Source organism: Archocentrus centrarchus, chromosome 10 (genome assembly GCF_007364275.1).
Source record: "Archocentrus centrarchus isolate MPI-CPG fArcCen1 chromosome 10, fArcCen1, whole genome shotgun sequence".
Taxonomy (NCBI): Eukaryota; Metazoa; Chordata; class Actinopteri; order Cichliformes; family Cichlidae; genus Archocentrus; species Archocentrus centrarchus.
Genome location: NC_044355.1, coordinates 18000240 through 18061187, shown reverse-complemented (window position 1 = coordinate 18061187; position 60948 = coordinate 18000240). Strand labels below are relative to the sequence as shown.

Sequence of the window (60948 nt, the reverse complement as noted above, 5' to 3'; positions counted from 1 at the left end):
GAAAAAGGGTTGGTAGAGAAAGCATACCTGATTACTAGAGCGCTTAATGAATAGGAAGGATTTACACATCATAACATTGTCACAGCTCATAAAAAAGGAAAATAATCATTAACAAAACCCAAAAAAAGGACATAAAATCTTCACAAATGTCTCAACAGTATTTAAAAATAAAAGGAGAAAAGGTTGTTCAGGCGTTCGTCGCATGTAAATAGTGCAAGACAACGTCAACTGCTACAGTGAGGCACGATGTACATACATGTGGGATTAATATAGGTTGTTGTCAGTTACATCACTATTGAGTGAGATATATAAATGAACAGATGTAACTCATCCTTGTGTGTCCTTTTGACAGAACTGATGGCAGCGGTGTGGATCAATGGCTTTGTTAATGGGCAAGAAGCAACAGTTTACTCAGTGTCTATTTACATCGCCGCAAAATGCCAGCAAATCAAAGGAAAAAAAAAAAAAAAAAAGAAAAAGGGGAAGAAAATAAAATACTGATACATTAATTACAGTTAATCTCAAGGGAGTGCAAAGTTGTGACAGCGAACGCCTTGAACAACCTCTTCTTACGTCTTTTGTACAAGCTGGTAATATCAATTCATCTTAACATTAACTGGATAAAAATTTAGCCATAGATTACAATACAATCTTTTTTCAAATCTGATCATAATTTACTCTTCGTACAAAAAACGCCAGAAAACAGGTCTTTTGTGGTTCATATACAATCATGTAAAGACTGAGTCTAGATTTCTATTCTGTACAAACACTTGTGAAAAAACCACGGCTTTGTGTATGGAATTTATGGCTGGGGAAAGTCACTACTGGCCTCAGAGACAGTGCTACAGATCTGCCTGCAAATTACCTTTGTATGTGTGTTTGTATATAGCAAGTGTGTGTGTGTGTGTTTGTATATAGCGTGTGTGTGTGTGTGTGTGTGTGTGTGTGTGTGTGTGTGTAAGCCTGCATGTGTGGAGCTGGATGGCAACTCCTGACAGTGAGAGGAATGCTGGTTTTATTCCTGTGTATCAGACATTACTCTCTCTCCCTGCCTAAAAGCAATCAAGACAAATATTTGTAATAGCCCCACCCCCATTGCTTCGCCCATCAGCCTAAATCCCCTCACCGCTTGGTCAAAGAAAAAAAAAAAAAAAAAAAAAAAAAAAAGGTGATGCATGAGCCACATGAGCTCCTAAGCACAAGACTAGCCTAACAACTATACAGGCTGGGATGAAACTGTCAGCAAACAGGATGGTAGCTTCTATCAATTTCTCACATCTTGACTTTTCAGCACTACACACTGCCTGTGTGAAATCAGGCAAACGTAAGCTCACGACTGCTTTTTCTAGGCATCTGTGGGTTTGGTAGCTCAAGTACCAGGTCCAGGGTCAGAGGTGTAGACTATCTTGTAGCACCATGGGAGGCCATAACTACACACAAGGCCTCAGCACCACAGAATGACAGCAGGAAATCTCACCTCACATACGAGCTGCGCTACATCCACGTCCAGGGATACTCAAACTTCCAGCAAAAAGCTGCTCTGATCCTACCACATCTGCCTCGACAAATGCGTTTACCATACAAAACTGAGAACATATGCTGGCTGCCCAAAGTGCAGGGGAAAACTAGCACAAGCCAATGATGGAGTACTGAGACTGACAAGTCTGCTGTCTTTGCTGGTTTCAGATTTATACAGGACAGACAGACAGGCAGACCATCAGCTATGGAGCTTTTCAGTGGAAAGTCATCCCCTCGGCCACTTTAAGTATACCCTTACTTTAAACCAAACAGTGCCCTAAGTGACAAATATGAATGAGCTACCATCCCTTCTAGTTTTAAAGACAGAAGCAAAGTGGATAGGTTTGGTGGATTTTGAGAATAGAAGGGAGACCAAAACACAAAATATGATACATGAACAGGACTGAATTGAGCAGTTAAAAAAACAGAACATAAAAGAAAAAAGAAAAATATAGAATATCTATAACATTATACGAAATCCCTGTCAGCCAGACCTCACTGTATGAATATTTTACAGGTTGTGTTTTCATGTCTTCCTCCTTCAGTTTGGTGGAGGGAAGAGCTGGTAGTGGGAGGAAGGAGGAGGGTTGAGAGGGAGAGGCTGTGGGTGCAGCTCCCCCTGGTGGTGCGGCGGGGTCTCACTACCTGCGTGTAGGCAGATGGAGCCCATTAACCTGGGGGGGCACGTTGGGCAGGAGCAACTCCAGCTGAGCAAAGAGGGAGAAGTGGTCAGAGGGGATGTGTGGATGTGGGCAGCCGCTGACATTGTTCTCTACAAGCCAGTGGTGGTCCAAAGGGCCCAAGATACCCAGCACGTTCAGGTGAGGCTTCGAGTAGAAAATATAGTCGATGACACCCTGAGAAGAGAAGAAGAGAAGTGACCTCTGCAGAATTTTGTGCAAGAACAAACTGGTCAATATTATTCAAAATATCAATAGATTTTAAAGAAGAAACATCATCAAATACAATCACAAATCGGCATGCCATCTGTACAATTACCTTAAAATCAAAGGTGTAGTTGGTGTAAGGCATCAGGCCGTTCTCATAGGCGCTCTTCAACTTGAAGCCGTGGGTGATCCTGCCATTGGACGTGCTGTTCTTGCCATTGCAATTGAATTTGGTCAGACAGTCGCTATAACGGAGCTCCTTGAAGTCCTTGTGGGTGCAGTCCACTCCGCCAGTACTCAGGTACTCCACTACGCCTGAACAGAGGGAGGACCGGCTTTAATCAGAATCAAAAGCAGCATGAAATTATTCCTACAGTCACTAAAGGCAACAACTAATTGGACTGCTAAGGTATTGGCTAAACCAAAATGCCAGTAATTCAATCACCCATACTTTTCAAGATTTTAAATCATTTAGCTTTTTAACTAGATCTGTTTAACCTAAGACAGAGCAAAATACACACAGAGGATGGTGATAAGGTGTAAAGGAGAGACAGCATCTTGGCATTTTTAAACATGAATTTAGTTCCACTCCCACCTATAATTAGTTTGCATCTCTAGTTTTTCATGCTACTAAACTCCTCAATGTGCTGCTCAGTAAGTCTACAATCTGTGAAATGAGACCACCAAAAGCCAGAACAGTAAAAGAATTACAGGTGATTAAAAATACCTATAATTAATAAAGTTTAATCTAACCTAATAAACTAAAGTTCTATTTGTTTAAAAAAAAAAAAAAAAAAAAAAGTTCATAGTCCACACAGATTACTAACTATATTTGGGAGATCCCATTTTCATTATTCACCTTAAATCTAATTGTACTAAAAAGGAGGAAAAAAATAAACTATTTCACTGTTTTCAGTGTGAGGTCTATGGAGTATATCACACTGCTGTATGCAGCGTGTAGGCTAGCAACTCTGTTAGCCACCAAGAAATGTCAACGCTGATGTAAATTAAGTTTATTTGAATGCCAAACACAATTCAGTTACGCATTTTCTAATTAGTCTTTCTCCATATGCCAATTAGTACATTTATAACAATTTATGGTTAAAATATTTAGATCATATGCAGCAATGTGATTTCAGCATGATTTGATAGATCTCTGCAACCAGGTTTCAGACTGACAGAATTTTGCCTGCAATAGTACAGCCTTATAGCTTTAATAAAACATTGCAGAAATTCTTCATTAAGACATTTTATCTTTTAAACTGTCACCCACCATTATCCATTTTTAATGGCTCAAAACAATTATTAGAACTGTAACACCTGAATGTTAATTTTTTGCAAAACTCCCTTGATTGGTTGGTACAAGGCCTTCTGAACACGTTTACTTGAAACTAAAATAACTATTCACCTATTCATCCAATTCTATCAAAACCATTCTCAGTTATGAAGGTAAGAAAAATGAGAAAAGGCAGCCGTCAGCCTGCTTATCACGCCAGATTGAACCTTCCTTCATAAACAGTGAAGTGTAGTATGCTCAGTCGAGGCAACATTAAGCAGAGGTGTAAATATTAACTCAGTATTCCACCAGAGCCACATTATCAAACACCCTCAAACTCGCTTGGTCTGAATGTTAACATATCTGTAAAGTATCTATAGCCAGTGAAATGTCAGAGTAGTGCCATTAAGAACACTAATTATGACAACTGCTCTTTATAATAGTGGACAATTTTTTTATTTTACTGGGAACCTTAAAAAAAAAAAAAAAAAAAAAAAAACACTTAAATATACTTCATAATTGTATGAAATCATCGCTGCACCTTATAAAACATTTTTCTAAGTGCAAACACAGCACAGCTCTTCCTTACTTACCTGAGTCAGGCAAGGAGTTGAGGTCAGCGCACAGCACCAGTGGAATGGCATTAGTCTCACCAGAGACAGAGGACAACTTGAGGCTGCGTGTGGCCTTATCCACAATGTTTTTCACCTCTGACAGGAACATCATGGTCTGGACAAGCTTGACGTCAGAATACTCTGGGTCCCAGTGCATGTGAGCGTTGGCTACGAGGAGCAGCTGCTTCTCCATGCCATGGAGGGACTTACCAGCTGAAATGAGGAGGGGGAGAACATTTTAACAGGGCAAAGTGGTACTAAGAGTATTAGGACAAACTGAACACATTGCCCTGGAATAATTATCACCAGTTAAAATCCTGTGTAATGCCACCTTTGAATAAAATTCAGTGAGGAGCTGAATTTGTAGTACAAAGGGCTTTTTAGGGTCAGCAGAACTGACTGATTGTAACTGTATACTCACAGGAGAGCTCCATCATCTCTTTGCGGACCTCAAGCAGTACAGCTACCCCAATGTTATCCTTTGTCATCACCCTGTTCAGCATAGCCTCTGAGCCCTCGGAGTTAGCCATGGCCAGCTGGTTAAACTCCACTGTGTGCTTCTGCACTGCGCTGAACCTGAAGGTAAGCAGAGGTAAGCATGAATAAATATGCAGCTTATGCAAGTTACTAACAGGTAGATAAAATCAAATGCCGTTCCCTATTTAAATTTAGCATTTCTCACATTAAAGGTCATCAAATTGTGCTATTCTGGACTGTCTTTTGTGCAGCTGCTATTTTGGAAGACCTGTTATTTCCCCTTGCACTTGTGGTTCTGTTATGGACATGGGATCTCCTTCAGAGTGTCAGAATGGTAAGTCTTCAACTTAATTCTCATTTTTGGGAAGTACACCAAGTTGAATTTGGCAGTCTCACCTTGGGGGTCCAATTCAAGACACCACCCGATGAATAAAGCCCACCGATATATAAGCCAATATATTATATTGACATTTGTAAAAGATGAGATGGTAGAAACAGCCTTCAACCATGTTATGAGTGTTGAGGTTGCATAGTTTGTCCACCAGAAGGCACTACATAAATTCTCTGTTGGCAACAAGTGTTTGGAAAGCCACAAACACAGAGGGGGGCAGAAGGCAAACAAGTAATCCACAACTTCTTTGATTATTATAACTGCACTGTCATTATCTTAGTAAGGACTCCTAAATAGCTGCACACATAGAAATCTATATGTTTCAAGTGTAAAATTGGACAATATGTTGAATTAAAAAAAAAAAAAAAAAAAAAAAAAAAATCACCAAATATTGCCATCAGTCTACCGATGAATGACCAAAAGCAATGAACTTGCTCCTGCTCTCGTGTCCCTTTACGCTTGGAAACTTTGGACTCTTCAAGTGAAAACTGCTCAGCCTTGGTTGGAGACCCCGTTTTCATAACCAGTGGTTTCAGCCAAAGTTCAGGTCACTGATGTAAAACTAGCAGCTGTCTAGAAGCCTTTTGAACATTCTCAAGAAGATGACCCTTAATGTGAGATCAGCCAAATATTAATCAGGTAAAGCTGATTTAACGGACATGTTTTCAGAAATTTTACATCACACCTCACTGAGGAAATCCAGGACCTCTTTGGGAATGTAAACACACTGATGGTGTAGTGTGTGTGTGTGTGTTTAAGCCTCACTCACTTCTAGGTTTACACAACAATATTCTTTCAGACTGGGATATGCATGGTTACTCTGGTAAAAACCCAACATCTCTAAAACAGAAAACTGGACAGTGAGTAACATAATGATTTAAAGGCTAATTAAGAGTACAGGTAAAGCTTTTCCTGATCTTAGAACCGAGGTTTTCTTTACAGTTATTTTGCTGCACAGTAAAAACAACAAGATGTTAACAGGTTTATAATTTAAGTCGAACATTTTGTTGCATAAACTGTCTTTATGATTGCCAAAGTTTATAGTTGACAGTGCCCAAACATTAGTGCCATTTGCTGCTGTATGAATATAGCTTTCAGCCTTCAACAAATAGCTGATTGGCATTATTAAAATATGTGTCAAGACAAAAAAGGATTTTGAATGCCATTAGTAAATACTGCTGTAACATTAGTAGCACTTAAACCTTAAAAAGACTAAATAGACCAAAGAGTGAACCAAAACTGTATCCATACCAAAAGAATAGTTTCACTTTAAGCTAAAGCAAGCTGAGCCTTTTCAACGACAGCCTGACGAGTACGGCTGAGATCACTGTCTGGAGGCTACAATAAAAACCTACTAATAGACTTTCTCCTTTGCAGGGTAATTAAACTGATAAGGTATGCAAAGCAATATGAAAGCATAGGTTACAGTTCCCCAGTGTAACAGCCTGGACTTGAGTGAAAGGCTTACAACATGATATTTAATTTATTTCTCAATTACTGCATCCAGTTTGTGGAGACAACCTAATAGGAAGCAATAACATTGTCTTGGTCACTGAGACAATATTAAATGACAGAGTTTTGAGAGATTGTCTTATATGATAAATGTTCTAGACATTGATATTAACTGACTACCAAGAGAATGAAACTGCTACACTGTATGCCTTAATAAACCTAATTCACTCTAGGACTTCAAGTCATTGCCAGCTCGTCCTAAGCCAAGAAATATTTGCCACTGGAGAAAAGCTATAGACACATACTTTTCCGTCTTGTAAAAAATTGCACAGCCGTCCACGTGCTTTCGATCCGACTCTGACATGGTTCTGGCTCGTGACTTTGGACTGAAGAACCCGTCATATCCTTGCTCCTTCAGCTCAGGCAAGAAGAAATTGTAGTACTGCTCTGTCTCAACTTCCTGGGGAGGGGAAGAAAAAAGTGCCAGAGTGAACAACTAGAAAGGATGATCATCATGGAAGCACAACAGATAACCCCCTAAAATAGTAGGGCATCTGCTCTATATAAGACGGATAAGAGACAGCGTATTAAAATGGCATGTACAATGTAAAGGGGGAGGATAAAAACGCTCATAAAAATCAACACGATATAATACTAACAAATCTCTGGGAATGGCAGTGATGAATATGAAAAACATCTGTCCAAGCCATGATTTAAAGAGCTAGAAATAAACACTTCTCCTTGACGGATGTACACATTTAAAACAATACTATTCACAGCATTTATTTTATATTTTACTTTCCTGAAACTCATTATTATATATGTTTTTGTCTGAAAGTTTTTAAAATTATGTTTTTCTTTGCCAATGTGCTTAAACATGCGTTAGTATTTTTCTATAAAAAGCTGCAGTTCTTGCATCTGAACATCTGAAAAATTCTACATTTCTTGATGACATTGTGGGCAATTTAGGACTAATGGGCATGGGTTAAGTTAAATGAGCCAGGCTTGAAATACACTCCCAGAAACCAATACAAGTGTGTCTCAATTGTATTGTTTTGCCTTCTGGTGGATGATAGCCGCTACATCCACTTCAAAACACAGCTCTACTAGATCACTGCATTTGTTCCACTCTGCAAATGTGTCTGTACCCCTCAGCAGCCTTCAGGGTTGATAGGCTATTATTTGCTTTGTGTAACCAATTTCGTGGCGTCTTAGAGAGAACAGGCTGCGTCAGAGGTAAAGTGGTGCATTTTTTTTAAAAAAACATATCATATGGAAAAATAGCACAAATAACAAGCCAGACCCCTAATACACACATAAAAATGAGAAATCTGTTAAGTATCTGTAATTATACTTCAAACAGGCTAGTTCCATACAAGCATACACGTGTTGCTGCAAACAAAGGTGGATGCCAAACACCGCTAACAGCAAATGGCTTTAAAAACAGATTTGCAGGCAATTTTTAACAGTCCATTAAACTGAACACCTCACAATTTCACGACTGTCAACACTGAACATATTGCCTCAAAGAGGACTTATTATAGTCTTAGACAGTATAACAGATTACAGGTGATACTATTTGAATGATGAGTGTTTGTGTATTGTCATGGCACATATTTGACCAACTTGTTTGACAGGAACAAAATGAAGCAACTTCAAGACCTACAAAAAGACACCGACATCACTCACCTGCAAACTGATGATGTCTGCATTGCAGCTCAGGATCTCCTGCATGATGGATTTTTTCCTGTACTCCCAGTTTAGAGCCCAAGAAGGGCAGTAGCCATATAGCTGTCGTGTGGCGTACTTATCACATAGCACATTGTAGCACATCACAGAGAACAATGCTAGGGAGAGGCACAGAAAAAGAAATGGGGAAATTAATTTTAGTTTCTTCAGACATGTTTTGAAAAGGTGTGATCGGGAATTCCATACTCAACTCTTTGCTGAATTTTTTCAGTTTCAATAGCTGGAAAACTTTATCAAACTGTGCACAGAGGTACATTCTGACATACAGATTTATTTATTTTATCACCTGTCAACTTTCAGAAATACAACTGAAGAGAAACAGTATTATACTGTACATGTGCATCAGATCTACTGTTCTCTCTTTAAGGTTTGACAACTTAGTTTTGCTCTGGTTCAACTACAGAAATTGTGCTTATAGGCTAAATACAAGTGGTCGACATTTTGCTTTAGAAATAAGCCCGACAGTAAATTTCACAGAAAAACAGATTATAAATATTTTTCAGTAGGTCTGCAACTAAAGATTATTTTGGTAGTCGATTAATCCGTCAATTATTTTTTTGATTAGTCAACTATTATTTCAATCTTGCCTCACCTGTTCAAGCCTGTGAATATCACCTTATTGTCTCTTCTCACGATTAAAACAATGGCCCAGAAAAATACAAGTTTGAAAATAATCAAATGTATTTTTAACATTACTGTGACCATCACAATAAATATCAAACAAAGTGACTGCAATTTTTATTTTTAAATGATATATTATGTGCAAATAATAAAAATGGCCTCTGTCCAAAGGTTTATGGCTTCAAATTAAATCAAAAAGATTTTTTTCCCCCCATCTAAAACAACTGAAAAGTTTACATACAATTGAGTTCGTTTAGAGGTTTACTATTCAGAATGAATGCTAATATTAATGCGAGAGGGAAAAAAAAAAAAAAAATGTAGCTGCTCCTATTGTCCTTCACTCATTAGCTAACATAACTGAAATGGTGCCGCTTAGGAAACATCATCCATGAGACCTTGTTTCCGACAGTGTGTCGTATTGATACCCTTTTAATGTTTGTAAGTTTACCTAACTCTTTAAAATGTACCCATCCAGAGCTGACGTCACAGCTCCAGGCCGCCGGCATTTTAAACGCTCACACGATGCAATGATGCTGCCGTGGTATTAGCGTATGACCTGTTGGCATTAAAATTTCACATTGACTAATTTTTGTAGTCAACATCATTGATTATGTCGACAAATTGTTGCAGCCCTACTTTTCAGATTGTAATAATTATCAATTTCAGCAGCATTTTTGTGGTTTCAACTGAGTACTTTTTCCATCAGATAAATGTGAATAGCACATTTATCACAGCATTTATTTTATATTTTAATAAATGTGAATAGCAGTCAGTTTATATTATCATACATTTATATTAAACTACACTAAACTTTAGCTTGCAAACTGTGTACTTTGCAGTAGCTGTAGCTTCTGGACTTGATGTCACTTTTTACAAATGTGCTACCAAATAGTTGCCAACTTCCCGCCAGAGCTGATGAGGCAGTCTTCTTTAGTGGGAAGTAACACCAAGTAAAGTATACTACTGTCAGGACACTTGTGCACAGTGTACATCTTTAACAGGCCTGAGATGTGAAACTGTGGTTATGCTACAGTCAATGCTTTATTGGCTGAACTCACCTATAAAAGCTCAGACTGTTTTTATAGGGTCTACTAGAATATTTGTGGTTTAAAGCCAGAGGGCTCAACTGATCACAGCGCTGCCCATGCCTGTGCAACCCCATAATATAAAAAACAATCCAAGTTCTTCTGTTCAAAGTCATGTTTAGTGTATTTTGTTTTTACCTGAGGGCCGTGTTCGATCGGGTTCCTGGAGTGTAATCCACGACCGGGCTGGGGGCTGCTCTGTTGGTACTGAGTATATGGAAAATGGTTCAATATAGGTACCAACATAAAAACATGGAAAACAATGACTTCAAAAAAAGGACATAAAATGCTGAATTCACATTTTTTTCCATTCTAGCTTACTGATTAACTTTTTAGGTAAAATATATCCAATATATTCTTGTTGCAACCCCACAAAAGCAAGGGAGGGAACACTCACTGCGCTTAATAGCCCCCGCTAGATTGTCTAACAAGTAGCTCAGCAGCCTCCGCGTGCCATCAGGTTCCTGGTAGAGGCTCAGAATTTCTTGTGCAAGTGGGTTTCCTGTTGAAGGAAAAGCAAATCAAATTAAATAAGAGTGTTTCCCCTATGTGAACCCTCCTGGGCCCCCAAGAAACAAGGGGGGGGGGGGGGGGGGGGACAATGTATATGGCGGTGGGGGGTTATGTGCCATCTATCAAATAATTGAGCACTTGTTTCATTTCCGTAATTCTCAACTGTCTGCGTATGCATTTAACCATACACTCCACTGCATGTGTAAAGCCCCTACCCACCCACATGTTAAGTCAGGATAATGTTACTTAAGTTGAAGAACACTTGGGAACATTTCATTGCATGTTCAGTAACCGAACAGGTGTTATTCTGTCTAAAACAGGGAGAATGACCCGCTTTCATGTTTGTCTTTAAAAACGGAACAATAAAAAAGAAGAAACCCTCAGCTGCCACCAATGCAAATCCAGCCCCTACTGCCGCCCCATCCCCTGAGAAATAAAAAAACAAAATAAAAAAGGGATTTCCAGGCTAGAATGGCTACAAAAATATTGAAGAGCCACTCACCTTTCAACCCCAGTGTTTGTAACTGAAACAGTTTCCCCAATTCAAATGGCAGAACCCGCAACTGGTTGTTATTTAAAAGCAGTTCCCTGTGGGGGACAGATGGGAAGCGGATCATTAGAAACTAGCCCTCCTGAGATTTAAAAATAAAAATTAAAAAGTCAACTTTGTCCTCTTTCAAAAACATTTCCCAAACTGTTATACAAAGAATACAAGCAATACTTGCTAATGTCAGAATGATTATGAATGTGACCTTTTACATTAAATTGAGACATTTCAATAGATGGGACAAGAAAACAGTGGTAATCAAAAACAAAACAAAACAAAAAAAAAAAACACATCTAAAGCATTTAAAATTGTGAGGTGGTCTATGACAGCTACCCCTTTCTGTTATACCCAAATTTAGGGTAAAGTGCTATCATTTACCTGAGAGACACCATGTTGCCGAGCTCTGCCGGCAGGCTCCTGATCTTATTGGATGAGAGATCCAGGTACACCAGGTTGTGTAGTTTGGCAATGTCTGGCGGGATGCGTGACAGTGAGTTGTCACTGAGGTGCAGGGCAGTGAGGTGGGTGAGAGACCACAGGGCTGTGCTGAGACTCTTTACTCGGCCTGCGGCGACAATGGGAAAAGGACACACAGGACACTAACTGCCAGAATCCAACTCCCTTTTCACAAAGGCAAATGTGAAAAAAAAACTTGTTTCCCATTGATACGAATAAGTCAACACAGGTGAACTGACTTCGCAGGGGGAAAAGACGATGCTTAAACATAATTGCTAGACCGCAATATTTTCCCAAAACAATAAGCAAAATTACTTTAAATTGACAGCCTAATAATTTTACTCACTATGTTCCAACTTCAGTTCACAAAACAATTTGGTTACACATCCTAAACCCAGCAAAACCCACTGTGACACTAGAGCTCAAATGATCCCTCTTTGATAGTAAGGATCTAGTAATAGTTTTTAATGTTGGGAAAAAAATAAATATAAAAAACAAACAAAAAACAATCCAGTAAGATTTCACTGTGGATCAAAAATGAGTACTAAAAGTACAAAATCCACGGCAGAAGCCCCCTGAAAATACTCACCACTGATTTCCAGCTCAGCCCAGTATGACTTCTTCCCATTTGCTGCCTCCTCGCTGGACATAATTGTGTACATCCGCCTGGGATCCGGCGGGTCATATTTTTCCTTGGGCATTCCTATAACACTACAGAAATAATTTCGATTTAAAATTTCACTCAAACAGATTAAAACTTCTCCCAATACTCAATAACAGCGTGTAAAGTTTATAAATATAGCCTGAAATAATATAAAGTAAGTCTGAAGCGATGCGTCTGGGTCGTCAGGCTAGCCTTTTGACAGTCCTGACGAATCAAAAAGTACGAGTTTTTGAACAAGACGTGATTAAAGTTATACGTTTCCACTGACTGGTTATAAAGCAATGAATTCCCTGCATAGGGAGCTGTTCAAATGTCAACAGCTCCTTATGAAGACTGATTTCACTAGTTACATAATTTAACAGCGTAAACATTTAGCATTGTAGAGCCATATTTTCCACGCTAACTTGGAAAACTAGGGTCTTCACAACTGTGTGAAGCTTTGAATTTGTGCAATAAAGAAACTACATTTTAAAGTTGAGAAATCAAAATAGCTAGGGTAGCCGATTTTTTCCTCTCTTATCTTTGCTAACTGATTAGTCTAGCTTAACCTAATTAGGTAGCTATCGAACTATACATAACAAACGCTGGTTAACAAACTAGCTCGTTTGCTAACTAGCAGGATGGAAAAAAGACAAAAATTTACCTATCAGCCGACGATAACGCCTTTTCCAGGCGGGTTAACAGATAATACACTAAATTATATTAAAAGATACCGTACAGTTCCTCTTTATATAATAGCAAAGCACTGAGTTGCGCATAAACACTAGGCCCCGAAACAACGCATTAGTTAGCTGCCATTAGCTAGCTTCCACTAGCAAGAACCACTATCACAGAGATAAACAGAGGGGAACCAAGCGCACACAAAGCCACAAAGCTGGACCTGAAAGCAATTGCGAGCTATTTAGCTTAGCTCGCGTTAGCTTATTGGCTAAAAGCTAACAGATCCTAATTATGTGAAGCAGCCCGACTTCCTATCAAATAAAGTCCTATTTCGGAAATGACGGCTGCGCTTCCAATATCCGAAAGAGATTTTGATGAATTGAGTAGAAATGTGTGAGCTAGAACAGAAAGGATCCCATTTTTACCTGCAAGAGCATACCAAATCGCGAGGACGACTGCGTGTTCTCTTTTGTTTTCTAGCTACTTCTCACCCGTTTCCGCTGCTGTATCATGGCGACTGTAAGGGCTTTTTTTTCCCCTCTGCCGATAACAGCGCCTGATCTTATTGGTCAGCGTGCGGAAGGTCCAACCAGCTGTTGAACCACAATAAATACCAAGTGTTGAATGATGGACCATGAGGTGGTTGGGCAGAACATAGTTCAGTTAATTGTAGCTTATTTAGAAATCATTCTCAATTAAGCACATTGATTATCAAGGGCTGTGCAGTCTATCAATGTAATGCTTGCATCTGTGTAGAAGTAAATTACACCCAATGACAAAACTTTGTTTTTTTTTTAGGAAAAGACAATATAATTTATTGACAACAGTGAGATCTTCATTTAGTTTGGCTTAATCAGGCTCCTCAAAGGCAGCCTTAAATATGCAAAAATTGTAAAGCAGAAATAGCAGAAATGAAAAAAAAAAAAAATATATATATATATATATATATATATATTTTTTTTTTTTTTTCATCACATTGTTTATTAACATGAAAAAAACAGACTTTTTTTAATTCAACACTGACAGACATCTAGAAGATGATCCTGTAGATAAGTTAAGGACTCTTCCACATGGAGAGGTAAGGCTTGGCCGAGGTCAGCCTGAGATCTGGACAGAAAGGCCTCGACAGCTTCACGAACGGCAGGCCGTGATACCATATCATCAGGTTTATACACCGACATGCCAACTCTGCCTCTTGGTTCTGCCAATGAGTTGCAGAGATAGCCTGTGGATAACAGATAATATAAGTTAAGAGGAAAATGAAAACAGCCTTTGCAGAGTCAAGTAGGCAATTTACTTATTGTTACAGTCTTCTAATACTGGAGGATGTGGTACACTGGGTACAAAAAAGTGTCATAGAGGCCATGATTATCAAAAAAAAAAAAAAAAAAAATCACAAATATACATTTAAAAGCCTTACTTTTTCTTTATTTCGCTATGTAAGCAAACACACATACATGCATCAAAATGACCCCCATTGTCACCATCAAAAACCATTTATAAATACTGTTGAGCAATGTTAAGGTGTTTCCCAAAATCTCACCTTTCATTGCCTTGTTATAGCTGAGCAGCAACATCCAGAGGAGATGAACCAACTCCTCCCACTTGAGCCATCTTTCAGTGCCATCCTAGAGAGTACAGTCATTGATCAGCTGCACTTAACTGTTGCATATGGTCTGTTACTTTTTAGATTTCTCTCAAAAAAATGAAAAGCATCACAAATTTGTGACTAGAAAACATCAGGAGAAAGCTGTCTGTTTCTGCTATAAATCAGGCTCACAGTTATATTTTTCTTTTGAGGCTTTAACATACAGATGTTAACAGTGTAAAGCAGCTGGTTACTTGATGTTTTTTCACTTCTAACAGAATTTGAAAAAAAAAATCTGCAAATCACAACAGCTCTGTTGTTAACTTGGTTGTATTAAAATACAGTATAACAGAGCACAGAGAGTAGGAGAAAAACAAACACTTGGTAATGTTAACCACATCAGCCATGCACCGTGCAAGAATAAATATAAATATATTTCTAATTGCTGTGGGACACTACCTACAAAAATAAAAGGAATCCACTGTATCTTCAGTTGTAAAGTTAGCAGGAGCAGCATTAGTGAGGGAATGATGGCAGATGACACCAAAGAACAGTAGAAACCCCCTCAAAAGCATAGCATGGACACTTCAGTACTTTATCCATGAAGAAGCTGGCCAGTGACATAAAGATGACAACAACAATCAGGAGTGTGATATTCACCATAGGGTCTGGTGCCAGAGTGCAGTTCTTCAGAAAGTGAAGCAGCAGACTGAGCGACATGGGCAGTGAGACTTTCACTGGGCATGCATAGTCCAACAGATGTTCCAACAGCTTACATCTCAGCAGCTTGCTCTGTAGGCTCTCCAACAATAACATCCTGGGAGTCAAAAACAGATTAGTCAACGACAGCTTGGAAAACTGGTGGAAAAAAGGGCCAACAGTGCTATTGGAATAAATATATATTTATATATGTTACTTCACTTTGGCCCAGCAATGTAATGATGAAATACATTTTCACAAATATACAAACAGCCCTTGCTTGAGTGTAAGAGACGAGTTCATATCATGCTGGCAGGAAAACTGGCAGATATTTAGTCCTGTACCAAAGTGTTAAATCTGTTGTTTGTGATGACATCACTCCGGCAAGCAGGAAGCAATGTGCTTTACATTAACAAGCAATGTCTGGTTTGCGAGAGCTGCACAGAGAATTAAACACAGCAACAGAGGACAGAGCAACAGGAAGCACTATGGAGCCTACAGTGGAAAAAACCCAAAACAAGTAAAAAAAAAAAAAATATGAAAAAACCCCTAGCTTTCAAATAAAGGATTATAATAAAAAAGTGATCAAACAGAGAGGATAACCATGGATTACCACTGGTTTGGGTTTTTCCTCTGAGGCATAAGTAATCAGCACACATTGTCAGTGTCTGAGTAATTATTCTCACTGCCTGAAAACATACTGCAGGCTGAATAAAAAAAAAAGAAAAAAGAAAGGATTAAACAAATTAAAACTCAGAAAAACTGGGATTGCCACCTTATCATATTTATATGTAATATAATAACATTTGATGTAATCTACTAGACCCCCCCCCCCCCCCCCCCTGCAGCATTGAACATCGTGAACACATCTCTCCTCCTCACCTGTGTGCTCGGATGGACACATTGCTGATAAGCATATGGAAGAGCTCTTGGGAAAGCTTGGCAGAGGTTAGAGCAGGAGAACAGTCCACCTCCAGAGCCAGAGAAAGCATCCTTTGCAAGCTGGACACCATTCTGCAGCAGACAAAGAGATATAAACTTGAAAAGACAGGCACAGAACCTGCCAGAGTGGTCCACACTTGTTACACAGCGCCTTTAAGAATTTTAGCTCTGTATGCCATTAAAGTAGATTTTAAAGCAAACAATCAAGATGCAACTTAATTCCTGATTTTCAGCTTTCATTTAAGGGTTTGAACAAAAGTAAACAGTAGACCTGGAAAAGCATAATAAAGGAGGAAATTATTTGTTTATGTCCACAGATTCCAGACTTCAGACTAGACCAGGGGTGTCAAACAAAGAAAAATTTTCAGGTAAAATCTGTGACGCTGCATAAACTGAGCATTGTGTCCAGCTTATCAGCAAAAAGCACAGCTGCAAACACAGCGGTGGAGACCTGGTCTGATTTTTAAAAAATGTTTATTTATGTATTTTTTTGACAATCACACGCGTAATCACGCAGTCCCGTCCATGAAGCTGCAGGGCCCTATTAAGATGCTTCATTATGTTGCAGAGAAAAGCCGACTCACACAGCTGCCTTTCATCCCAGAGCCCTGCTGAGTGTTTTCCTTTAGTTTCCATGAACCTGACAGATTTCCTCAGGTGCCTTATCACACAGGTCATGGCACCTGTGTGATAAGGCACGTCACCAAATTCAGACGCTATTTCCTCTGAAACTGCCGGTGATTTCAACCTTTGCCTCTTATAAAGTTCACTGTCTGCATTGCGGTGCTTATGGCGCGTCCTGTCTTCAGGACTTTGTGTGTGACGCAGTGATGCACTGTCAGCTCACTTGTGCAAGTCTCCCTCTGCATCTTCTCCCGCATCTGTCCCACCAATCCGCTCTCTTCCCCGCACATCGCAGGCGAGGAAAAGAGACACACGGTTTACCTCTGATGTCAACGATCATGTCCTCTGCCTCCCACCTGTTTTCCACTTTTCATTTGGCCATTTTGGGGGGGGTCAGACAGCTTAAATGTCACTGTAAAAAGTGCTGACCAATGTTTTTATCAGCTGATCACGGATCAATGTGTCATTGGCAACACAGAAAATGGGTTAGTGTACAGGTCGTGGCCTGTGCAGCAGCTGTTGCAGTGCATTGTGGGATTTGTAGTGCACGTGGTGGGAGTGTCATTTATCTGCGGGCTATTAATAATACCTAAAGGAAATCATCTCGTGGGCCGTATAAAATTGTATCGCAGGCCGGATGTAGCCCGCGAGCCTCAAGTCTGACACATGTGGACTAGACTATATTTGAACCCCTGAATAGACAGTTTATAAAAATGGCTGTAATTGATGAAAGGTCAGATCAATGTTTTAAAGCTGAGTCTGTACTTCAGCTGCATGTTGACTGCTTCATTTCAAATCTTCTGTGGCGGTGTAAAGAGCCAAAATGACACAACTGAATTAGTGTCTAAATATTTCTGCAGCTAACTGTAACATACATGCAAGCCTGTTGTTCATTCCGCTGAAGCTACCAGTTCTTTATTTAACAAAAATCAAATTTCTTTGTAATTCACCTCATCTGCTCTCTCTCTCTGGTCGTTTCTCTATTCTCTCCATGCTCTGTTGATTTCATAATGGCAGAAAACAGCCACTTGATGACTTCTCTATTAAAAAAAAGAAAAAAACAACAACAAAGACATCAAAATATTACTTTAAGTATGATAATTATTTAGAAAAGGCCAAATAATTAAAGTAATGAGGCTTGTTATTGGGTGTGTTGTGATAATTTGTTGCAAAACAGATGAAGGCTACACTTCATGAAAGATGCTATTGTTAATATTGCTGAAAATGATCATTTGTGCCAATTAAACCTACTCTTAAGTATGTTTTGTTTGTGCAGCACACTGGGAGGTATTGCTACTGTTAGACTGACGATAGATTAAAATAAAGCACTTCAAAAGCTCCACAAAATGGCAGGAAGGCAGGATAATCTATAGCCTGCATCAGTTAAGGAGTTTTACCCAGACAAATATAATAAACTAAACGAGTGAGCGTATCCAGCCTTAGTGATATAAAATCTAGGTTAAGTGCTTAAGCGTAAGTTACCTCACATTATAATACAGGTTGGCTATCAAGCTCACCTAACCCGGGGAAACTGCTGATCACACGACAACACTGCCTTTGCAATTGAGTGGTGCAGGGAAGAAGTAGAACGTTTGGCCCGGAAGTCGTCCTCCAAAGTCTGCACAACGTACTCCAGGAGCATGCGCACAACGTCACACTGATGTGCGTGCTCCTAAGGAGGTAACAAGTAGGGAAATGTCACTTTACTGAAACTAGATGTGTGGCTGTAAGTGACTGCATTTTAAAGCACAGTGAAAAAAAAGAGTGCAACAAACAGGGTGAAACAAACAAGCAATATCAAAATGTTTGACTAATGATGGGACCATAAATTTTAACAACATTTAAGCTTTTTCACCATTACAACTAAAATCTTTTCAATATGACCTTGTTCATAGAGTTTTAGTGTATATTCACACACTTTTGTGAGTCAGTACCTGATTGGTCATGATTGAGGTCAGTAACTCCCAATCCCATGGAACTGTGTTTTTATCAGCCATGTGGTGCCTGCAATCACAAAGCACTTTTAATCTAAGAATTCAAAGATGAAAATGCGAGTGAGAATTTGTAAAGATATGATGCAGAGACTATGACATTTAAATAGAAAATGCTATTTGCTCATATTCCTGCAGTCTCTCTACCTTTGTGACCTCATCAGCAGTTTAAAGGCTTGCACACAGAGGTGATGAGGAGACTGCTGGTCAAGCAGAATGCCACGCAGTAGGTGGGAAGTGATATCTCTGGGGGGATAGTAACCAGGCTGTAGTAAGTCAGACAATAGCTGCAAAGTGCCCTCTGGGTAGTTCTCATCAATCGTACTGTAAACCAGACTCAGGCTCTGACGGCATAGCACCTCTGGACTTCCAAAATCTTCATCATCCTCTTCAATCTACGAGAAAAAAAAAAAAAAAGCCCTCCATTCAGTAATCAGGTAATAAGGAAATATAAATATAGATATCAGGAGAAAAGTCTCTCACCATTGCTTTTCGAGTTGTTCCAGCTAGTAACTTCTTGAGCGTAACTGGGCACACAAAATGTCTGTCCTCTCTACTGACTGCCCTGAAGTCCATGCCCTCTTCAGTCATGTCTTCCCCATCACTTCCATCTTGCCAAGGGAAAGATCCTGGACTGTCAAGTCCCAGATCCCCCTTGTATGTCTCAGTCTCCAACTGCCATTCAGGCATATCTTCAGCTAATTCAGAGGTGGGCGATGGCTCGACAGGGCTCCTAAGACTATGAGATTCAGGACTTGTATTGGCAAGACGTTCGGGCTCAGAAGGCTCTGAAGAGTTTAGTATATCAGTAGGAGAGGGGGGAGATGAGTTATCAGAGATACTGCATTGTCTTGATTCTGGTTTGTCTAATTCCAGCTGATTCAAGTCAGAGTAGGGGGGTTCCATTTGTGCTTTGTCCTGAGATGAAGAAGCCAAAGCTGTGGATGGAATGAGTGTAATTGAACAAACCCCATCCCTCTCATTGTCATGAATGTTGTCCTCTATTAAGTTTGCAGAAGAATTTTCCCCCACTGAGCAAGGAGAGTCAGCGGGGCTGTGTAGGTGCTGCGGTTCTTCATGTTGTACCTGCGTTCTTGTAAATTCCTCACCGCTGTTTTCTTGTTCATCCATAGGAGGAGGCTCATCAAACAAAGGCTCTATGTCAGAAACATTTGAAGCAGTAGCTCCACTTAAATTACTATTAAAATTAGGTGCTTCACTATGACTGTTCAGAGACATTTCTGTGCAATCTTTGGTCACAAAGACAGAAAGCTTTGAGGTTTTCAATTCTGCAACATGCGTTTCAAGAAAAGGCAATCGTTTCAACTTTACAGCTGGTGCGTTATGGCAGGGGGGTGCTTTAGAGTCCTCTTTTGGGTGTTGTGTTTGAAGTGTTTGAGGACTTAAACGTCTCTGCTTTGGCTTTGGGTCACTACAGTCCTGCTGTGGAGCACAAACGCTGGAGTCTGTCAAAGGGGTTTTTTGCAAGTTCACATCTTGACTTTGTGAGATGTGATTTAAATTTGTATTTATGTTTTTCGATTGACAGTTATCTGGTGGCAAATTCTCAGTCTCCAGCTGTGCTTCATTTGCATCAGTCAAGTCTACTACTGTTGTGCCACTGCCAGTTTGCCTTCTGCGTAGCTCTGGAAGAGTCCATCTTGGATCTGTGAGGTCAATATAATTCTACAACAGAGGAAAAATAAATATAAACATTTCAATAAATGCTTCGGTTATAGAGAAGACAAATATAACATTTGATTTTCTTCATTTCTGGAAGAACTAGTGGGAAATGGAAAAGTCATCTTTACCTTACTTCTAAAAATCATTTGACTTTTCTAACTGTGTCTTCCTTTATCTGATATCTTAGATTTGTAAATAGATCATTTAAGTATAAAAAAGGCACCTAACTCAAGGGATGAACAAGTGTTGTCTCTACACATAACAGGTAATGAACCAATTTTAAATTGTATCTTCAGACACTTTGTTACTCACAGCCTGTCAGAAAAAACACACAATTTCTCATTTCTTTAGTTGACCTCTGAAAAATGCCAAAGATAACACAGTTTGACAGGCATAAAACAGCATTTTTGTTCCAACAAAGTGATCCCCAAAGAACTATTAGCTGAAAACTTGGCATATCACAGCATGGTGTGCGGTGTGCCCTTAAAAATGTGAGGAAACTGGACAAGTGGAGGACAAAACAAGAAGTGTCAGGCCTAAAAAAAAACTCTACTGCAGAAGAACAATATCTGAAAGTCATGTCCTTATGAAAAAAAAAGAAAAGAAAAAAAAAATCCAGCAAAGACCTGACACAGGACCTGAAAGATACATCTGGCTCTTCAGTTCATCCATCTACTGTTCACTGAAGCCAATTCAGAAATGATCTCAGTGGAAGGGGGTCTGTCAAGAAGTCATTCTTAAGGAAAGAAGTAAAGGCTGGGGTATGTCAAATTACAAAAGAACTGGACTGAAAATCAGTGGCAACATGTCATATGGAGTGATGAATCCAAATTTGATGTTTTTGGTTCAAATCATTGTCAATATGCATGGAAGCGATCTGGAGAGAGATCCAACAACAAGTGTATACAGCCATCTGTAAAACACGGTGGAGGCTCTGTCATGGTTTCTGGCTGCATTTCAGCCAGTAGTACTGGAGATCTTGTCAAAAAAATATTGGAATTATGAACACAGACAAGTATGTAATTTTTCTCAGCATGACAGTGATTTCAAACACACCGCTAATACAGTAAAAGCATACCTGGATAGAAAAAAACACAATGGAACACTGTCAGTCATGGATTGGTCTCCCCAGAGCCCGGACATCAGCATTATTAAATGAGTGAGGGATCATCTTGGCAGAGCAGAGCAGAACAGAATAAAAGGAGGCGAACATCCAAAGAAGAGCTTTGACTGTCCTTCAAGAAGCCTGGAGAACTATTCCTGAAGACTACTTCAAGAAATTACAAGAAAGCTTGTCTAAGAGAGTTCAGGCTAAGAATAAAGATGGTCATACCAAATACTGACTTTCAAGCTTGTTTTGAGCTTGAAAGTTGTACAGAGTAAATTTTTTTGCCTTACATACTGTATTTGCACAATTCAATAAACTGGTGTACCTATTTCCCATGTTCCTAGCAAAATATAGAGAAATTGGGGTGGCTCAAAACACAACATCGTAATTACCTATCTAGCTTGCTACCTAAGTAGCTAGCGAGCTGCTAAGAGTTTATTTCTAAAAAAAAAAAAAAAAAAACTAACTTACCTTTCTCATCAGTTTTTCAACATGAGTTTAAAAATTACTTTTTCATCTAATCAGATACTTATAACATGGCCCTTTTTAATGTGAGCCCCAGTTACTGTTGTAAGACTAATAATTGTAATATATAACATCTAACCACCTCCTCATATGTCAATCAGTGGCATTGGTAGTTGCTTCAATCAGCAGCACCAAAGGTGAAAAAGGTTTAATCCGCCCACTTCATGTTGCCAGCAGGTATTTCACTATTGTGAAGTCACTGAATGTCACTGACATTCTATGGTTTCTGCTTGTCACTTTGTGTGTGGTCTCACCTTTCCTAATCAGCTACCCTATGCCATTAGGAGTCTGCACTTGGTCATATCCTTTAAGTTAAAAGGATTTGACCAAGTACTGACCCCTGGGGAACACCTTTTGTGACTTTAAGAAACCAGACTGATGACTATCTGCAACTATAGCTTCAGTTCTACCAGTCAGAAAAATTCCAGGACTATGTGTGCTGTATTAGCTGTGAGTGGGGGAAGGTTGTGTCACTGTATGATAGATCATTCAGCAATTAGTAGAGGAACAAACCAACCTGAAAGCACAATGAACCAATGTGTAATTTCTGGTCCAGTTAGGGACAATGCCATCAGAAGCACTAGGAATGCTGCAGCAAGTGTATGGAGATACACTTGCTGCAGCACGTGTTTTTGAGTGGTACAAGAGGTTCAAGAAGGGACGTGAAGACGTGAGTACGTGAAAGACAACCGCAGGAGTGGAAGGCCTTTAATAAGCAGGACTGAATTCGACACTGAGTGTGTCAGGCAGATGGGGCGTGGGGATCGTGGGGACCCAAATCTTCAGTCTTCCAGACACTGTCCTGGTTCATGCACAGTTCATTTGCAATCAGTCGAACAGTCAACCAACGATCCCCACGCACCAACTGCGTGACACACTCAACAATGGACTCAGTCCTGTTTTGTTGCTGGCCTTCCACTCCTGCCTTTCATGTCCTCCCACTCCTTCTTGAACATCTTGTACCACTCAAAAACATAAGCGTGATATAGTCTCATCTCCATACACTTGCTGCAGCATTCCTAGTGCTTCTGATGGCGTTTTCCCCAACCAAACCAGAAATTTCACGTTGGCTGGTTCCTCTGCTTACTGCTGAACAATCTGAAACAGAGGGCACCTATTCAAAAGCATATAAAAAAAAAAAGTTCAATGTTTAGAGTGCGTGGGTGGCTTAGTGATTAAGGCCGGCGACCACACACATACGCCGCAGTGTATGCGGCGCAGGTTCGAGTCCTGGCCTGTTGCCAATTTGCCTGTGTGTCCTCTCCCGTATCTTTCCCTAATTTCCTGTCTCTCCTCTACTGCAAATAAAGCCGATGTGGCCAAAAAATTGAAGAAAAAAAAATTCAATGTTTGAGCTGACATGACAGGTACATACTCCCTGAATGTGGTGATACAACCTGACAATCCCTCCCTATTCATAGCTAACACAGGACACTCAGTCCTGGGACTTTTCTGACACACCTCGTATTGTCTACTGTGCCAGATGCTTTAGAAAAGTCAATTGACACTCCTGGGGTGGTGTGACTAGAGAAGGAATCATATTTGTCATATCCTATCATATCATATTTGCTACCTTATACAATACTGTTAAGGTACTATGTCCAGGTCAAAACCAAACTGAAATAGGGTTACAAAACAGTGTTTGGGGAAAAAATGTAATACAACTGAGAAGCTATAAGCTTTTAGCAATTTTATAGGTAACAGAAATAATGCATTATTTACCTTTACTGTAATCGTCAACATACCTAATGTCTATATTGCTGGTTGATGAGTTCAATTGAAAACCTAAATAGTTCTACTTTTTTCATACTTTATTGTAATACTATGGAAGGGCAATATAACAACATGTACAGTTCCAGGAGAAGATACAGAGCTGTTACCTGTCAGAGAGATGGAACTGGTCTCACACTTCATTTAGAGCTACCTCTCCTTTTCATATACAGGTGCTGGTCATAAAATTAGAATATCATGAAAAAGTTGATTTATTTCAGTATTACATCTTCCTCTTCACAATAGCCCATAGAGTTCCTATGGGGTTAAGGTCAGGTTAGTTTGCTGGCCACTTAAGAACAGGGATACCATGGTCCTTAAACCAGGGACGGGTAGCTTTGGCACTGTGTGCAGGTGCCAAGTCCTGTTGGAAGATGAAATCTGCATCTCCATAAAGTTGGTCAGTAGCAGGAAGTATGAAGTGCTCTAAAACTTCCTGGTAGACGGCTGCGTTGACCTTGGACCCTGGAAAACACAGTGAACCAACACCAGCAGATGACATGGCATCCCAAACCGTCACTGACTGTGGAAACTTTACACTGGACCTCAAGCAACTTGGATTCTGTGCCTCTCCTCTCTTCCTCCAGACTCTGGGACTTTGATTTCCAAAGGAAATTCAAAATTTACTTTGATCAGAGAACATAACTTTGGAGCACTCAGCAGCAGTCCAGTCCTTTTTGTCTTTAGCCCAGGCGAGACGCTATCTCTTGTTCAAGAGTGGCTTGACACAAGGAATACGACAGCTGAAACCCATGTTTTGCATACGTCTGTGCGTGGTGGTTCTTGAAGCACTGACTCCAGCTGCAATCTACTCTTTGTGAATCTCCCCCACATTTTTGAATGGATTTTGTTTCACAATCCTCTCCACGGTGCAGTTATCCCTATTGCTTGTACATTTTTTTCTACCACTTCTTTTCCTTCCCTCCTCCTCTCTATTAATGTGCTTGGACACAGAGCTCTGTGAACAGCCAGCCTCTTTAGCAATGACCTTTTGTGTCGCCTTGTGCAAGGCGTCAATGGTCGTCTTTTGGACAACTGTCAAGTCAGCAGTCTTCCCCATGATTGTGTAGCCTACAGAACTAGACTGAGAGACCATTTAAAGGCCTTTGCAGGTGTTTGGAGTTAATTAGCTGATTAGAGTGTGGCACCAGGTGTCTTCAATATGGAACCTTTTCACAATATTCTAATTTTATGAGATACTGAATTTGGGCTTTTCATTAGTTGTCAGTTATAATCATCAAAATTAAAGAAACAAACATATGAAATATATCACTCTGTGTGTAATGAATGGATATAATATACAAGTTTCACTTTTTGAATGGAATTACTGAAATAAATCAACTTTTTTATGATATTCTAATTTTATGACCAGCACCTGTATATTTATGTATATTAACAACATTGCTTTTTTACATTTCTTTACGATATCAAATGTTATACCTTGCCTTTTGTTTAACATTCATAAGGAATTTGAGTCAAAAAGACACTCCTTTCTGGTTATTTTAGCCTTCCCCATAGGCAGTTTCTCATTTGACTCTCATTTGACTGGTAAATTTTAGCCTAGTACATCCCAACATAGAGCTCTTTTACAGGTCCTATACAGCATGAAGACTTTGGCTGACAAATTATAATACACAAAATCATGCACATTAACGTTAGCCATCATTCTAATGACTAAAACTATTTAACAGCACGTTTATAAACCCTAAAGCTATACTGTACATACTTATTACACTATCTAGACATAAATGCTTGCTTGAACAGAGACAGTGCTTAAAGTTATTTCACAATAACACGAGTATTAACAAAGCGACAAATAACTTATTTACCTTTAAGCTAGGTTGTCTTATATTTGACCAGTGATGAAGCTAAATTTGACTTTTGACCGCAGAGAGCATTAATATGAGGGCCATACCTTTTTAATTTCGCCTTTTCTCGGTCCAGGTGGATTCACAGAAACAGTCTGAGGATACTTACTGACAGTCGGTGCTATTGTTTCTACAGCAACCGAGCTTCTGTTCGCTTACCGGTGGGAGGTCGAACTTCATGGCATCAACTTCCACCCGCACTGCGGAGAGCGGCATCGGGTCAGGATTGGCGATGAATGTGCAGTAGGATCCGACGATCTCCACATCGGAGTCGTCTGAGCTCAGACTGATCACATCATCCATTTCTCTTCAGTCGTTCAATTTCAACAGCTAATGCTCGGCAGTCCGCTTTCTAAAGCATCATTTAAAGCAGACCCATGACGGTCACTGCGGTCCTAAGCAGCCATGAGCTTCCGCCGTGAATGTCTAATTCCTATCATGTTTAGCAGAAAACATGCAACTTCTACAGTGTGGCGTGTAACCTTCGGCATTTCCTTGTTGAAATCGTAGATTACATGCGCGTAGTGCGGCAGGTGGTTTAAAATCTGGTTATAGCTTCACAATCCATGGACTGCCGGAAATTAACTAGATAGAAGTTACACGGGAAAATTTAGATCCACTAGCGTAAAAGTTGTTGATAACTGTAAAATGTAGCATATGAAGTTTAACGCTTCCTGTTTTTGCCTTGTAGCTTTTCTTCTACGGTTTTTACGGGTCCCAACCAGCTCCACAGATGCAATTGTCCCCACCTGCTGTACTGGAGTGCAACCTGCCATGCTTTTCACCCCACAGCTTCAGCTTGTCCCCCAGGACAACTGTGAACAGGCAGAAATGAAATCAATATACATTTAAAAACTAAATAAGAAAGGATACAAATGAATAAATCCAGAGTATATTAGGCTTTAAACCTTCCTTTTTGATCAAACTCATAGTTAGGGCTGGATCAGGTGATCCTGAAGCCACCCAGTTACGCTGCAATAAGCTGAGTCTGCTTGGGTCTTCCCATGATGCCATGAGTGCTTGTTCTTCACAAACCTCTTTTCACTCTCTCTGTGTTTATACATTACTCTGCATTTATTCATTAGTTATTATTCTTGCTCTCTTCCATACTGTATTTTGTCTTGTTTCCGTCCCCTTGACCTCAACCAATCGCAGCAGATGGCTGCCCCTCCCTGAGCCTGGTTCTGCTGGAGGGTTCTTCCTGTTAAAAAGGAGTGTCTCTTTCCCACTGTTGCCAAGTGCTTGCTCACTGGGATGGTGGGGGGCTGGGTATTCTCTGAATTATCGTAGACTGTTGTTGTCCTGACGGCAGATCTCATCTCTGCTTTTTACAGATGATGTGGTCCTGTTGGCTTCATCAGGTGGTGGCTTCCAGCTAGCACTGGAGCAGTTCACAGCTGATTGTGAAGTGGTGGGCATGAGAATTAGCACCTCCAAGTCTGAGGCCATGGTTGTCAGCTGGAAAAGAGTGGCGTGCCCACCGTGGGTCAGGGATGAGTTTCTGCCCCAAGTGGAGGAGTTTAAGTATACTATATTGCCTAAAAGTATTCATTCACCCACCCAAATCAGTGAATTCAAGTGTCCCAATCACTTCTGTGGCCACAGCACCTAAGCATGCAGACTGCTTCTACAAACATTTGTGAAAGAATGGGTCGCTCTCAGGAGCTCTGTGAATTCCAGCATGGTATCCTGATAGGATACCACCTGTGCAACAACTTAAGTTGTGAAATTTCCTCACTACTAAATAGTCCACAGTCAACTGTTGGTGGTATTATAACAAAGTGAAGGTGATTGGGAATGACAGCACCTCAAGTGGTGGGCAGTGAAAAATCACAGAGTGGAGTCTGCGGCTGCTGAGGCACATAGCGTGCAGAGGCTGCCAACTTTCTGCAGTCAGTCACTACAGACCTCCAATCTTTGTGTGGCCTTCAGATTAGTTCAAGATCAGTGCATAGAGAGCTTCATGGAATGGGTTTAAATTGCCGAGCAGCTGCATCCAAGCCTTACATCACTGTTGGTAACATTTTTAAGGGTCTCCATGTTCCTTTTGGCCGAAAATTCGAACCCAATTAAATCCAAAGCTTCCAATAAATCACTGGAATGAACAGTTTCCGGTGCAGGCTGTTTATTAGACATCTTAGTTACACAAAACACAGACAAGGACCACAACACAGACAATAACATAGTTAAGACTGAGATATGCACACACACACACACATAGACAGAGAAAGGTGCAGGAACAGAAAGAGTAGAAGGAGAGGACAGGACTGTGAGTGAAGTTAAAAAGTAAGACGTGAGAAGTAAAGTACAAAAGAGTGGAAGAAAGTAGTGAGTGAAAAAGTGAGTAAAATGGGATGAAAGAAGAAATAGAAGTCCAGAGTTAAACAGAGTACAAGAAAGCAAATAGCCCTCCCGGGAGTAAGTGTCTTGGAGCAGCTGCAAAGGGGATAGAGGAAGAGCAAAAAGAGCGCTCCCTCCCAACTTTACCACTGCCTTTTATCCCCCAAACTCACACCTCCCCCTGCAGTTATCAGGGCCAGTGGGCATAGAATGGTGCTTCCAATCCACTATGAACATACTAGTTCAATTCTGGGTTTTTTTTGGCCACAGTGGCTTTTATCAGCAGTGGAGGGAGACAGGAAATGGGGGAAAGATACAGGAGAAAGACACCCGGACAAATTGGCGACAGGCAGGGACTTGAACCCACGCCGCCCGCACCACAGCATATGTATGCCACCTAGGCACCCATAGTTTGATCCTTTTGCAGAGGCTTCATGACACTGTTCTCTGGGGCTGTCAAAACAAACAATTTTCCCACGTGAAAATACCTCCCACAGAAGCACTCCCCCGCCCAGCTGTCCATAATTTCTCATTACTAGAAAGACTTTTAGGGCGGTCTTATCTTAGTATACAAATTTACTCCCTTACATTATTAAATTAGTTAAGGTGGGATGTCAAACCCCACTTCGGGACACACAGCTCCCAGTAACTTGACCACTTTTGTACTGGCAATACAGTGTCAAAAGTGCACAGTGTACAAAAGTGAGACTCTATATGAATGAGTGTGGTTTTACTAAGGGAAAAACACTGAGGCCCTGAGCCGAGCAGGCCTCAGTCCTTTCCACTCACCTAAAGCATGCAGTGTTCCAGTGTGTGTGTGTGTGTGTGTGTGTGTGTGTCAATATAGGTGACAAACAATATAAAATGTGACCATTAATCCAGTGTGTGTGATTAATGTAGGCACTAATAAATGATATAGTAAAATACCAATATCAGAGTGATAAAAATATCCAACATCACCAAGCACAATGCAAAGCATCGGATGCAGTGGTGTGAAGCACGCTGCCACTGGATTCTAGAGCAGTGGAGACGTGTTCTCTGCAGTGACCAATTATGCTTTGCCATCTGGCAATCTGATGGACGAGTCTGGGTTTGGTGGTTGCCAGGTGAATGGTACCTGTTTGAATGCACTGTGCCAAGTGTACACACAAAAAAATAAAGGTAAATTTTTGGTACTTTTATCAGAAAAGTTCCCTCTAAGTACAGAGATGGACCCTTGGGGTGATTTACTGTGGACCATCAGAGGTACAAAATCACTGGTCAGAGCAAATGGTACAAAAGTGTACCAGTAGAAGTCAGTGTTGGGTGGGGTGTTTCCTCCCAGACGACAAAAAAGGCGGCAGAAATGTAAAATGGCGGACTCTCCGGTTTTATGCAGCCTGTCCACCGAAGAACTTATTCAAAAAATATCTAAAGCTGGAATAAAAATGAATGAAGAAGAGGCAAGAAGATTCAGTGGTAAGTAATCTGACCTATTCATGTTCATGGTCTAACTCAGTCTCCATTCATTTAAAATTTCAGACTAACATGCTAACAGTACCTAGCATGTTGTGTGCACAGGGCGTTACCCAACTTCTCTGCAATTTCAGAATATTAGTATTTTAGTGAAGTACTATCACAAGAGCTAAGTAATTCCATCTTTTTTTGTTTAACTACTTTGTTTGGGGCTTGTATTAGCTGTGGGGTCTCCTTTAAAGCTCCCTTCAGCTCAGCTACACCATCTATCCTAAAAAAAAAAACTCAGCGAAATTTACTTGAACTAGAAGCTGCATTTCTAGCTTTTGTTATTTTGGTTAGATTTGAATTACTAGCTGCCTTTAACAATAATAATTGACAATGTGTTTGTGTATTCTACAGTGTATTGATGAGGTTGACAGAATTCACCCTTCAACATCTGCCGTCTGTCATTGTTTCAAAGACGGCTTTGCTGGTGTCTTGCCAAATGTACTTAAGCTTGCACAGGGAAAGTCTGTGCTGGCAGAACAGCACTATGATGCAAGAAAAGATGCCCTGGCTGAAGATCTACCAGGTAGTCACAATCATCTTGCTAATAAATGTGAAAGTAGATCTGCTGTAGTTACGCTCTGTATGATTTTTTTTTCTTTTTTTGCATTTGAGGAATCGACTTAAGGGCTGGACTCATCCTCCTGCCATCCATCTTCAGAGAAAAGATTGAACACTACATCACTTTGGGAAAGGTAGGCATCTGAACTGTAGTAAGATCTTGTTCAAATAAGTGAAGAGGAAAGAAAAATGACTCGAGTAAGGAATTATTTTTACTATATTGATATTTTGATCACCATTTAACATATTTAAAGTTGTATTACTTAATATTTTAAACTTGTAACTTAACACTAAGGTTTTTAAATTATTTTACATAAATTAATTGGAAAAATGTCTTTTGCTGCTTGGTTATTTATTTATTTTTTATTTTTTTCTTAATTTATATAGGAAGATGGTGCTACACCCTATCCAACCATTCAACTGGTGGATAATAAGTGGAAGACGGTGATGACCAGTGCCGGGCCCAGTCTGGTGAATGTAGAGTAGATGTTATGTCACTGCACGAGCCTAAGTGAAGCCTTTATAACAGCCTTCAGTATATATTTTGTTTTCAACATTACATTCTTCTGTCTTCTGTTCAGTTCTTGTTTTAAACTGAATGAACTGATGTTAAATTATACATTTTGATAAATAAAGAATATTTTTGTGAATCTAAGGGTTTGTTTTTGTCTCTCAAAGGTACCATTAGCCATGTCGCTCCAGCTGTACCTCATTGGGTACATAATTTTGTAATGGGTACAGTATTGTACCTGTACATAAAGGCACTTATTTGTCACCAGAGGTACAGAAATGTTCTTCTAAAGGTACAGACAATAAGGTGCAAAATTGTTCCTAGATTTAGAGGTACAATGTTGTACTCCACTAGGGTACAGCTGGAGCGACAAAGCCTTCGTACCTTTTTAGGTCCATTCTCGTCCCTCTATTTCTTAGTGTGTAGATGGAGGGGGGGTTTATGGTGTGGGGTTGTTTTTCAGGAGTTGTGCTTGGCCCCTTAGTTCCAGTGAAAGAAAAGCTTAATGCTTAATACTTTGTGGGAACAGTTTGGGGATGGCCCCTTCCTGTTCCAAAATGACTGTGCACCAATGCACAAAGCAAGGACCATAAAGACATAGATGAGTGAGTTTGGTGTGTAAGAACTTGACTGGCCTGCACAAAGTACTGACCTCAACCTGTGATCACCTTTGTGATCAGTTAGAGCGGAGACTGCGAACCAGGCCTTCTCATCCAACATCAGAGTCTGACCTTACAATTGCACTCCTGGAAGAACAGGCTAAATTCCCATAAGCACCCTACTAAACCCAGAAGATTTGAAGCTGTTATTAGCTGCAAAGGGTGGGCCAACATCATATTTCACCCTGTGGATTAAGAATGGGATGTCAGTCAAGTTCACATGTGTGTGAAAGCAGACGAGCAAGTACTTTTGGCAATGTAGTGTGTCTTGGGGTCTTGTTCATGAGCGAGGGGAGAAGGGAGTGGGAGATTGACAGAGAGATTGGAGCCGCGGCTGCACTGATGCTGTATCGGTTTGTTGTGGTGAAGAGAGAGCTGAGCATAAAAGTAAAGCTGTTGATTTACTGGTTGACCTATGTCCCTGCCCTCACCTTTGGTCACAAGCTTTGGGTAGTGACCGAAATAAAGAGATTGCAGATACAAGCAGCAGAAATGAACTTTCTCTGAAGGATGGCTGGCCTTTCCCTTAGAGATAGGATGAAGAGTGCAGTCATTCAAGCAAGGCTCAGAGTAGAGCCCCTACTCCTTGACATTGAAAGGAGCCAGTTCAGGCGGTTCGGGCATCTGACTACGGTGCCTCCTGGGTGCTTCCTGGGTGAGGTGTTTTGAGCATGTCCTACTGAGAGGAGGCCCTACCCACGACACACTGGACAGATTAGTTCTCTTGGCTGGCCCGGCCCATTATCCTGCTGAAAGAGGCCACAGCCATCGGAAAATTTTGTTTCGCCTCATGTGTTGAAATGACAATAAAAAGTCTTGAAAATTTGAAGAACGGGGATCTGGATTTACAAACAGCCGGTCAGCAGACAAAATAGAACAACTATGATATGTTTTAATAGGTGAAGATTACCATCATTTAAAAAAAGAGAGAGGAAAAAATGGACTTTATTGTTTACTTTGATCTTTGCTTCCATGATAAATAGACTGCTGCAGGGTTTTGGTTTTAATTCCAGTGTCCAGCTTGACACCACAGACTGCCATGGCCTATTTGAAATAAGATATTTAAACACAGTAAAAGCATCCTCTTAATACTGACATTCATATTTTTATCTGCTTTGATTTCTTGGAATTATGTATGCTGTCATGCTGTCAGTTAAAAAAAAACAGTCAGATCAGTGGCCTCGACTGTTTACACAAAGTTCAGGCCATGAATGGTTTTTATGTCTGCAAATTGTTTAAAGACTGAAACATCAAACCTCCCTACCATAATGCACCAAGTTTCTTTGTCAGTGTGTAATCTCACACATCACCACTGGAGTGCACTCACACAGTGGGAAAGAGCCTACATGGGATGCTTGCGGGGATCGAAGGTGTTTTCTTTATAAAGATTTCACCAGACATGAACTATCAACCTAACTGCTCAGCATAAGACCTGACCAAGCTCAGATGGGATTTTATTTTTCAATTTTTTTTAGTTTTGGTAAATAACCATAACTGGGTACTGTGATGACCCACCCTGCCCTGCCTTCGTTTTGGCCTGCTTGTGTGGCAGGTCTCCTACAAGCATTAGAGGGCTGGAGTAGCTCATTTGCCAATCAGTGACACTGGCAACACCTGGGCCCAATGTGTGCCAGTGCTCTACAGAAGTTCTCACAGATCAGTTGATGTGGGGCTCTCCTTCTTGAGACACTAATTTGGTTTCTGGTTTGGCTTCTTGCACTTGACAACATTGCAGATGTTATTTCTTTACTCATGCACTCACTGACACTACTGACTGTACTGACTACACACATGGTTAGTTAAAGTTCTGCTTCTGTTCCTTCAATTTAAAATAAAGAATAGAATAGAATGCCTTTATTGTCATTATACAGGATGTACAATGAGATTGGAGGGCCACTCCTGTTCAGTGCCATGCAATAGAAAGTCAAACTTTCTAAAATAAAAATATAATATAATCTAAAAATATACAGAAAATAAAACAGTATGTATCAAATATACAGAAAATAAAATGTATTAAAACTACAGAAAATAAGAGAAAGTATAAAAATATATACATTGTAAAAAAATAAAATAAGTGTATAATAATGAAGATGGTGGAAGCAACATTTTAATTGGCATTTATGTGTATCTCCCTTTTCTGTTATGGCCATACGGCCTGGTTTGTGACAACTGGGGGCTCGTCCGGGGTCCACTGAATTTGTTTGTGGCCGTCTTGTTGTGAGGTGTTGCCAGGACGCTGAGTTTTTGTGGGAAACAAGTTGAGTGTTAGTTGAGTGACATACCTCTTTGATGCATTAATTGACCTGGAGCAATGTTGTTTCTTCTTTCTATCCCTGACCCGTAGATGGAATCATGGTACGGATAGAGGAATTTTTTGCTGCATCATATAAAGCAGGGGTAGGGAACTCCAGGCCTCGAGAGCCGGTGTCCTGCAGGTTTTTGATGTGTCCCTGATCCAGCACACCTGATTCAAATGACTGAATTACCTCCTCAGTCTGCAGTCAAGTTCTCCAGAGTCCTGCTAATGACTTCTACAGTATATGTGATTCAGGTGTGCTGGATCAGGGACACATCTAAGACCTGCAGGACACTGGCTCTCGAGGCCTGGAGTTCCCTACCCCTGATATAAAGGCTTTCTGGATTGTATTAAAGACCAGTTATTGAGAGTTGCCAACAAGTGTTAAGTGGTCTTGGTGATAGAAAGCATATGATTTGAGATTGAGCTGCAGGAGTATGGGTGGCTGAGCAGAAGGAAGCTGATCAGTCATGATCAGTGCCACCTGTTCTATTAGATGATTTTTGAGGAGCAGAGCTAATCATGTTGCCAATTTCATATGAAATGGCAAAGCAAAAGCTGCAGGCTGTTAAACAAAAGGTAGTTTAGCAGCCCCAACATGAACTTGACCAAGCAAAGACAGTTTAGCATTTGGACTGGGTTTGGCCTGATAGTAAGTTCTGTTTTGCTGAGGGAAGAAGTCTTTGTGAAGTTGCATCAGTGAAGTTGATACAGATTGCTTAACATATTGAGTAACTTGCGGTTTGTGATTGTGACAGGTTACTTTTGGTGAGGATTATTTGTTACTATATTTGGTTTGTTTTTGGATAGTAACTTTTGTTTAGATAGTCCTCTTTGGTTTGTGACTGTTGCACTTTTGAGTAGGTTACTGAGTTATTTAAAGTGACTGTACAACATTTGTGTGGGGGTTGTTGTTCTGGCTGGGGTTAAAAACCAGCCTAGATCTTGAATCGCCTTATGTAGTTTGTGTGTGGCTAGTCTGTCCAGCTTTCTCTTAAAAATGCTTTTTTTGGCTAAACAAAATTGCAGAGAGGCATAGAACAGTGCTGGTATCTTGAGATGACTTCTTGTTGGATTAGTGTGTGGTTGTCTGAATGCTAAGCTTTTACCATCTGCTGTTTGACACCTGTGCTTGGTGCACTTAGTGGCCATTGTTTCTCCGGTCGTCTGATCTGAACAGCCAGCACATTAAAGGCCATGATGATGTGGCTGAGGATGTATTGGCTCGAGCTCCAATTTTTTTAATACCTTGTTACTTGAGGTGAAATGAAGTGTATTGTGTTTGAATTGGTCCCTTTAATTTTTGCTTTTTAGGGACCAGAGATCCTATGGAGGACTTATGGAAGGGGGGTGTGGCGACCTACTCTGCCCTGCCTTCATTTTGGCCTGCTGGCGTGTCAGGTGTCCTGCAAGCATTTTAGGGAGCAGGGGTGGTGCCTTTGCCAATCAGTGACACTGGCAACACCTGGGCCCAATGTGTGCCAGTGCTCTACAGAAGTTCTCACAGATCAGTGGATGTGGGGCTCTCCTTCTTGAGACACTAATTTGGTTTCTGGTTTGGCTTCTTGCACTTGACAACATTGCAGATGTTATTTCTTTACTCATGCACTCATTGACACTACTGACTGTACTGACTACACACACCATGGTTAGTTAAAGTTCTGCTTCTGTTCCTTCAATTTAAAATAAACAACCTTTTAAGTGGCATTTGTGTGCATCTCCCTTTTTGTCTTGGCTGTGCAGCCCAGTTCGTGACAGTACATACGGGAAAATGTTCTCTCATCTTATTTGCAAAAGCAAACTTCCAGGTAACTCTGTCAGGTGTCCTGATTTCACTTATAGTTTGTGAGCTATAAGTAAGATCAAGCTAGCGTGTGAGCTAACTGGACATGAAAACCTGTTTTGTTAAATGGATATAAACATACTCCCATGCCTGAGTATCATGCTACAAATGTATTATATTTCTATATTTATGAGCCACTCATCAATGATGCATTGAGCCCCATGCTACATGATATTTTACATTTTACTTAGTGATAAAGTTTAAAGGTGCTTCCTTTTGATGACCAACAATGCCACTAATCTAAATACTACTGTTTACTGTTTATTGTGAGCACATTGCTTAGAAAATGAGCACACTAAATTGACACCTTATTCTTGTTTGTGATATTATTTTATGGTGCAAAATCAATATGTTTTAACACATAACATTAATATATTCATTTTGTTTTCCTCAGAGGCATGTGTTGTGAATACACATGCATTTTCCAGGAAAAGAGGAAAATACCACCTTCTAAGTTGTGCTTATTTTTCTAAGAAATCTATTTTTTTTTATCCTGTAGTCTCATGTAATTCAATGAAAAGGGATATTAACCTCAAAGGGCTACAACCATCTCTTTATACGGTCTATGCATCCCACCCTGAGAGAACTATCAGGCAGGATGAGTCATAGCAGTCAGACACACACAACCTCCTGACATCAATTCAGCAAATTGAAGATTAGGGTGATTAATGCATGCATAGCAAAGGTTGTAAGGATACGTGTGCACACCAGTTTCTTCTGTGCCTAAGAAATCACCCTTACCTTTAGTTCTTAGCAGTATTTTGCAGTTAGAAAAGAGACTATACGAAACATTTCTTGTAAACACAAGACATTATATAATAATGTCCAACACACGGGACTGATTGCCAAATTCCAGACTGTTTTGTTCACTTTATTACTTCTGAGAAGACAAATATTTCCCCAGCGTTAAACCTCATTGAGCTAGAAAAGGTGGTCCAAGTTCAGTTAGACAATGAGCAAGAGCTATAAAGACATCTAAATTCCCAAATGAACCTCCAAACATTCTGATGCCCGTACATGGACACAAATTAAGGAGGGAATACTTTATCAGCATCAGAGCACACAGTTTCTGTTTTAGAAGGTGAACAAAGCATGTCTTTGCTCATTAGTAGTTACTTACACTGGGAATTGTGATATGAGTCTACTGTTGTTTACATGTTTGTAGAGATCTGAGTGTAGAACTTAAATACAGGCGACATCAGCGCAGGTGTTGTCAAAGTCTTGGAATCAAAATGCGTCGCATACTTGTACAGATTGGCGCAACATGGTGGTGCAGCGGTTCACACCATCACCTCAGAGCAAGAAGATTCTGGATTTGAACCTGCTGACCAGCTAGGGCAGCTTTTTGTGTGAAGTTTGCATGTTATCTCTGTTCTTATGTGAGTTTTCTGTGGCTGCTCTGGCTCACTCCCACTGACCAAAAACACACCTTCTAGATTAATTAATGATTCTAAACTGGCCAAAGGTGCGAACTGTTGCCTTCCTCTCTGTGTTAGTCTCCCTGTGGTTGATTGAACTGTCCTCCTTCTTACCCACAGTCACCTGGGATCGATTGCAGCCTCACCTGCAACCCTGAATTTTGTAAGCAGCTGAGGAAATGGATAGTACAGATTCCTTTTTTGAACAAACCTAATGGAAATATATCACTGCTTAGGGTTTTGCAGGTGATTGTATGTCAGACTACTTTTTGGCTTGGTGCAGTGAATTTGTGGTCTTCTCTGGATCCCTGAAAACCTCATTGTGTGGCGAAAGCTTTATGCTCAACAAGTGAAACACATTGTGAAAACTAATGAGTTTTCGAGGTGCTTGTTTTACTATCTTCTGACAGAGCTGTACCAGCTGTTTCCCTCTGCTCGTGCTACATTAAGTGTCTCCTGACTGTATCCTTTTGCTTATATGAATCCTTTTTAATAAACCAAATTGCAAAATCCTGAACAATTCCTATCAATCTATTGTACTTCATAGTCCAGTATTCTCAAGAGAGAAATTCTCAGGATGTTGCCTGAAGATTTCGTGCATTGGCTACTGATTTACTTTGCTTTCTTTCGGTGAGTCAACACAAAAGGACAGACTCAGTCTGAGTGTGGTTAAGTCCATTTATTGCTGGTTTGCTGTCTGAACTGCATATTGAGTATAATGACACTTTGCAAGATCTTCAGGCAGTCAAGGCTTCTGTCTTTATCTGAGACATGAAACAAAATTCATTTTTTACTTAAAATTCATCTAATCTGACAGTAATAGTCCTCACATCATATTAATAACAACAAAGGAAACCTGTAACATTGTTATTGTTTTCTGTTGCCCTGGGCTATATTAGTAGATATTTTCAAATGATAGCGAAGCTAACAAGAATGCTCACCTGAGACACTGACCAAAACATGCTGGGAGCATTTAGTATCATCAACACCAGAAATTTTCTAAAGGAAATTCTAGTTTAAAATTTCAAGTGATATGAAGAATATAATAAAAGAGTGACCTGAACTCACAAGCATGTGAATTCAGTTCAGTCAGAAATAAGTGTTAAATAATCGGGGTGAGAAGGCTTTTTGTGACAAAGTGCAGAAATACCACTGTTCAGTTCCACGCCAGAGGAGACTGAGCATCAGTTAGTGGAAAATACTGAGAAATGCTTTCACACTTCAATATAGGCTGAGGCAAACAGAGAGGGTAATCAGGCAGGACAACTGAGAAGCTGACACTGAAATAGTGACAACTGTTTTATCCCTGTCTGTCCCAGCCAGTGAGTCGAGTTGGCTGCTCTAAGTATGAGGTCAGATCTGCTGTCTTGATACATTTAGCAGAGAATTAATAACATTTAAATAAATATTTAGTAAGCAAATATCATCTGGGGGAAAATCACAAAAAACACTGTTGCTTTGAGAGTGCAATCAGTGTCATTAATACTTTGAGACAGGCTGCCTGGCAAGGATTTGCATAACTCCTCAAAGAGCTATAAATAAAAAATCAGATATTATAGAAACTGCCCAGTCGTGCCAAAGAGCCACAGTATTTTAAACAAAAGAATGATGCTCCAAAAATATATATTTCATAATTTACATGAGGTGCACTGGGCTTTCCAAAAATAAAAGGTGAGGTGAAAGAAATAAATATAAAAAATAAAATAAAATAAGGCAACAATCGTATTTATGTTTAATTGTAATGGTTAGCTTTATTCCTCATAGTAGGCTTGTTTGTGAGGGTCACAGTGATCTTTGGACACCAACATGCGCTCCTGTGGTGCTGTGTTACTATAAAGTGAGGATTGTAAACACTGTGCTGGCTACATGTTCATTCTCACAGAGCAGCATGGTGAAAGACTGAACTGAGCACCCAAAAAGCCCCAACAGATGGTCGGGACAGAGAGTACTGTCTCAGGGAAATGTGCAGCTACCACAAGACCGAGACAGAACTGCAGGTAGAGGAGAATAGAGGATTGAAGTGAAACAACAGGTTACAAAACCAACAGGTGTCAGCTTCCACCACAAGGACATGAAAGAGACAGCAAGAGATGGAGCTCTGACAAAGTTGGACAATGATGGGCAACACAAGGATGCTGCCTGAAATCAGCAGCCACCATCGGGTGTTGATTCTCACATTCATGTCGAGCTCTTAAGTCCTTAAGGGCATGGCTGCCACACATCCTGCTTCACATTGCCATCAAATTTTGGAGGGTGTCAGCGGCAATCTTTTTTTTTTTTTTTTTTTGAGCCTGTGGAGTAGCACAGTATCCCTAACAAGGTTCATTTGACTGGCAGAGCGTGCCAGGTCCAGAGACAGTGGAGCCTGATGGACCAGAGCCCAATGAGTCACTCTGCAATCTGTGACCCCAGGGGCTGATGAGTGTCACAACAGGATCCTTCACTAGACAGCTATATGCTGTAGCAATGAAGAACTGGATGATATTTCAGAAAACAACGGTCATTTGATGTGGAATCTTTTGTAAATGCAGCAACGCATTTATAACACTAATGTTATGAGATTTCTCGCTCTGTTACAATATAGCATCTCTCATCGATGTGAAGCATGCAGGTAAAAATTTTCAAAAAGCAAACAGCACGTTCTATAAATCTGTCATTCAAATATAAGTTGCTGTAAACTAAATTTTAGTCAAAGCCCCTATTAACATGATTACTTACTGTCATGTCCTGGGCCGTTGGCCCAGCGTTTTGTGTTAGTTTATTTCCTAGTGTTGTGATATGTCTGCGTCTCTGTCCTGAGTCTGTGCCTGTTCCCCGTGTTTAGTCAGTATGTTCCTTGGTTTGTCACTTCCTGTTTATTTTGACAGTCTGGTTTTCCTGTGCTTTGTGTTCAGCTTTGCTTCCCCTGTGTAATTAGTTTCATTTGCCTCACCTGTTGTTCCCTGCTGTTTCCTCTTGCCCTGATTACCCAGTGTGTATTTAAGCCCTCAGTTTCCATGTGTTCCTTGTCGCGTCGTTGATGTTTTGTGCCCGCATGTTCCTGTGTTCCCTGTGCCTGCCCTTCGTCTCCCTGTGCCTCCCTTCCAAGGTTTTTGTATTTGTGTTTTCCCCGTTGAAATAAATCCCTTTTATGTTACGCTGACTTCTGGAGTCCTTCGTGTCAGCCATTCCTCGTCCATTTCCTCCCCGGCCATGACACTTACAGGGTAAAATAAAATGCCAGCTGAGCTCCTCGACACATTTTGCATGCGGTTTTTAGTCAGTCTTCAATCTTTATTAATATTTATGCAGAAACTGATTTTCATTATAGGAAAAAGTAGTTAGTGAATCAATATGAAAAGTACAAGAAATGTCTTATTTCCACCATAGCATTTTTATTCCCATGCAGTACTTAACAAATTTATTAGACCTCCACAAACAACCAAAAAAAAAAAAAAAAAAAAAAAAAATTATATATATATATATATATATATATATATATATATATATATATATATATATATATATATATATATATATATATATATTTATTAGGCAAATAAGAAGCTGAATTCATGTTTTTATACCCAAATTTGAGCCAGCACAAATGGTGCTTCACCATTTCTTCTGCTTTTTTGTAAAACTGTAAATTTGAAAATTCATGAATAATAATTATACAATAATTATATTTTAGAATTAAAAATATCATTTTGAATGCTGGTGGATTAACCATTACAGAAACATTAAAAAAATATTTTGGTAATTATCAATACTGTTAATTTAGGGCAGCTTTAGCATAAACCTTACATTGGGTGGTGGTCTAATAATAAATCTGAGAGAGAAGCATGTCTGCCCAAAATGCTTGCACTTAATAAACAGAAATGTTTTCTGTATTACTGAAGAACAATATTCTGTGCAAGCTGAAACAAAAACAGGCAGTGAAGCCAAAGTCAAATCCGCTGATGAGCACTTAGATTGGTGGCAGGGTAAAGAGGGATACATTCCATGCTAACTACTTAATTTTAATAGGTGGGATGTGTACACAATAGAGACAGACAATTGTGGATACCCCACCCACTACCCCAAATTGTTAGACAAATTACTGCAATTTCATAGCTCTTGAGGGCGGGGGTGGTTATAGCCTTATTATAAGGCACCTGTTGTGAAGACAAGTTTCTTTTTCAAGTGTGAAAATGCTAAAATTTGACACGAGAGTCTGCAGGCTATTAGTGGTGAATTCACACTACTGCTTGAATGCTTATAATTAGCATCTAATCATTGAAATATTTAGTTGATAAATTGTTTGTTACCTAGTGTTAAGATCTTCTGATCCAATCCTGGCTGTTACTGATCCATGGATGAACGGAAAATCTCACAATCATATTGCATAGTGCATGCACCTGATGCATATTTTCTCAGAGGAAAGCACAAATTAGATTATATTCATGTATACTAATATGGTTTGAACTCACACTGATATTCTCATCATATTAGTCTCATAAAAATAAATATTTTAATGGCTCCTCTGGTCTGCTAAGGCTAACTCATTGTTTCTGTGTTTGTCTGCATGGATACTAGTGATGTCAAATGCGCTTAGCTAATGACAGCATAATAAATTTAATGTTTTGTTTTTTTCAGTAGGGTTAAACTGGAGCCAAAGACATTTTGGACCAAGATCCTAGCTTGACTTATATGAGACCTGGTAGAGGGCTCCATCTCCATTTACTCCATGCCACATATTTACTGTAATAGTTTTCTAATCTGGTATTCTGAAAGCTTTTCTGCAAGTCAAATATAAATGTTGCTGCTTTCTAGTCATAGTAAATATTTCACTGCAGGCTTTCATGCTAGTCTGTCAGCTACATGTCTGACCTATGATTTCTGGCTAATTATAGATTTGAGTGTGGTACAATGTGTTCTTTTATCCATGATGGGTTTTCTATCTTCCATTCATCAGACTTTCTCATTTGTAATTAACTAATTCTTAGACTAACCATGCTTCAAACAATAAGCGCTCCAAATTACAAAGTCCTGAATCATCTGACTCATTCCTCCCCTATTTCCAGAGTCTCCAAATGAAGACAAAATTGGGACTTTCTGTGAAGGTTTAAAGACTATTGGTTGTAAAAACTTTGCCACTTTTTGTGTCACAGGAAATTGATCCCACAGCTGAAGATAAAATAAGGCTCAGTATGCTTAAGGCCCTTATTCCACACCCATTCTTTTTCATTTTCAGCTGAGGCCAAAAGGCCCACCACGCAGTTAACTAAATTACAACGAACACTCTGAAAGTGAGCCACTTCTAACCAGCTACAAATGTGTTCTTTCTCTGAAAATGAGATGGGGGATAATTCCCTCATATGTTTTTGCAGGAAGCCTATTTTCTAAGGTCCTGGAAGTGAATTTTAAAAGCGCCTTCCTCTGCTGTGCATACAACCATCACAGCTCTTTATCAGAGATGAAGCTCTTCGTGCCTCATTCCAATTCACACAGCAGCTGATGAAAGAAGTTGATCAGTTCCTAATTTGAACATATTCAAAGTAAATTTAATGATCTGCAGAAATTATGTCACCCCTGCTTAACTACTTGGATTTCATAAAAAGAGCCAACTCTGTTTTTTTTGTTTGTTTGTTTATTTTTTTTTTTTTTTTTTTTTTTACTGTGAAATAAATGCAATTTGTGATGATTTTATTGCCCTTTTAGCTTCAACAGCTTTCCTAAAAATAAAAAAAATAAAGCCATCCCAAACTTTGGCTGGTTGCTTGTAATTCAAGGTGAAACTTGTATCAGGGAATGTGGTGACATGCATGACCTTCAAGGCTTCATTAATCTGGTCACGCTTTCACATTCCAGGGTGGTTTTGTCCAAAGCTGTGGAAAAATCTGAGGGAGATCTTGTTTGTTTGGGACACAACAAAGGTCAGCAGTCATGTATTTTTTCCTGACCTGCCAGGCCTCCCGACAGCAAATGCAACAGTGGAAGAAGGTGGGAGATGTGGAAGATGTGCGATCTGTGAAAAAAAAAAAAAAAATGTGAATCACAGTGTAGCTGTAACACACACAGTCCTTCCCACACCCTAGCTATCTCCTACAAGCATACACATCCAAAAGAGCCAAGGATCGTCTAATCACACATGGAAATTAAAATGGATGTACTGTACCGCATTCAAGTAATCATACAGGGTCATGGCTAATTTTTTGCAGACTGAATTCCCCAAAGAAAGTGTTTACTATCACAAATCACCTGCAGCCTGAGATGAGATTTTCACACACCACCTCAGGCCATTTATTCCTGGAACATTACATAACGCAGTAGTGGGTTCTGCTCACATTCAGCCAAACAGCCTCTTTATAAGAAAACAGGAAGGTAAGAGGATTGAGGCGGCAAGGAAAACACAGTCATCATCAGCTCCTGTACATGGTGCCCTCCCAGGGATCTCTCTGTTTTAATAACATAAAAGGGCATCCCAGCGGGGTGGGGGGTGGGGGGTTATTTATAATGGAAGTAAACTATCAGATCTCCAACATAAATGCAGAAATTTTACATCATTAAACACAATAAATAAATGATTAGGTTACTGAATGAATACTTTTGCAGATTTTTTTTTTTTTCATATCTAAAGCAGTATTTAAGCCTCTGAAGTGCCTCCTACCCACCGATGGGTGCTGATGGTTTGGTCCAAAAGAGAGAAAACTAGTTTGGCTTTAAACACAAACTGTACTGATGTGAACAGCGAGAAGTTCAGGTGAACTTTAAAGCAGGGACTGTCATGTGAAAAGCTGCTGATATGATGTGTGAGATTATAGATTGCTGTAATGTTTGTAGACACATTGAATTTCAATGTGAAGCAGTGTGTGCTATTGTACATTTCATATGTAGCACATTAGGCTATTATGCACTTTTAAGATGCTTGTAACACAGAACCTTTCTCAAGTGATAAGTTAGTCTGACTTAGACTAACTAATATGTTACAGGGTCTTCTGTGTTAATACTCAGGTTATCTATTTTGCAGATGTTTGGCTATCATTTTCATAAGTTTTATTGTTGCACATGTTGCTCTGTTGCAACATGTGCATCATTTTTTTATATACAAGTGTTTTATTATGAAATGCAGCGCTGCTGCAGTCTCAGTGTGGGGTACACACAGTCCTTACCAGGTTCTTCTAACACTGTAACATAAATCTAAAATCTGTCACACATATGAATTTGCAAAACCTCACAGTGACTCACAGTATTTCCTTGATGCATTTGCTGCTGATGTATGGGTTTATATTTGCTCAGTTAGTTATTCCTACCAGTGTGACATTGGATATACAGGATGCCCAGCAAGCCTGCATATGTACTGAGCCTTGACTGTTCACACAATCTTGTATTACCCATAAACAATGTTATCTGCATTGCAGTATGTCATCATAACATATTTCTACACCGCTATATAGCTTGCTAGGTTCCACTGAGCCTGGACACATATCAGACCAATGCGACAGACCGGTTCCTTGACTGCTAAATTTCCTAAGCGATCACCATAGAAAACACCTAAGAAACTGATGAGCATGTGCGGAGCTGTTTTTCAGCAGTAAAATTATGTTCAGCAAGCATATTAATAATCACTGCTAAGCTAATGAATATTTTCTGGGGGTAGTAATTATCACTAAAAACAGATTACTCAAAACATTACCTGCTGGCAGGGACACAAGTTGTTGAATCATGGTGCATATCGAATGATGGATGAGTTGATGAAGCCAATATGGATGCTGGAACAAGATGTGAGCACTTTTCCAAATCCCAGCAGATTGATGCTTCAGAATTACAGGTAGGATAGACAGGACAGCATCAAACACACTGTTGCATCTTGACTCAGAATCAGAAAGAAGAAGAAGAAAAAAAAACAAGCTAATCAAAGCTTATAATGTGCAACCACACATATTGAATATATTGGGTCTGAAATATCGTGCTATTTCTCCCATGATAACACACTGGCTCCTAACATTTTTGTGACTCCAGAGAGCAGCAAGGATTTCAAACTATGACAGTAAATGAATCTGGCATCTGCATTACAGAGTTGTCATGTGTGTCACTGAGATGTCAAACATGTAACATGTTAAGCAGCTTATTAATTTTGCCTCCTCGGTAATGGATTTTACTTTGAATTGGAAAGTGAAATTGTCTGTGTGAGTCAGAACTTCAGGATAAGACTGCATATGCACACCTCACTAAGTGTGATGACTGCAACATAACAGGAAGCTGGATTCAGAGGGACAGGATGTTGGGTATTGTTGTATTGCTTGAAATAGAAAGTACGGAAGGCTTGAAGGAACATGCATATAAATGTTTTTATATAGATTTCCTAAGTTCACCAGATAATGTCCTGATTAGGTTTAAAAGTCTTTTAAAGCTATTGTATAGAAAATGAAGAATGACTGGGTGTATACATAAACATTAAATATGGTTATATCAGGTTATATCTTTCTCACCTTTAATTTCTTTATGGGACAAATAGCATGTGCATCACAAATATTCTTTATTGTGACACGTATGAAATGCACTCGCATGTCTGAGTGAGTGAATTGTGTTATAACACAACATTGCATATCGACATTTTTATTCAGTGGCTTTCAGCTTTAGGCAGAATTTAAAATGATATAATTGCAAAAATTTTCAACTAGCGAGCAGACTGGCTGTTATGAGAATTTGCTCTATCGTGAACAATTGTCTGCAATATTCTCTGCGGAGAACGAGAACAAAGCCAGCGCACAGGCGACAGATTTGATCAAAATCTGCGAGCAGAAGATGTCAAAAGAGTGACATCATTTCTATTCACCCTATGGATTAAAGATGCAGAAATTATTTTAGCACTTAGTTATACACTGCAAAACCACTGTATGGATATGCAGCATATAATAACATAGTAAGTAAGTTGCCTAATCTAACCTGAACAGCTTGGCTGTGTTTTTGTAGAAAGCCAAGAAAGAAAGAAATATAGTTAAATACATCTTCCATCACAGAATTGCAAAACTTAACCTATTCATTTGAAATAATTGTAATTTGTAGGAGACTCCAATTTAAAAAATAAAAAACTGAGATGCAACAAAGACTGTTTTTCTGCTCGTTACTGAGGTCAGTATTTTCCTGTTTTTATTTAGCAGGTAGCTCCTCTAAGATACATCTACCACTGACCACTGATATATGGTGACAGTTGCCCTGCTCTTTACAGTATTTTTTTTATGTCTATACTGTGGAGAGAGGTCACAGAGAGTGAGTGAGAGCAGAGAGAGGAAAACAAACGTGTTCATGTTCTTGACCCTCCAGATAAATCTTTTTCAAGGGTGGTCACAAATGTACACCTAAAAGCAGCATTAATGTTGACATCCGGACAGGTTTACCTGCACTGCAAATCCAATAATGACAGGCCTCTAGCATGTGGTATTTACTTATATTGTTTCAAATTGCAAATAGGTGAAGTGCATCTGTTGGGAAAAGCTATAGTGTGTACATCAGAGTACTTCAAAGTAACCCCTGACTGGCCTTGTGTGCACCTTTCTGCTAAGAGTGTACATTTTTTTTGTATCCTGGTAAACATCCCCTGGCTGTATGTCTGGCTGCCTAACATAGCTACATATGTGTTGTATAACTGAAGCTCCAGAGCAAACAGATGCAAGGTTCTCAGCAACAGGTATTACCTTCACTGTGCCACCATAGAACAATTCCAGATTAGAATGCATGAATAATGGATGAGTGAGATTGCATATAAAAAACTCAAGCCTTCCCAAAGAGGTTTACAATGACGGATGCACAGCTATGCTTCACTGACAAAATTCATGTGCTGGATCAGTTACTACTGCTTTCATCGAAGCCATTTTGATTTGAACACTTTGCTCTCCTGACTGACTGAACTGCAGGATTGATTAAAGTTCAGAGAAACCTCCAGCTGTGTCGCTTTTCCTCTTGTTCCATCGGGGACTCTTAATGAATGTGTCATTGTAAATTATTGAGGTTTTTCAAGGAAAATTGATTTCAGATGCAATGTATACAGTGCTTAACAAATTTATTAGATCACCACCCAATGTAAGGTTTATGCCACAGCTGCTCTACATTAACAACATTGTAATTACCCAAATCCATTTTTTTTTCATGTTTCTGAAATGGTTAAGCCACCAGCATGTGCAAGGTCTTTAACTGAAGATTTTTTAATGCTAAAATATAATTATTGCTGCTATGTATGAATTTTCAAATTTACTATTTCACAGTCATACTGCATATCTGTACTGATATGAATTTAAAGACACACACGAAAAATCAAAGTGAAAAAATGATGCAGCAGGCTCTTCCATTTTTCCTAAAATTTCATTGCAACAACTTAAAATAGTACTCAGTAGTTTGTATGACCCCCACGTACATGTGTGCATGTCTGACAATGTCAGGCCATGCTCCTAATGAGACAACAGATGGTGTCCTAGGGGATCTCCTCGCAGATCTGGACCAGGGCATCACTGAGCTCCTGGACAGTCTGAGGTGCAACCTGGTGGCATCAGATGGACCAAAACTGTCATGTTTTGAGTGTGAGGAGTGTGAGGACCCAAGGCTGTGTAAACTGGAAATGAGCCATTTACTTGGCTGATGACTACAGTACAAGTTAAGGCGAAACATAAAATACAAAAGGACAACTCAACTGCAGAAACCTAAACTGAGAATAAACATTAGGGCACACCAGAGCTGAAGACAGAAGGGGAAGGTGAACTGATGATCTGACAAAGAGGAGACTGAGACAATGTATACACAGGGGAGTGATTAGGGAGATAAGACATGCCAGGGAACACAACTGAAACACACTGGGGAAAATAAAACTGAATACCAAACACATGGGCCACAGACTACCAAAATAAAACAGGAACTATAACTAACACTGAGACCAAGACTAAGAGATACAAACTTGACACAGAGGCTCAGAGGCTGTATATTGTGCACATGTACTGGACTCTCTTAAGACTTGTTTCTCCTGAGGCCTCCCCTGTGCTTGAGCTTCCTGCTTCTGTCCCTGTTCCCAGGGTGAGAGCAGCACAGGTCCAGCTTCAGCCTCAGGAGCTGAGCACCCTGTTAAGCATTCTGAGTCTTCTGAGCTTGAGCTGCAAGAGCCTCAGTCGGAGGTTGGAGTTGGAGGAGATGGCTGTGTGCTCTTCTGAGTCACCTGAGAGTCCTGCGCAGCCTCAGCCAGTACTGCATGAGCCTGCCAAGCAGCTCAACTGCGAAAAGCACAAGGCACCACTGGTGAACCTGCCAATTCTGGTATTCTATGGTAAAAGCCAATCAGGCTCCACTATGCTGGACAGTGAGCACAAAGCCCACCAGAGGACGCCGGCCCACATGCCACCCACATGAAGTCAGTTTCTGATTGTTTGATCAGACAGTCACACCAGTGTCCTGCTGGAGGTCATTTTGTAGGACTCTGGCAGTGCTCATCCTGTTCCTTCCTGCACAAAGGAGCAGATACCAGTCCTGCTGATGGGTTAAGGACCTTCTACAGCCCTGTTCAGCTCTCCTAGACTGACTTCCTGTCTCCTGGAATCTCTTCCATGCTCTTGAGACTGTGCTGGGAGAAACAGCAAACCTTCTGGTAATGGCACAAATAATGTGGCATCGTGGAGGAGTTAGACTACCTGTGCAACCTCTGTAGAGTCCATGTATCACCTCATGCTACTGTACCAGTAGTTGCACTGACCCTAGCCAAATACAAAACTAATCAACAAACAGTCTGAAAAAAAGTGGTCTCTAACAGGAAAACCATTCCTGTTTTAGGGGTTGTCTCATTGAGAGAGAGAGAGAGAGAGAGAGAGAGAGAGAGAGAAGGTGGTTAGCACTGTTGTTTCTGTGTGGAGTTTGCATGTTCTCCCCGTGTTTGCTTGGGTTTTCTCCGGGTACTCCGGTTTCCTCCCACAGTCCAAAGACATGCACTTAGTGGGGTTAGGTTAACTGGTGATTCTAAATTGCGCATAGGTCTGAATGTTTGTGTGAATGGTTGTCTGTCTCTCTGTGTTGGCCCTGCGACAGGCTGGAGACCTGTACAGGGTGTATTCCCCCCCCCGACCCTGAAAATGATAAACGGAAGAGGACATACACCCCTTGGAGGAGTCTTTGTTTATCTTCTAAGCTCGGTCCTCCAGAGGCCTGGGAGCTTGAGGGTCCTGCGGCATATCTTAGCTGTTCCAAGGACTGTGCTCTTCGGCAGAGATCTCGGATGTCGTTCCTGGAATTTGCTGGAACACTCCCCCAGTTTGGGGGTCACTGCCCCGAGTATTCTGATTACCACGGGGACCACTGTTGCCTATATATACAAAATTTGAATGATAAACCGCAATGAGAATGATTTTAAAGGCTGAAGGTAAAACTTACAGTTGTACATTTTGCTGTACAATAACTGAATGCTAGCGCTTTGTTAAAATATATAAAACCGGGAAAAGAAACATCAAAAGAAAAATAAACCTGAAGTGCAAGTGCATGAAATCAAACACAACAAGAAATCTCAATTCCATCTCTCTCTCTCTCTCTCTCTCTCTCTCTCTCTCTCTCTCTCTCTCTCTCTCTCTCTCTCTCTCTCTCTCTCTCTCTCTCTCTCTCTCTCCTTTAAGTTTAGAAATGGGCTGGTTCAGTGATGTCACCTCGCTCCTGTGTGGACATTTATTCCACACAGTGTGCATCTCCCTCTCGTCTCCATAGAGAAGCAGTCTACCAAAACGCAAGCAGCATTACGCATGACATGGACGCCGCTGGAGCGAGTGTATTCGTGGAGTCTCTGTGGATTGTGAACTCTGCTCCTCTCGCATTTTTCTCACACATTCGGAACTTGATGTGCGTGTCAGAATTATTTGAAGAGTTTGCTGATTCAGAAGATCAGTTCTGCAGCCCCCATGTCTTATGTAGGCTGCACTCGATAGTGGCCCGGAGCTTTACGCGCAGCTTATCTCCACGCTTTAGCAGCGCAGCTTGGAGCGCCCAGCCTTAGATGTTTCGTAAACGAACAGGGTAAAATAACAAAGATGATACAAACGGACAGTTTGCAGACAGAATGGATTTAACCCAGCTAAGTCTCTTGATGGAAAATGTTTCCAACGATGAAAACACCACCGACGCACCATTCGCCTTGCCACACACAGAGGCAGCCACTGCGCTCATCATCCTGGTGGTTACTGTGATCATTTCGGTGACCATTGTTGGTAATGTGTTGGTGATTGTAGCGATTCTTACTAGCCGAGCTCTCCGTGCACCTCAGAACCTTTTTCTGGTCTCCCTCGCATCAGCGGACATTCTGGTGGCCACGCTAGTCATCCCCTTCTCCCTCGTCAATGAGGTAATGGGCTACTGGTACTTTGGAAGTACTTGGTGCGCCTTCTATCTGGCTTTGGATGTGTTGTTTTGCACCTCATCCATCGTGCACCTGTGCGCCATCAGCCTGGACCGCTACTGGTCAGTAACAAAGGCGGTCAGCTACAACCTGAAACGGACGCCTAAGCGCATCAAGTCCATGATTGCTGTGGTGTGGATAATTTCTGCTATCATCTCCTTTCCTCCTCTCCTCATGACCAAACATGATGAACGGGAGTGCCTGCTGAATGATGAAACCTGGTACATCCTCTCATCCTGCCTGGTATCCTTCTTCGCTCCGGGTCTCATCATGATTCTCGTATACTGTAAGATTTATAAAGTTGCCAAGCAGCGCTCCTCCACCGTATTCGTGGCCAAGAATGGCCTGGAGAGGCAGCCCTCTCAGTCAGAGACCTGTTTTGTCAGGAAAGACCGGTTCGAATTGGAGAGCCCTAGCAGTCAAAGCTCCGGCAGCCATCCGCAAAAGCAAGGGGAGCTGGATGACATCGACCTGGAGGAGAGCTGCTGTGCATCGGATACTAAACCGCGCCACCATCGCTTCACCAAGCGGAGAAAAGTGGAGGGATCGGACAGCTGCCCGCCCCAGAGCTGCCGCCTGTCCTGGGCATCGGCCCGGGCGTTACAGCTCTACCCCGAGCAGAAGAACCCAGCTGGGCGACAACAGCTGGCTGCAGCCAACAAGACCAAAGTGGCCCAGATGAGGGAGAAGCGGTTCACCTTCGTATTGGCGGTAGTGATGGGGGTATTTGTGCTCTGCTGGTTCCCCTTCTTCTTTACTTACAGCCTGCATGCTATCTGCAGAGACAGCTGCTACATCCCTGCCGCACTTTTCAACCTTTTCTTTTGGATTGGCTACTGCAACAGTTCCGTGAATCCTATAATATACACCATTTTCAACAGGGATTTCAGAAAAGCTTTTAAGAAAATCATATGCAGAACTTCAAAACGCACATAAAGGGTTGCAAAATCGTTTTTGCCTCCCAAAAGCACTGGGAAGAAATTGTAGTATTATAACTTATTGCTCCTGGCTGACTATTCTGCTACGTCATCATTTTAATGTAATTTTTAGCATATTGACAAAATACCCAGCAGTGTTGTGTACACATTAAATTGTCTATAATTGAAATAAATCATCATATATACTCGACCACTCCTGCAGCAAGCTCACATATTTCAGGGTAAGTTTAAATGATGGTCATGCATGTTGCTGGATTCCAGTGCTGGCAGCTGGTCACTGTGGGGGCTGAGATAAATAGAAGATTAATCTCCAACATCTATAAGCATGGGGATAAACAGGCCAACACGTTTTGATGTTTTGTGTTGTAAAGGGAAAAGAAAAAAATGTCAGCAAGTGCTGAATGCTGCATGGACAAAATGTTTGGCATTATTTCAGATAATTCATATAGCTTTTTGTGCTTTCTGCAGTTAAAGCTAAAGCAAAGCAATCAGCTATTTCTTATCAGTGAACCCCTAAACTTATGTAAGAGTCTAATCTCACACCTCCACCATGATATCACACCACCTCAGACCAGAGCAATGGCCGAGCTAAGGCCTGCATTTGCAGAATTTATTTCACATATCTCTATATTTAATTTCCTCGCAACTAGTAAACATTTTGTCATTAAATATTTTTAAATGTGGTAGCTCTCCTATTAAACATGGTCTTGGTGTGGGCTATGCTGTCACACAGATATCTCTGTGATTCTGGTGCCAAATTATTATTTTTATATTAATTTTAGTCAAAAGCTTCCTGGAGGATTTAGTGGATTTGACACATTCCTGAATATGTCAGAAGAAGGATGCTCTCAAAATAACAACAATAGAAACAGTCCCATTACCTGCTTCCTATACGATAATATCTCAGGACTGGTGGGCATTAATCCACCGTGAAATCTCTTTGGTTAAAAAAAGAGAGTATAATGTCAGTAAGTCAGGCCTTACACTGTGATCCCCTGCTTTATAAAGCTGTTAGATTACAACTTTCATCATATAGTGAAAAATCTGCAGAAGAAATAATTCACAAGGGACAATTCTTCAGTCTGCTTTGGAGGAAAAAATAATTTATGATAAAGACATTGCTACAACTCACATACATAAGAAGGGAGTGTTGTGGGTAAATGGATGTCTATATTTGAACTTCCATACAGCATCAGACTGTGGCCGGTTCATGATGCATGTGGGATACAACGTGTATGTCAAATGTTGAATATATCATGAAGGACTGTGCTTTACGGGTTTGCTGAGGATAAATACACTATTTATATCCTCTTAGGAATGTCTTCAAAGCACTCCTACTGCTCACTGGCCCCTTGCCAAAGATAATCATCCTGTCTGAGGGATGTCATGCTGAAAAAGAAGAGAAAAAAAAAGAAAGCAGTTTTTGTGAAGCTGCTCACATTCATGAGGGTATTGTTAAAATATTGTCAGGAGAAGCAAGAGCGAAGGTGGCTGCATATTTTCTTTCCCCTTAATGTGAAACGCCGTTTTATTTATGAACGGAATTGGAAAGTCTGAGAGAAGTGTTGTTAGTGTGAGGAAACTTTATCTCAAAGGGATTCACAAACTCTTGAAAGAAATTAAACGCCTGGGTCAAGTTGCACTCATAAGAGTCGGTGTAATTAGCTCTGTATCCTCATCGCGTTTAGCAGGATGGGACTGATGCTTATTTATCTGTGACTTAATGGGATGTTGGTGTACACATGTTACATGTAACCTAATTTCCCCAGAGGATAAAGTTACAAACTCATCTTTCATTACCCCAGGATGAAAGAGTTACATAAACACTCGTATGTAATTTACTTTCTGATAGTAAACTGATTCACAGCTGACAAGACATCTTACTCCCTTGTTAAATGACACTTCCCAATTCAATTGTCTTTGTAATCAGCTGCTCCACTGCAGCAGGAATGGAGCACAATACTTTTAATTAGCTGCAGTATTTTCTGCTGCTTTCATGTGTAGTTCCTCCAGGCAAGTCTCTTCAAACATCAGCACAGCTCTGTTAAATCTTTTGATACAGAGTGATTACAATATTAAATTAAGGAGTTGTTATTTTCATTTGGTGACGAGCAAGGGAAGTATGATGAAGCAAAACATACAGAATTCTCACAGTCCTTCACCGGTCATCAGATAAATGCTCTGATAACAGCATTTTTATTCAGAACCAAGCTGCCGCTTTTTGTGTTTTGCTGATTTTGCAGGTCAACAGTCTGCACAACAGAATGTAAACAAAGCTGGCGAATAGTTCAGGAAGGGAAGCACAGCTGCAGTGACCCTCAACCTCCTAAACTCTCTTTAAAAAAAATTAACGAGAGCAACAGAACAACTGGACAGTGCCAAAACATTTCCTGATGTGGATTGTTTATATATATATATATATAGTGGGGGGTAGAGTAAAGATTTAGAGGGGTTTTTTTTATAGTCAGAAGTTTTTGCAAGGCTATTTGCAGTCATAATAGTCAGAGAAGAGATGGTTATGAATATTTCAAGATAGGTGCAGCACGGAGAAAAAAAAAGGAGCCTCTTAGGAAAAGGGAGAAAGTGGAGAAGGGAGCTGTCGCTTCTTGTCCTCTGCTACATTACCTTGTTTATCACACAGCCGAGCATCTGCAGGTAATTGCTTTTTTCAATTGTCTCTAACAAGATAAGGATTGGAGGCAAGTGAGGCCAAATCTCGACTCAGTCCCAGGAAGCTGTGTATCCAGAGAAGGAGACCCAGTTTGTCATTAGTATAAATCAGCTGGTGTCATGTCTGAGCGAGGGTGGAACTGAGCTCACTGTCTCCAGGGTATTCTAATATATCGACCTGTTTAACGCAACCACTATGTGACTTGAGTAGTCAAGTCACATAGCAAATCACACAAGTGCAGTACTAATTTGAAGATGACAGTCGAGTTACTGCGTTTGTCTCTACTAAATGAATACCAGTGACTTCATATTCCATTTTTAAAACATTTGCTATGAAAACAAGGGTAGTTATTACATATAATATGAAGATATAAAAAAAAAAATTCCAGAGAACTTGGAAATTAGGATGATATTCTACATTTTGCTTCACTGTGGTGAACATGGGCACTGTTTAGATTGAGTCAGTCCTGCAAACACTGTCCTGCTGCTGTGGAAACTCTGTAGCTAAATCTGCATGAATTATCCTCAAATGACACAATTTAGTCCAATTTGAATAATGTTTGCATAACAATACGGTGCATAGAAGTTTAAGAAAGTGGAATGGATGACTGGTTTTAAAAATGTCTCATGATTCATTGTCTCCTTTATCCCTTTAATGCTCAACAAATAAAGAATGTGTATAAACAAAGAGAAATATGTACACCACATAATTAGTCATAAACGAAACAATGTCTCTCATTTGGACCGAACATTTACATCATGCTCAGTGGCTGTGACTCCAGTTGCATGTTCTCATAAAGAAAAACACATTTCTGAGGGGTGACTAATGACTTGGAGTGTCCTGGAAAAAATTTTAGCCCCCAGAGACCCAACTCAAACATTTAATCTGAGTTATCTCTCCTCTGCTACCTGCCTTATTATTTGTTATCCAGCATTAGGTATAAAAATAGTTCTAAAAAGTAAAGGATAACCATTTTAGTAGAGAACTGAAAAATCACTTTTCCTCCATTAATGAAAGTATTTGTTTTAAAAATATTTCTGATTTAAATGCTTTGTAACACTTATAATTACAGCTCAGGAATAATGAGGTAAAAATGGGGTAATAAGGTGGAACAAGAAGGTAATAATAAGGAAAAGGCAAGTTTAGTAATAGTACAGTAATAAAGTCATTATATTAAAAAATAAAATGGATATATATATTACCATTTTATTGCTAGCAGATTATCATACTGGTAGCAAAATATTACTATACTATTACTAATTGTTTTTTTTTCCCCACAGCCATATGTGAGTTTGCGCATTATTACCGCTAGAGTTTTTGGCCCCTTATTACTCACTTACATAAATTTCAGTGTAATATTACTCAGGTATAAATATAGTTAATATAAGATATTAGTTGGTTATTAATTGGATATTACTTTGGTACCTGAGTGGTAATAACTTGTTATTTCTATATTATTACTGTTTTATTCTACCTTATTACACCACTATTATCATATTATTACGCAGCTGTAATAGAAAATGGTACCTCAGTAATTCCCTCCACATCACTACCTACTGTACAGGGACATTTGCACCTCCGCGAGTTTATATTGATGAATTCCTCCAAACCATGGAAGGTCTAAAATTTAGTACAACCCAGATATAAAGTGGACAACAAGGCCCCCTGAATACTGTATTGCTGTTAGGTGACTTTATACATCAGCGAGTGGGAGATCTTGCATCCATCCATACACGGTATCTCATAAATTGCACACGATTCCTGGGAGATTAAATCTTTTTTATCCTCAGACAATATTTAAACTCAAACAAAACATTTGTGCAGCTGCTTCATTTGGGGAAATCTCTCCTGCGTTTCACTCACAATCTGGACTGTTGTTAACACGCTCTAGTGCTTCCCTCGCTCCTGCGCCGAGGCAGATTACTCGGGCTGATTATACATTCTGCTGGACCAGGGTGCATCTCTGCCAACTGATTATTATCTATTTCTATCATCACCAGTAAACACACATAATACAAACACACCTTCAGCTCTCTGCCAAGCATTTGTCCATTTCACACTTACAGGCAGAATAACTAAAGCTTTAAGAGGACACCTGTGACTTGTGATAGCCTACATGGGATCTTTGATCTTCAAGACAGGAAACTGACTGCTCTTGCAGTTATGCAGAGGTATGCCACTGTCACACAAGAGGGGCAATGAACTCTGAATATTATTAGTTCACTTTTTAACAACACTTACAGTAATCCACTGCTAATTAAAAACACAGCAACCTTCCTGTCCTTTGATTCTTTAGAAAATGACTGTATATATATATATATATATATATATATATATATATATATATATATATATGATATTTTTTACCAACCCTCCACATTCATAAAAGCATACATGAAAGCTTTTTTTTTTCAAAGCTTGTTTTTATCAAAGTATGAACTGCTGGTAGTGGTTGCTTCCCGCTGTATTTTCTAAGTTGAAACAATGTTGGTAGTGACACCTGCAGCAATAATGCTCTCCTAACTAAAGTTTGTAGCAAAGGGAGGATGAATATTAGAAATAATGAGAATGAGAGTAACTATAAAGAGCTTCACTGGCATAAAAACAAAGTCTGTGTAATTTTCTCAAGCAGGAGGGCTCAGCTCCACTGTTTTTCTCCACTGACAGCAACAACACTTAAGTGCGTACTCTGTTCTTCCCCTAGTCTAAATGAATATGCGGGGTGGCTGTAAATGCTGATGATTAAGAGTCTGCATGATTCTTTTTTTTTTCTTTTCCCCTAACCATGGATGGGACACCAGCAGATAATTTAACACTCTACAGCAGGAGGTGATTTTATCTATCAGACCTGGACTTATGATTCTTATGTAGCTCAGAAGGTTTAAAAAACATGTCTCCAAACAGTGCACCTGAGCTCATGCTGAGGGCAGCAGGAAAACTGGTTTCATATTGGTAAGATGGCTAATTAAATGATGATGAAAAGATGATAAAAGAACCATAACAATGAAGGAAACCACTTCAGCTGAAGGTTTCCCATCAGCAAGACATCAAATAAGTTGAGCTCATGAAGTGGGTAATAAAAGTAATTTTAAGAACTTCTGTGACTGTATTGATTCTGTTTAATTCTTGAATTACTTACTTCTCCAGAAGTGGTAACACATGAGCACAAGTAACTCTCCAAAGCTGCATTTGCTCAACGGACAGATTTGTGTGCTATATTGTGTGTGGTCATCATGAAAGACTCTCCTTGGATTCAAGTATGTCAAACACACCCTTCTAAAGAACACATGCATGCGACGGCCCTGTGCCTCTGATGCTCCAGTGCAGCCTCTCAGCTCTCCTAATCCTATCAGAGACAGGATATCAGAGACAGCAGATTTTCACTTTCTAAGCTACGGTAAGAAGAGGATAACATGCTTTTACTCCGGTCTCTAAAAGGATGAAAATCACATTGCCATGCCCATAATATTTTATTTGATATTTCAGGGCTTTAAAAGAGAATAAGAAATGAATGAAAGTTCCTTAAAGCATTTAAAAAAATGTATCAATATTTTAATTATAATGTGAGAAAGATCTCAAAAAGGAAATTACCATCATGTGATTCTACAGTTTTCACAAGCACACAGGAGGATCCGCCTTGTATGATACTGTTTCAACAGGAAACATCAGACAAACCTAAACTAGTTGTGGATGGGTGAAAACAGATTAGCATTTAGCAGCTAAAGAGACAAATACTTCCCCAAGGAGATGATACCAAAACAGACCTAGGAGGTGAGTAAAAACTTTGCTTTGATTCATCAAATGGTTAGAAACTTGACTCCAAATGATTAGTAATGTTGTACCATGGTTGCTGGGTAGTTTGGGAATTGTTGCCAACACATTAATCATAAGTTTATGTAATAAGACATCAGTGGTTTTCTTCCATCAACTTTTTCTTCTGCCCAAGAAACAAAATACTGAAGGTTCACAATTCAGATTATTATAACACCAATTTCAAAAATTCTGTGCAAAATGTAAACAAAAACAGACTGCAGTGATTTGAAAATCAGCGCCATGTGTGCCACTGTGTAGCATCCTGTGTACCATCTCCTCTTTCTTTCAATTCAATTTTAATTTTATTTATATAGCGCCAAGTCACAACAAACAGTCGCCTCAAGGCACTTTATATTGTAAGGTAAAGAATCTATAATGTCAGAGAAAACCCAACAGTCAAAATGACCCCCTATAAGCAAGCACTTTGCAACAGTGGGAAAGAAAAACTCCCTTTTAACAGGAAGAAACCTCTGGCTGGACCAGGCTCAGGGAGGGGCAGTCACCTGCCCTGGCCAGTTTTGGCTGAGGGGAGAGAGCATACCTGTCAAGTTTTGTATTTAAAAATAAGGGAAATTTTCCGCTGCCAGCTGCGAAACGTTCCACCAGCCCAACCGAGGTCCGGTTGTTGTTCCGGGTTTGTTCCTACTGTCGGCACTAACCTCGCGAGAACTGGCGCCTGCAGTAGCCTGGGTGGCAGTTCTAGTGACAGAATTCAGTTTGGAGAGGCACAGGAATGCTTTTTTAAAAATTATTATATTATTATATGGGAAATTACAGGAAAATACTAGAACGGGAGGACAGCGGGACAGAAGGGTAAAATACGGTAGTTTCCCAGCCAAAACACGAGACAGGTATGGGAGAGAGAGACAAACTGGTTCACAACAGTCTCTTAACGTCTGGGAACCGATGACACCAGCTGCTGGACTTCTGGGAAAGGATTGTGTCCCGTTTATGTCTGATATAGTCTAGCTGCTCAGCTGTCCTGGGTCTACTTTGTTGAATTTTTATTTTCATGGTGGGCCAAATGTTTTCAGTTGGTGAAAGGTCTGGACTACAGGCAGGCCAGTTTACCACATGGACTCTTCTACTATGAAGCCATGCTGCTGGAATAGCTACAGTATTTGGTTCAGCATTGGCTCGCAAAAATATGCAAGGCCTTCTATGAAAAAAATAAAACACCATTTGGACGAGAGCACATGTTGCTCTAAAACCTGTATATACCTTTCAGTGTTGGTGGTGCCTTTTTAGATGTGCAAGCTGCCAAGTCCATAGGCACTAATGCACCTCCATCAAAGATGCAGGCTTTTGAACCATGCGAGATGGCCCCCCTCCTCTTTCATCCAAAGGACGCAGGGTCCACGTTTTCCAAAAATAATTTCAAATTTCATGTCGCTGACTTGTTGCCAGTTAACATAATCAGTTGCAAAATGTTCCTCCAGCTGTTTCTCTTTACTACCACTTAACACCACCCCAACTTTTTTTTTTGAAACATGCTACTGCCATCAAATGTAATATGAACTGTTTTACATGAAATTATAAAATGTCTCAATTTAAACATGTGATATGTTTTCTATTTTCTATTGTGAATAAAATGTAGGTTTTTTGAGATTTAAAAGTCATTGCTTTGTGAACAGCGTCCATCAATAGTAAAACAACCATTTCATAGCAAAATGAATTACCCTGTCTTTGAGATAAAGACTTCAGTATGTGACACAAAGAACATTTTGTGTCAGAACATTCCCGTTAATAATTAATGTTCTCTATATAAAACATCCACCTGAATGAGAAATTGTGGATTATGAAGAAGATAGTGCTGTTCAGACAGGAAGTGGAGGCAGTTGTGGGAAGGGTGAAAGAGGGGTGTTCCACCCTTGACCTTAGTCTCTGTGGCCAAGAGCTGAACACAGCCCTAATGAGGCCACACACTCATTCCCCAAGACAATCACCCATAAGAGATTTGGATGTCATGCATCTGCTTCATAAACTCATTTATCATCCTGTGCATGGGCAGTCAAGTCTGACAGGGAGGTTATGTGTTATTTTAATCATTCTAATGCAAGATTGTGGAATAGTTACTCAAGCATTCACCCATCATGCCCCGAGGGGCACAAAGCCACTTGGGTCACCCATGTACAACCATTGAGTTCTCACAGGCCTGCAACCTTTCCAGCACCAACCAACCATAGGATGTGCAGTCATTTTCTTTTCCATTCTGCCTTTTATCTCATTCCCAGACAACAAACGTTTTTAGCAAGGATTTGTGGTCAGCACTCCCAAGCTGGTGCTTTTTACTGTAGTGGCATAAAAACTGCAGCTATATAGACAGTGAAGTAAAATTCAGTAATTCTAAGTAAAGCAGGAAGTAATAACTCAAAGCAAGAAGCTGACTGAAGGTGATGGCTGAAGGGGGAACAGCTGCAAGTGATAGCAGTCACTCACACGTAATGGAGATTGTCACAATTCCACTGTGGCATCAAAATAAGGGCAGGGGAAAAAATGCAGGAGTAATGAAACGTTACTCTGAGGAAATAGACCAATGTCCCACAGCGAAAACAACACAAAACAATCCAAACAAGGGAAATGTTTATTTCCATGACATTTGACCCCTCTCTACTGCATCTATTCGCCTTCATCTCCCTTTGCTTATTACTATGTTCATTTATCTTCTTTGCAAAATAAAGTTTACATTCCAGGACCTTTTTACTGTATTGGCTGGATCACATATGGAATTCATTGTGAGCAAAAACAGCTTGGATGTGTGAGAACACAGCAAAAGACTGTTGGTTCTTTCTGCACTTTACACTCCACTCTCACTTATAAATATGTCAGCTCATGCATCAATATTTCTTTAAAAAAAAAAAAAAAAAAAAAAATCAAATAACAGCACCGATACTCAAAGAGTGAGTTCTACTCCAACTTTCACCATCAAAAGCAAAACTATTATTACTCATAACTATTCTGTCAAAAAGGCCATACTATAGTGAATAGGGAGCCTTTCAGGGAGTTTTAACTCTGACCCAGACTTCACTTTTATCAGGGCTTAGACGATAAGATTTATCACCTCGCGTTTGGCAAGCTCTCCGAGAGGAAATTCATCTTCAAAAATAACCACCACTTCAGCTTGAGAGGTAAAATTCTACCCTATAGATATCTGGCATTTGAGAGCTATGCAGGGTATTCCCAGATGAAAAGCAACTCATTAATGGACTTCAGAAAATGTGCATGTATATTAATAGGGGTGATTTTTCAGGTGTTACCTGCAACAGAGTGTTGAGTGTGGGAGAAGAAGCATAAGATTATAGTTATCTCTCT

At 40.0% G+C, this 60948-nt stretch overlaps 3 protein-coding genes across 4 annotated transcripts; 1 reads left to right on the top strand and 2 right to left on the bottom strand.

Annotated features, from left to right (window-relative positions):
* Nucleotides 1-1173: 1173 nt before the first annotated feature.
* On the bottom strand, nucleotides 1174-13442 carry LOC115787004 (CCR4-NOT transcription complex subunit 6). 2 transcript variants are annotated; one of them, XM_030739553.1, is made up of 12 exons: nucleotides 13336-13442; nucleotides 12176-12297; nucleotides 11509-11695; nucleotides 11086-11171; nucleotides 10468-10572; nucleotides 10209-10277; nucleotides 8305-8462; nucleotides 6921-7075; nucleotides 4717-4871; nucleotides 4275-4508; nucleotides 2518-2720; nucleotides 2160-2375 (listed from the first exon to the last, which is right to left on the bottom strand). In XM_030739553.1, the coding sequence occupies exons 2-12, from the start codon at nucleotides 12285-12287 to the stop codon at nucleotides 2160-2162; spliced, it is 1680 nt and encodes a 559-aa protein (XP_030595413.1). In that variant the 5' UTR covers nucleotides 12288-12297; nucleotides 13336-13442. The 2 variants fall into 2 exon arrangements, with proteins under 2 accessions (XP_030595414.1, XP_030595413.1); XM_030739554.1 differs by lacking the exon at nucleotides 13336-13442 and having other exon boundaries at nucleotides 1174-2375; nucleotides 12176-12287.
* Nucleotides 13443-13864: 422 nt separating this feature from the next.
* On the bottom strand, nucleotides 13865-26397 carry simc1 (SUMO interacting motifs containing 1). The gene is made up of 10 exons (XM_030739423.1): nucleotides 25868-26397; nucleotides 19238-20440; nucleotides 18902-19149; nucleotides 18698-18767; nucleotides 18281-18435; nucleotides 17714-17803; nucleotides 16080-16211; nucleotides 15159-15315; nucleotides 14454-14538; nucleotides 13865-14135 (listed from the first exon to the last, which is right to left on the bottom strand). Exons 1-10 carry the CDS (start codon nucleotides 26009-26011, stop codon nucleotides 13924-13926), a joined length of 2496 nt encoding a protein of 831 aa, XP_030595283.1. The 5' UTR covers nucleotides 26012-26397; the 3' UTR covers nucleotides 13865-13923.
* A 23119-nt stretch (nucleotides 26398-49516) lies between these two features.
* adra2db (adrenergic, alpha-2D-, receptor b) lies at nucleotides 49517-51294 on the top strand. Its single transcript, XM_030739523.1, has one exon. The coding sequence runs from the start codon at nucleotides 49879-49881 to the stop codon at nucleotides 51148-51150; it is 1272 nt and encodes a 423-aa protein (XP_030595383.1). The 5' UTR covers nucleotides 49517-49878; the 3' UTR covers nucleotides 51151-51294.
* The last annotated feature ends 9654 nt before the right edge of the window (nucleotides 51295-60948 follow it).

What these genes read in the sequence shown, in the direction of transcription:
- simc1 (XM_030739423.1), bottom strand. Translation starts at nt 26,011, where the DNA reads ATGGATGATGTGATCAGTCTGAGCTCAGACGACTCCGATGTGGAGATC. An exon ending in GAACAACTCGAAAAGCAATG is followed by an intron (nt 19,150 to 19,237) that starts GTGAGAGACTTT and finishes TTTTTCTCGTAG; the next exon opens with ATTGAAGAGGATGATGAAGA. An exon ending in CTGCTGATGAGGTCACAAAG is followed by an intron (nt 18,768 to 18,901) that starts GTAGAGAGACTG and finishes TTGTGATTGCAG; the next exon opens with GCACCACATGGCTGATAAAA.
- adra2db (XM_030739523.1), top strand. Translation starts at nt 49,879, where the DNA reads ATGGATTTAACCCAGCTAAGTCTCTTGATGGAAAATGTTTCCAACGAT.
- LOC115787004 (XM_030739553.1), bottom strand. Translation starts at nt 12,287, where the DNA reads ATGCCCAAGGAAAAATATGACCCGCCGGATCCCAGGCGGATGTACACA. An exon ending in ACAAACACTGGGGTTGAAAG is followed by an intron (nt 10,573 to 11,085) that starts GTGAGTGGCTCT and finishes TTCCTTCAACAG; the next exon opens with GAAACCCACTTGCACAAGAA. An exon ending in CAACTCCTTGCCTGACTCAG is followed by an intron (nt 2,721 to 4,274) that starts GTAAGTAAGGAA and finishes CCCTCTGTTCAG; the next exon opens with GCGTAGTGGAGTACCTGAGT.